Raw genomic sequence first — 72,089 nt, 5'->3', positions numbered from 1 at the left:
TATGTATTTTTTTTTTTTATCTAAATAATACGTTCATTTCAATTTCTTTCTTTTTTTTCAACTTCAATGATCATATTCTATACATTTTGGTGTGTTATTATCAAGCTAGTTTCAGGATTAATTTTAGTATGTTTTACTATCGTTTCACAATCAAAATTGATTATTTTTTTAAAAATTATGTAATTGTAATGAAATGATGGTATTAATATTATAACCAATGTTTAATTTTGAAAAATATATTTCTAATCGGTGACATAAGAATTAAAAAATATATTGCACACCAATATTCATACAATCGGTTCACCAAGTTTTGAAATATGGAAAAATGCATATTTTTTTCTATATACATCGTTTTAACACATCTTTCGGTGAAATTTGTTGTCCTAAGAACTAGGATTAGACAAGTTTAGATTATTATAGGTACATTGGGCCCTTAAAAAAAAAAAAAAAAAAAAAACCTACTTAGGGCACTTTAAACAAGACTTAATCTAAAATACCTCACACATATCACGTAAGGAAAAAAAAAAACCACTAAGCCTTTGAAAACATGTATTTTTAGATTATTATAAGTACATTGGGAAATAACACCATAAATCTAAACTATAACCCAATATGCCCAATACCGACGCTTGACATCGTTTGCTATTCTTTCTTAATCATGAAACATAATCTGCCAAATACCTTACCCTTTCAGGAACAACTTGTGTATCCCTTTCCCTATAAAGATGGATACTGTTGAAGACCTCTTTTTCGATCATGAGAATTATTTTACACTCTCAAATACAGTTATTCATAACATTAACCACATTATTGAACAACTACTGAAGGATAGAGAGACAACCGACATATGCTAGGCACTGCATTAGGCAGTTGACCTTCTTTAACCTAATTTACGAGAGTGACTTGCATGTCATGAAAGTACCCGAATGGATAGATGTACCTTTACAATTCTATGTAATATGCTATGGTCGACTGGTTGTTTGGAACCAACAAGATGTATGGACGTCGAAGAGATGGTTGTGATATTCCTACACATTCTTGCACACAATGTCAAGAATCGAGTGGTATGCAGAAACTTTTCGAGGTCTGGTGAGACAGTTTCGAGATATTTCAACGCAGTTCTTAGGGTAGTCTTACAACTTCACACTGTTTTGTTAAGAAAACCAAAACCGATCACAAATACATGCACCGATGGAAGATGGAAATGGTTTCAGGTACAAAAAGTACTCAGTTTTATATATGAATACGTCATAAATATGCATGCAACGATAGATTTTTTTTTAATTCATTATGATCACTTGAGAGAAATAGAATTGTTTAGGTGCGTTAGACGACACATACATTAAAGTGAATCTTAGTGTCGTCGATCGACCTCGATATAGGACGAGAAAGGGAGAGATTTCCATAAACGTTCTTGCAGTGTGTGATCAAAATGGGGAGTTCGTCTTTGTTTTGCCAGGGTGGGAAGGGTCTATAGCCGATTCAAGGGTTTTTAGGGATGTGGTTTCGCGACCGTATGGATTGAGGGTTCCAAAGGGTATTATAATAACCGTATACATTATTTAAACATTCGTACCTGCTACAACACATGTGCATGAAATTTCGAAACGTGTACAGGATACTATTACCTATGTGATGTTGGATACCTCAACGCTGAAGGATTCTTGGTAGCGTACAAAGGAGAACGATACCATCTCTCTGATTGGCGTGGAGCAAGAAACGCACCGACAACTGCAAGAGAATTTTTCAACATGAAACATTCTTCAGCAAGGAACGTTATCGAGCGAGCGTTTGGGTTGCTANCCGACAACTGCAAGAGAATTTTTCAACATGAAACATTCTTCAGCAAGGAACGTTATCGAGCGAGCGTTTGGGTTGCTAAAGGGGCGGTGGGCTATTCTTAGGGGAAAATCATTCTACCCAATACAAGTCCAATGTCGAGCAATAACTGTATGTTTTCTTATTCACAACTTGATCACAAGGGAGATAGGAATCGGTGCAATGCTTGACGTGTCCGATGAGGAGAATTATGCATCAGGTGGTCTTGATGAGGATCATATTGAATTTGTTGAATCATCAGAGGAATGGACCAAGTTCAGGGATGACTTAGCGGTCGAAATGTCTACTCAATGGCAAAGAGCCTGATTATTCAATGTTCATTGCTTACTTTGCTTTCACTACTGAATAGAATTTAATTATGGAACATTCCAAGTATGTCGTGAAAATGTTTTGTGCCAAGACTCTGTGTGAACAAGTTAAATTGGAACATATAATTTCAGCAGTTTATCCTTTGTTTGTGCATGTGTTTAATTTATAGCATCTTTTCATTCAACAAACATATGCATGCAGCATAATGGCAGGTAATGGTAAGAGGTCTAAACACGTATGGTCGAAGGTGGAAGACACTAAGTTGGTGGGAGCTCTATTGTATTTGGTGGAGACCGGTTGGAGGTCCGATAATGGGACGTTTCGACCAGGATACCTACAACACTTGGAGTGAATTCTGCATGAGAAAGTGCCCGGGTGCGCACTGAATTAGAACACCATTGAGTGCAAGGTGAGGAATCTGAAGAAACAATACAACGTAGTATCAGAGATGTTAAGTCAGTCGGGGTTCAGCTGGAATGAGGAGTTCAAATGTGTCCAAGTCGAGAGGGAGATTTTCGATCTTTGGGTTCGGGTAAGATTCTAGAAAAAAAATGTACGGATACGTGTTATAATATAAATATTAATAATGTGTATATGTATCAATGCAGAGTCATCCCAATGCGAAGGGGATGTGGAACAAGCCATTCCCACATTATGATGACCTTTCCACCGTATTTGGGAAAGACAGTGCAGTAGGGCAATCAAGTGAGGACCCATATGTAATGGCGACAAATGCATTCAGAGAGTTTGAAGATGAGATTCGACTTAGATCACAGGACTGTCACACCCCTGAGGTTTGCCAAACAGAATCATCATTAAATCAAGATGAAATAGATGAAGAGCCAGCAGAGCAATCTACAGGTAGAGCAAGTGTACCTGTCGAGTCATCTCGAGGCAGTAAGAGGAAGAGGTCATCATTCTAAGTTGAAATGATCGACATCATGAGATCGACTATTGAAATGCAGAGCACACACATGGGTAGACTTACATCGTGGCAAAAGGAGAAATATGAGCTGGAGTTCGGGCGTCGGAAGGAAGTAGTAAATGCCATATACATAATTGATGGCCTGGATGAGGATGAACAGGTCACCCTTATTGACCTCGTTGTCACACACATTCAGAAGACACATTGCTTCATTGGAGTACCAGAACACGCACGGAAGAGGTACTTCTTCCGTTTACTAGGAAGAAACATGTAGACTGACTACACCCCTACATTTTGTTTATAGTTCTTTTGGATAACAGAAAATGGACAATGGACTGTCATGTCGAAAAGAATGATAATTTTTGCATACTTGAAAACATGTACTTTTTGTGTTTGTAAATATAACTAATATTACAAGTATCGAAAAGAACTTATATTTTGTGAATTTTTTTAGATATATATACATACAAACATTCAATATGAAATATATATACCTTCAATATATATACAAACATACAATATACAATATACCTATTAATTGAGCAGCAATATGAAATATATTTTGTTGGTACGTTTTACCGATTGAAGAGAATTAGAATTATTACAGTTTTTGAAAAGAATATATGAAAAATAATCTATTATGTTCTACAAATTGAAAAAAAAATTGAGATTGTCCAGTTTATGTCATAAATGATTTGAGAAAATAAGTGTATATTTGAAAATTAATCAACAATAGCAAAGCATAAAACTAAAAAAATAAAAAAAAATGAAATAATGAAATAAAAAACAAACAGAAAAAAATAGAACTAATCTCATTTAAAAAAAAATTACATCAGATCCTTCAACTCAACTAACTCTAATTACCAACTCAACTCAACTCAATTCTCTACTTTTATTGTATACCAAACACACCCTAAGAGTAACTTAAAAACAAATTAGGGACATTTGCTCTAATTTTGCCTAATAATTATTATCTATGGCATTTTCTCTTACGATTCTTGATCATACTAATTTGCCGACATTAAATTAAGCGTAACCTCCACACCACACCAAACCACCAAAGGAAGAAATCTAGATTCCAAATCAATTTTACCACCAAACCAAAATAACGTTCCTAACGGCAGCAACGACGTCGTTTCAGTAGCAAGCTTGAGCTTCAATCATACCCAACCTAAGATCCGTTTGACCGCAAGATTCGAGAAATCAGAAGTCGTCAATCATATCAGAACTCAGAGCAGCGATTTTTAGCAACCCCAAGAACCCGATTTGTCTATCCAAATACCGATCCACGCCTGCAAATCAGCCACACTCTTTTCTCTTTCCGAACTTTCTGGCCATCGTCAATTTTCAGTCTCCGCCATGTGTAACGGCCACCACCGATCTTTGTTCAGAGGTAGCCTTTCTCCCTACCAGAACTCCATACCGGAAAACGGCGACGCTTCTGTTGTGGACAATCTACGGGGTCGATTAGAAGAAACCGAGTTGCGGCTGGCTCAAGTTAGGGCTCGAGAGGCGGAGCTCAGCCGACTCTTGGAGGAAATGAAACGATTAGTCTCTGTGATGGAGATCCTCGAAAACTACCTGAAACGGCAGTACACCGACCGCCAAGAATATGTGGTTCGTCTCCTCTCCCCTATATCTAGAAAATAGAAATTCCTCTTCGCAGCGGTGTCTATAATTTTAGCGCTACCATCCAACACTCGTTTTGCGTACTTACATCTTCGTTCTTCTTATTCTCCCTGATTGTATTCGCCACCAAATCTATGGATATATTCGCCCTTGATTTCACTTGTGAATGGAATCGTCGAATTGTTACCGTTAACTCGTTTAATTGAAGGAGATTTTGACTTTGTTAGAGCTTTGAATGAGCGCGAATTGCAAATCGCTTAGAAGAGCGTTTTGTTGTTTCTTGATGGAATTTATGGCAGTTTTCTGTAATATAATTAGTCATATTGTAAGTATTTCTCAGATTAACATTGGTTTCAAAAGATTTTTAGATGAAACTTGTGAGAGAGTCGTCCACTTCAAGTACCGAAGCGATTTCACTTAGGAATGGAATCGTGGAATTGATACCATTAACTCGTTCAATCGAAGGAGATTTTGAGTATGCCGAATGAGAGCGAATCCATGAGAAGAATGTTTTGTTGGTTTCTTGATGGAATTTGTGACATTTTTCTGTAGTATAATCAGATATAATTTATTCTCTGACTAGACTAACATTAGTTTGAAAAGAAAAGATTCTTAGATGAAACTTGGTGGCAAAACGTTTCATTTCAACTACTGAAGAATATGGAGGATTGAATTTTAATAGTTTCTTGTTCTTCAAATAGAAATAAGGGTAGTACGGACAAGTACAAATATTATTGCTCTTAGTAAAGATATGGGGAGGGGATGGGAACAGATCGTGAATATGAAGAGTCCATGTTTTCGTTTGCCGGGTTTTACTGAATTGAATAGAGAAAGAAAGAAAAATAAGACAAACTTGTCTACTTTTTGAAGTATACATTCTAATATTAGTTGCTAAAATGTTTAAACGTTTGAGGTCTCATTTTGCCAGTCTTGAATTAGAGAGCGAAGAGTATGATTAGGGGTGAGATAAGGGTGCTGCAGCTTCAAGTTAGTCATTGGTGATGTATCATGTCCTGCTCTTATCCATTGTTCTATGGCCTCTAGCTCGTATGAAAACCCATCTGCTGCCACGTGTGGGTTCTTCATCACTTCCTGCACCCACAATTTACCATATTTAAAGCCTTTTATACCATGAACTCAATTCTGTTTTTAGTTGAACTAGAAAGTAAAATAAATTATGGCTCATGGGTAATAGGTATAATAAGCATTGAATGTAAGTAGGCACTTGTTTGATTCTTAGGAAGCAGGGAAGAGGTTGTAAGAATGGAGAAATTCCATGAACCTGCAAGATGGGACATATGAAGATTCGTGGCACATCATCTACGTCGTCATTAGCTGCATCTGTACCTTCAGTAGCTCCTACATCCTTTCCCATTTCCAACACCAGATCATCTGCTTTTCTCTTGATCTCATCGATCTCTTCCATGGCTGTTCCCAAGTTAACATCTGAATTGGAAACATTTGGAGTTGCACATCTCAAAGCCAGATCAAGTAGCCCATCAACCAAGCTTAATGGCCACTGTCCAGCTTTATCATCTAGAATCTGGACCAGACCCACCTTGCCCATTGACAATGCCTTCTCAATCAGCCCTTCCCAAGTCCTCCCGGTTACAATATGTACCAACAGAGCCCCAAAAGCTCGAATATCCAACTCAGTACCACTAGCTTCTTCTAATTCGTCGAGCCCAAAACCAGTGACTTTGGCAGCAAGGTTTTGGTCCAGGAGAATTTTGGACGGGGTGAATTTGCCATGTGAAATGGGCTGAGGTTGGGCTTGGTGGAGGAAGCTCAGGCACGAGCATACCTCTGAAGCTATACGGATTCTTTCATGCCACATGAGAGGGCCACATATTTTCTTGGATCTTTTGCTGGAATTGGAAGGAAGTAGTCTGTCACTTAAGCTACCGCTATGCATGTATTCAAAGACAATGCATTTGAGCTCGGGGCAGAATCCCATCATGGCAATCAGATGAGGGTGATGGATATGGCTTAAAAGCTCCACCTGCAAATAAACATCTCAAAAGACTCGGTTTAGATGGAAACATATAGTTGACAGTCGAAACAGTTGAAAAGTGGGCAGCTGCTACCTTAGATTGGAAATCGTCTTCTGACAAACGATTTCCTGAGTCAATCATCTGGATTGCAACTGAGATATGGTTGATGCGTCCTCTATACACACGGGAACTCAATCTCATTTGTTCTGAAAAGCTATCAGTGGCCAATCTGATCTCTTCCACCGTGTACTGTCTTGTACTACAAGACACTTCAGTTGACCTTTCGCCCTTTCCAATGGCATCTTTATCTTTACAGAACTCAATTCTCCGGTGAAGAATCTCTCTTTGTCTTCTCAGCTTCTCAATTTCTCTCAACATCACCTCTCTTGTTTTCGCTGTCTTCTCCAATTGACCCTCTAAACGTGATTTTCCTGCTGTGGAAATTTGTAACTTGCTTGATAATTCAGCTTGGAGTTCCAGAAGTGAACTTAATTTGATTTTGCTTTCCTCGATATCACCTATCATTTCAAGGATGTATTCTTTGGCAGAATCTAATTCTTTTTGCAACTCTTCCCTAATAGTAACCTCTTCTTTTATCTTAGCTTCAAGCTCCTCGGTCTGTAAATCATGAATGCTTTGATGGTTATGAGAATCAATGTGAATTGAATTAAACAGAGGGAAGAAACAGCTTATTATACCCGCTCACTGCACAAATGAATGGCCCACTCTGCTTTAGCTTGCCTTTCAGCACTACCCTTTGCTTCATCTTTCATCAACTGGACGGTCTTGCGGGCTTCCTCAATTTTAGTTCTCAGATGCTCAATTCTTTCCTCAGCATTCTGCCAACATCATAAGGCAATTTGTATACTGAGCAACACAACTGGTACAGATCAAAATGAGAAAACATTTCTAGGAACAAAGTTGAAAGGGTTTCTGCAAGGTTGTTACCCAAATGAACAAATTCTTAAAAAATCTAATTCATAGTCAGATAGTAAAGAAGTCTGTTCAGTATCGTAGACTAATGGACAATCAAAGGGGAAGACCACTGTCGTTGCTAGAAAGCAAAGTGGATTTGGTGGCTCCAAAACTTAACAAATCCAATGCTGAAAGATATAAATGATGATGAAAAATTATTATTTAATTTATTGCTTGACCAAAAAGTAATATTAACCATATTTGAATCCGGATGATCCAGAATCTTGAACTGGGTTAAACTTGAACTTTCAAGAACACCATCTTGATCCTGCTCACAGTCTTCTTCTTCCTGCAAATTCAATGATAGTAATTCCTCATAGTAGTTCTCTAGCTCATGGACATTATGGTCCCAATAATTTTGAGAACGCAAGGAATTCGAACTACTTGGTGAAGAAGACGAGAGACTCAAATTCCTGTCTGAGGAATAGATTGGGACTTCCATGAACATCTTTCCCAGCCAGTCCTTTAACGAGTGCTTAGTGCTTATTTTAGAGATCCTTACACCTTTATCATCTTCCATGATTCTTTCATCTCTGAGAAATACCTGTTTTCCTCCCCATATTACAAATAACTCGCAAAAATGAGCCTTGTTCCTATAAATGTAAAATGATCCACTAATAGCATTCTTTGGCTTCCTGCAGAAGAACATTCCACACTCAAGATGTTTCAATGTAAAAATTGAAGTCTTATCTAATATCAAATCTCAAAAAGCTCTCTGCATACCAAGATGAAGATTTCATGAATGTGAAGCCAATGACCAAATTGGTTATTCCCAGTTCTGAAATCAAGTCAACAATGAGCTTATGAACAGGCTCATCAGATTTCTCGACCTTGAGAATCTCGGCTTTGACCTAAAGCCACAAGGGAATCAATTACTGGACCAAATGTTAGAATTTGGCAAGAATCAATTAAGCAGAGAAGTAATATAACTAGACCTTGCCACAGAAATCGACATATTTAGAAAGTAGCTTGTCGATCTTTTCCTGCTCATATCTCCTTAGAACTTTCACTTTGTCCTCACTTACAGAACTCGCAGGCAACTTCCCGACTGAAATGAAAAGCAACCAACGAAGATTAGGAGAAGAAATATGAAAGCAAACAATGAATAACGAAGAAAAGCCAGAGTTTACATGGAGTATGGACATATTCTATTGAAGTGCTGTAGGCGACGTGAAGAATCACTATTGAAATTGGGTGAGACTTCCATTTCCTCAGAGTCCAGCCTAAGGTCTTGAACCCATCGTGAAGATCGTTCCCGATTGCGACGAAGACCTTCTCCGCTTTGCTGTTCATTGCCCGATGATTGATTATCAACAAGTCACTTTGGCGTTGCTGATGGCTTCCTCAAAGCGTTAATGGGTGGAATAGGAATTGGTAAGGTTTTTGGGGGTCTGTTCTTTTTTTTGGAGGTTTAAGAGTGAAATCTTCATAGAAATTAGTATGCTGCGGATTTTCAATGTTGTGGCGAAGACTTTTTTCCCATCGTCCTTTTCCATTTAAATTACTCTCTCTCTCTTCTCTTCTCTATCTGATGAGACAAAAGGACGGCCAAGACTTTTATTTTATTTTATTTTCGCGGGGCCTTGCCTTCAGAGACGTTGTTTCGGTTGGCAACTGGCATCATTTTTTCTTGGGGCTGTTTTCCGTTTTTCCCCTCTCTCATTGTTTTTAAATAGATAATTCCTCTCTTTTTTCAAATAAATCATCGAAAATTGTAACTTTTGAGGCTTTTAGAGTTTTTTCTAATGGATTTTACAGCTTCTTTGTGTTATAGTTTTGGGGACAAATATTTTATATCTTAGTTTGTTTTCCAAGATCTTATTACTATTGTTATAATTAAATTTTACCTTATTAATTGTTTTTTAGTAATTAAATTAATTTATAAAACTATAAAATATATATTTATTCTTATTTTAATTGATTATTTAATTAACTAATATAGTAAAAAAATTTAATTTATGATTAGATCAAAAGGAATTATTTTAAATGATAAAACTGTTGAAAATATTTATAAGTAATAGTAAAATATCACAATCTATCTCTCTGTGGTAGATTGTGGTCTATCGCAATAATAAACACATGTAATAGTTTAGTTGTTTATCGCAAATAAACAATAAAATTTTGCTATGTTTGTAAATATTTTGGTTCATTTTATTGTATTTGAAAATAGCCTCTAGATCAATATATTTTTTTTTATGTTTAATTAATTAAATTATATTTTTCATCAACAAAAGTTGTAAACACATACTCATCTTATATTAAAAATGCAATTTAAATTAATTAAAAGTATTAAACATTATTAATATTATTTTAATGTTTCATGTGTAAATTTAATATTAGTGGTAGTATAGAAAACTTTCTATGGTAGATTTTTTCTCTCTCAAATTAGATTGTGAGGAAGCATTTGTAAATTGTTTTTGTTTCACCTACTAAAATGCATGTTTGAGAGTGATTTTGAAACGGTTAAAATCATTTTTGTCATGTTTAAAATAATTTCGAAACATATTTTTAATAACTTAAAATCAATTTAATAATTAATTTTATTCTTTTAAATGTATTTTTAAACCATTAAAACTGATTTTGAATGATTAAAATATTTTACAAGTAATTTTTAAAATGACAAAAGTGGTTCAATTTTACGTCATAAGATTACAAGCACATACTTGAATATTAAAAATTAAAAATTTAGTCTATACACTTTGAGGTTTGTCTTTAATTTTCTTTCTAGACTTTCAAAATTGTAGAAGTTTCAAATTTACACATAATGGACTGATTAACTTTTAAAAGTTTTGATTTGTCATGGATCTATTAGACATAAATTTGAAAGTTAAGGGACTCTTTTATACCTTTCTAAAATATGATAGACAAAATTCATACAAAGTTCAAAGTTCGTGGACTAAACTTATAATTTAACTTGTACCAAAATATTATTGAAATGATTTGTCGAACTATGTTTACTCATTAAAGTAGTCTAAAGACGAACTATGTTTACTCATTAAAGTAGTCTAAAGAAGATTTTAAACACCCTCATTCTTTACATCTAGTACAACAAATACACATCTTCAAAAAGAAAAAGAAAAAGAAAAGAAAAATACAACAAATACGTATTTTAAATTTAAGATGGAACTCATCTATTTATTTAAAATAAAAGAGAATGAAAAGCACTCTATCATCATAAGGGAAAATTTCCCTACAGATGACCCAATTTTAGGGTCTAAAATGCCAAATGACCCATTTTTAACAAATAATGTCAATTGACCCTCTACTTACGTCATCACGGGAATAGATTACAAAAATTGCCCCTGATAACCCTTTCACTCTCGCTTCCCTAATCTTGCTCTCGTTGTCTGTTCATCTTCCATCGTGATGTGATTGTTTGTCACTGTACGATTGATTTGACAATTTTCACGAAATCTGTCTACAACTTAAAATCGTTAACACAAAAATAGTGTATTCTTTAAAAATTTAAACTTCATTTGAGCTGTCATTTTGTTGAACGAAGATTTATTGAACGAGGTTTTCCAGAGCGGATTTTTTCTGAACCAAACAGAGTTTTTAGAATGGGGTTTTAGAACGGAACAAACTTTTCTTGAACTTGGTCCATTGGTGTTTGTAGAAACGTGGTCTCAAAACAGGTATGTATAGACATTGTAAAATAGAATAACGAAAAGGGTATGAGAAAGAGGGACAAAGAGAAAGGTGGAGAGAGCGACATTGAGCGACACCGAGAGAGTGGACTTGAGCGACAGCGAGAAGTGCGAGAGCGAGAGACAAGAGAGCGAAAGGCGTGGGAGCGACAACGAGAGAGATCCATGTGTATTACTATCTTAATAAAAAATGTTCTCTTGCTTTGTAGGATGACACGAAAGTGTGTACTAATTCGATACGGAGGTTATTGGGATGAGAACCAAAATTTGTATGTTGGAGGCGAGCTAACAGGAATCGTTGTGCCTATTACCTTGAAGTATGAAGAACTTAAAGCTCACGTTTACAGGATTGCAAATGTAAGTTGCTCAGAGTTTGATGTTGTTATGAGAGTTAAATATAAGCTTGACTTTGAAGCCCCTCCACACTACATACGAAATGATGGTGATGTTGACTTCGTTCTTTGTCGGCACGATCTTTCTACAATTCAGATATATGTAACACTAAAATCATACCACGACGAAAATATGAATATAAGTGATGATCGTATAGGTGTAGATAGACAATACGAGGCATCATATGAGCTTAATCGATAAGAGGGTGATATCCCATTGTCTATGGACACTCAACCATCAACATTATCAATAGACAATGACAACATTTGTGCAGCGGACTTGGAAAGAGAAACTCAATGTAACAGACCTGTGCCTGGTAATGAAAGATCAGCAGGCTTGAATTTTATGGATTGTGGTCCTTCAGAAGAGCATGATCCTTTCGTGGTCGATAATGAGAGATCAGAAGGATTAAATTTTATGGACTGTAGTCCTTCAGAGGTGCATAGACCTGCAATGGCTGTTACTGAGAGATCAGGAGGATTGAATTCCATGTCTTCATATCGTAGAGGGGAATTGATATGCTTGGCACCTCTTCATCTGAGACAGATGTTGAAGTTGGTCAAATTTTTTTGAGTAAGAGTAATTTAAAAATGAGATTGTCTATTCTGTGCATAAACAATAATTTTGAATATAAGGTAAAGAAGTCAATCAAGTCTTTGTTCACTGTTAAATGTATAGAGGATAATTGTAAGTGGAGCCTTCGTGCGATTAAAATTCCAAGGTGTGACATATTTAAGATCACGAAGTATATGTGGTCGCACACATGTTCTATTGGAATTTTAAATCATGACCATAGACAAGCAACGACTGCGGTAGTTGGTGAACTAATCAAAGACAAGTTTACAGGCATAGAACGTGTTTATAAATCTTGTCACATTGTCGAGGATATGAGGAGAGAGTACGACATAAATATAAGTTACGATAAGGCATGGCGTGCAAGGGAAACCGCTTATGCTCTCGCCAAGGGTACTTCAGAAGAATCTTACACTGTTCTACATGCATATGGTGAAGCGTTAAAGATGGAGAATCCAGGTACAAGGTTTGAAATCGAACTTGAAAATGATGTCCATTTCAAGTACATGTTTATGGCATTAGGACCTTGTATTAGAGGTTTTTCAAGTTGTCGGCCGGTGATAATTGTTGATGGATCGCATCTAAAAGAAAAATACAAAGGAACCATGTTGGTCAGCGTCTCCATGGATGATAACAACCAAGTTTACCCACTAGCATATGCCATAGTGGACAATGAAACTGATCGAGTTTGGAAGTGGTTTATGTCGAACTTGAAGTGTGCCATTAAAGAGCCCCCTAACTTGGTGTTTGTGTCCGATCGAGTGGTATCTATTGGCAATTCCATTTGTGAAGTTTTTCCCACATCATTTCATGGATTGTACACCTACCACTAGAAAATAATATTCTTTCGAACTTCAAGAACAACACGATTGTTGGGATGTTCAAGGATGCAGCTAGGGCATTTCGCATGTCAGAGTTCCAAGCACACTGGGACCAACTACGTACTCTTCAAAATGGTGCAGTATCGAGATATTTGGAGGATATTGGTCTTGAAAGGTGGGCGCATGTTTACCAAACAGAACGAAGATACAATAACATACGTCCAATAGTGCAGAGTGTTCAATTCATTGACCTAAGAATATCGACAGCTGCCCATAATGTGCTTGTTGGAACATGTTCGAGGCCTCATCCAGTCATGGTTTTATGAACGGAGAAATTATTGGGCATCTCGAACGACGTCACACTTGGACTACTGTGAAAATCGATTAGCAACTGAGTGTGACAAAGGCAAACGATATCGAGTTGAGCCGATTGATTGTTATAGGATCCATGTGCGGGACAATCGATTGGACGGTATTGTGAACCTCCATACGAAGGAATGTACATGCAAGGAATTTGACTCACTCGGTATGCCATGTTTGCATGCAATTGTGGCTGCGCAAGAAAGAAACATCCCCATCCATGGTTTCTGCAGTCTATTCTATAGTGTTGACTCCCTCATGGCTGCTTATGCAGAGCCTGTAAATCCACTCGGTCACATATCTAAATGGAAGAGACCTCCAGAATATGTGGAAAAGTATATTGCACCTCCTAGAAGAGTGGTACAGGTCGGGCGGCGAAGATTGCAAAGAATACCATCAAGTGGAGAACAATGCAGACAAATAAAATGTGGTAGGTGTAGGAACTACGGGCATAATCGGCAAAACTGCAGTGAACCGCTAACGACCGGGTGACCCATTGACTCTAATAAAAATGATTCAAATGTCGATCGATTGTAGTTGTCTATGTGCCACTTGTCTTTGTAATTATCTAAATGCCACTTGTCTATGTAACTGTAACATTTTATGTGCCACTTTAATCCTCAAAACTATAATTTTTTATGAGCCACTTGTCATTCTGGAAACTTCTAATGTCTCGCATATGAGTTTGATTACTAGAGTTTGTCTATTCATGAATCTCTTCAGATATCTCGCTTTATAAGTTTGATTACTAGAGTTTAGCTATTCTTGAACCATTATGGAAACTTCCCGCTCTCGCTCATCTCACTTTCGTTTATCTCGTTGTCGCTTATCTCGCTCTAGCACATCTCGCTGTCGGTCATCTCGCTTTTAATTTAACTTGTTGGCAATGAATCCCTTTTATAAGTGTAATTAATGAATCCCTTCAGATGTCTTGCTTATCTAAGTTTAATTAACTTGTTGGCTATTCATGAATGAATCTTCTTCTATATTTATGGTAGTTCTACACTAACAATTTAATCCGTTTTATAAGTTTAATTTAAATTAATTTAATCCCTTTTAAAGTTTGATTACTTAAATTAAACTTAAATTAAATTCTGCACTTATAATTTAATTTAACTTGTTAGCTTAATGAATCCCTTCAGATGTCTCGCTTATCTAAGTTTAATTTAACTTGTTCGCTATTCATGAATGAATCTTCTGTATTCATGGTAGTTCTACACTAAAAATTTAAATAACATAGTAGTAAAAGCTAAATTATATCAATAATATACATAATATACATGTACGTCAATAATATGGAGTGTTCATCCACAATTGACATGCCAATTGCATTCTATAGTCAGTCATCTTATCCTGAGTTGTTACAGCTGGGTCACTACCAATCACTAAATGTTTTAAGAATTTTACAACAAAAATTCCACAATCTAACGACCTGTGCTATGTATTCGTAAAGGTAGGTCGTGCTATCTTCGATTGAGACATTTCGATGTCCGACTTCGAACATTTTAGGCCATAGTAGTGAAGAAGCGAAGGTAGGGTGTAAGTCAACGGTTCAAGGAAAGACTCCAGCTTCTTCTTCGATGTCATGAAAGGCAGTGAATCAAATACAAACAATCGGCCTCTATTCAGATCAAATGCTACCAACATCTAATGCTGATCAATGTTTGTTGTCGTGTATATGAAGTCTACATCTGACCACTTGACATCAAATTTACCCATGACATAATTCGGTAACGTCTCATCCTCCCATGCTACGGCAGCTTACAAGGTCGACTTATTCTTGATATGTTTGTAAACCCCATCTTGAGAATTTAGATGACTCTTCACAACGAAAAGGATATTAAAACACATAATAGTCAACCAACATATTCCTATTCAAAAGTGCAGTAAATGGTTACCGTTATTCCAATTGGCAGGATGGTGAAGTGAGCCATACACATGTCTGGTCGCCTATAGAATTTTTCTTTCATGAGCTCAAAAATGATATTTAGGATCTGCATCCAGAACAAGATATACGTTAGGAGAGGGTTTATAACTGTATGTACTTGGTAAAAAGGACAAGGATTGTAAACTTACGTCACACTCAACCCATGAACTTGGTTCAATCAACTCCTGGAAAAAGATTTTGGATAATGGTTGAACTGCATTTTCTCGAACCTCGTTGTCCGTGTTCTCATCGACAATCCATTTCATCATTTCCTTCAATGTAGCCGCTGGAACCTCATGCTTCAAGGAGTATGGGATCTGTACTTTAAACTGTATCGTAGTTACCCCAGGGAGAGGGTACATAATATTTGGACGATCCAAAGGAAGTTGAACCCTAACTTCCTTCTCTTTTATTATTTTCTTCTCTAGTTCAATGGGAGGTGTGTACTTATCAACGACCTTCCTCTTACGCGTTGTTTTTCTACTCTCGACCATAACCTACAAAAATATAACAAAATGCTGAACATGCTGAATAACAAATATGAAGAAAGAAATTTTTGAATCACATAATGATCATACCCGTGAATTGAGATGTAGGATGTTAGAGGAGGTCGTGATATCGAGCTGTACAGGTGGTGGTGGAGGTGAGATCGGTGGAGGTGCAGTAGGTGACTTAGGTGGAGGTGGGGTAGGTGACTTAGGTGGAGATGGTGTAGGTGACCTAGGTGGAGGTGGAGGTGGGGTAAGTGACCTATGTACAGGTGGGATAGGTGACCTACGTACAATCGGGATGGGGGACATAGTGGCATCCTGTGGAGTAGGAGACCTCGTCGGCATCGTGGAACCTTTCATCGACTGTAATAGAGACAAAATAGTTGACAATTGGCCTTTCATGTCTCTCACGTTCGTCTCTAGGTTCGATACACGGGCATCCAAGCTCAATTTGAGATGTCGATGCTCCGCAGGTAGGCATATACATCAGGTTCAAAATTGGCTCCCTCCTTGCGGCCTGAATCCTCTGGGACAGAACACTCCTCCTCAAACTCAGGATGTACGTCACCAACCACCAGCACATTATGAAACATATCCTCACTGGGAGTGTAAGTAGGCTGGTGGATGTTTTAGTCCCCATCAGATTCTTCATCCCTCGCTTCACCTTTTGAATTACCCTCTTGTTCACCTTCCCCACCTTTTGAACCATTATTATCTGAACCACCGTCACTATGTAGAATACTAGAGCTCCCTGAACTCTCGGTGTTGGAGTGTGCTTGTCTTACCGTCTGTCTATCAATTGGGGCGTCCCGAAACTCCTTCTCAGCCTTGGACATGATAAGACCCTCTTTGACTTTTGTCTGTATTAAGGAACCCAGTAAGATGGTTAGTGTACATTTAACTACCGAATAAACATACTGTGGCTACATAGATTACACTTACATTTTCAGACTAAAAAATGTCTCTCTCGAGTGTTTTGAATGACACCGAGTGGAAGCATGACCACCGTAATATACGAGGAATTGCTACCTTGCTCTTTCGAGTGGCAATGTTTCCTGCTATTGACGAAAGGATCTCGTACGCCCACATCTAAATCCAAACAACTCAAATTTATAATTATGTTAATGTCAAACCAAAGATAAAGTTAGGTTAAGGAACATCTACCTGGAATGCTTGGGGAAATCCATGGAGCGAGTACTTCACAACATAATTTTTATTTCCCCTTACTTTCTCCTTGTATAGACTAAACTTATCTTTAAGTGCGGTCTTCAGGGAGTCGAGTGTCCTTTGCCAAATGATTGTACCCCAATCAAGAGAGTTGTAGTAGTTTTATGTCTTCAACATCATCAAATAGGGTATGATCCACAACATTCTTTTGCTTGTTTTTACCCATCATTGCAACCTCTGTGTAATATAGGGTAATTTTCACTACATCCTCATCATTTTCAAATACCAATTCTTTGTATTCTTCTTCAAGCAAATGCAAGTGGAATGCGTCTGAGGCCAACTGACTACCAAAGTACTTGATAAAAAGTTCGTGTGAGGACTCCTCACTCCGTCCAACTCGCGTAGAAGACCGCCACAAACCAGTGATCAATAAAAATTCGTCCTTCGAAAATATGACGACCTTTCCTCTAACAAAGAAACTGATTGAGTCCATTCCTAAGTTCCACACTTCCCTCAATAACATATGGTGGATTAGAGGGCTATTGAATACAAGTTCAATATCTAGGAATCGACCAAAAACTGTTCTCTTGAACATCTTTAATTGCCTTTTGGTGAGCTTCTGCTTTACAATCTTGTTGGCATTGGCAACATTGGCCAGGCAAGTTACTTGCCCGAGAAACCTATCAACTTCACAAATTTTCAAAGATTTCAACATCTTAAATTACTCCTGCATTATTCAATGAACATTCAATTTATCAGTTAACAGGTTCATACTAAAAAATCACTAACAAAATATACTGTAAAAGTCTCGCTAATCTCGCTATCTCTTGCTAATCTTGCTCATCTCGCTCTAGCACATCTCTCTTTCACTCAAATCATTCTAGCACATCTCGCTTTCACTCGAATCGCTCTAGCACATCTCGCTTTCCCTCGAATCGCTCTAGCACATCTCGTTCTCGCAAAACTCGTCCACTAACTTGTCATCTAACTACCTTTGTCCTCAACCAATGCAGAACACATCGAAACCTAAAATAAAAGACCGATCAAACAATATCAACCTAAATAAATGCTACACAATATGGAAGACAAAAATTAAATTCAATAACCCAGTAGAGAACTTCGATTACGGCAGTAGAGAACTTCGATTACGACAGTGATGGTTTTGCAGAGCGAGATGAACGACACTTGCACGTACAACAATTTGTTTTCCTTAATTTTGAGCGGAGGGGGACGATCGTTGAATTTGAGTTGAGCGCTATAGACTAGAGGTGCATTTTTGTAATCTATTCCCGTGATGACGTAAGCAGAGGGTCAATTGACATTATTTTTTAAAAATGGGTCATTTGACATTTTGGACCCTAAAATTGAGTCATCCATACAATTTTCCCTCATCGTAATCACCATTATAATTTAGGGAAAAGGGAAATAGTCCTTTTTGTGGAGGTTGAGTAAAGGGGAAGTGCTAAGATTTCTTAATAAAATAAGTTGGGTTTCTTAGTTGGAAAATATTCCCAATTTCATTTTTTTCTTTACGAATATTACTTTCGGTTAAGGAAGACTTTATGATAAGATACAATTTAATGTGACGTAATTTTATTAATTTCTTTAGATACAACAAATAAATATTTAATTCGTGTCTTCGTTTTAGTTCTCTTTGTTAAAAATAAAAGACTAGAGAAGAGAATAACAACACAGTTATGTGGAAACCCTGGTACAAGGAGAAAAACCACGATAGAAACTGATTTTTATTATTAATTCTAGATTAGTGGGAAGCCCTAAGGTACATATGATTACTAAAATACCCCTAGGTTTACAAGCTGTTTTTCGACACTCCCCCTCAAGTTGGAGCGTAAATATCGATAAGGCCCAACTTGCTAATACAGTAATCAAAGCTTTGTCTCAGTATCCCTTTTGTGAGCACATCTGCAATTTGCTGATTTGAGGGAACATAAGGAATGCATATACTTCCGTTGTCAAGTCTCTCCTTGATGAAGTGTTAGTCGATCTCAACGTGTTTTGTTCTGTCATGCTGAACAGGATTATTTGCAATACTTATTGCTACCTTATTGTCACAGAACAGTTTCATTGAGAGCTCATTGATGAAGATCTGACAACACTTTCATCAACCAAATTTCTTCACATATCCTTAATCTCATGGCCCGATACTCAACTTCTGCACTACTTTTGGCCACAACTCCCTGTTTCTTGCTCTTCCAGGTCACCAGATTTCCCCAAACAAATGTGCCATACCCAGATGTTGATTTTCTATCAACAACAGACCTTGCCCAATCAGAATCAATGTAGGCTTCAATGCAACGTTTATCAGACTTCTTGAACATTAACCCCCTACTTGGTGTAGTTTTCAGATATCGTAGGATACGCTCAACAGCTGTCATGTGTTCTTCACAAGGGGCCTGCATAAACTGACTGACAACACTCACTGCATATGAAATATCAGATCTCGTATGAGATAAGTATATCAATTTCCCAACTAACTGTTGATACCTTTCTTTATTGATCGGGACACTGTTACTAGTATTGCTAAGCTTTGAATTATATTCAACCGGGGTGTCAGCAGGTTTGTACCCAGTCATTCCTGTTTCCGTTAGGAGATCAACCGTGTATTTCTTTGGGACACTGAGATTCCATCCCTTGACTGGGCTACTTCCATTCCGAGAAAGTATCTTAACTTCCCAAGGTCTTTAATTTCAAATTCTTTGGCCATCTTTGCTTTGAGTTTCACAATTTCATCATCATCATCACCGGAGAGCACAATATCGTCAACGTACGCAATGAGAACTGCTACCTTCCTTGAACTTGACTTCTTTGTAAAAAGTGTGTGATCCGAGTGCCCTTGGGTATACCCTTATCCTTTGAAAAAGATGGCAAATCTGTCAAACTAGGCTCTCGGAGACTGTTTCAACCCATATAGCGGTTTTCTCAGCCAGCAGACTCGCTATTTGAACTGATCTTCAAATACGGGAGGAGGATTCATATAGACTTCCTCCTCAAGTTCTCCATTGAGAAAGGCATTCTTTACATCTAGTTGATGCAGAGGCTAATCTCTATTAACTACAACTGATAGCAATACTCGGATGGTATTGAGTTTAGCTACGGGAGAGAATGTCTCGGAGTAATCTACCCCAAAGGTTTGAGTAAACCCTTTAGCAACTAACCTGGCCTTATATCGATCAACAGTCCCATTTGACTTGTACTTTATAGTGAAAACCCATTTGCATCCAATTGTCTTGTGCCCTTTGGGTAAGATCACCTGGTCCCACATTCCATTTTTCTCCAGAGCCCTCATCTCCTTTATAACAGCAGCCTTCCAAATTTCAGTTCCCATTGCTTCCTGTATGTTACTCGGGATCACCCATGTATCTAAACTAGTGGTAAAGGCCCTAAATTCAAATGACAGGTTACTGTATGTCATGTAACTATGCATAGGGTACCTTGTACATGATTGAATACCTTTCCTCAGGGCTATTGGAAGATCAAGAGAAGCATCATAATCCTTCAGACTGTCAGAATTTCCATTATGATCACTGGTCTCTTCTGCTTGGGTTTCATCTTCAGAAATCACCACCTTTTCACCATTATCTCTAGTATCACTCACATTTTCTAGAGTTGTGTCTGAATCATCATTCACTGGCGTCTTCCCATCTGCTAGTGTGGTGCTGTCAGCATCTTTTCCTCCTTTTTCCTCTCAGCACTAATTAGTCTCAGTACAAGTATCAATCTCATTAATTTCAGGACACGTACCTGATGTCAGGTTTGACTTATGGATCGGAGCCGGAGATGCAACAGGTGACACTGCTTCCTTCATGAGATTTTTTCTATAGTATGTTATCCATGAGACTTGATTGTTAGGGAGGATAGGACCGATAGGTTCGGGAATAGGAGATGACTCCAACGGAACTGTATATATGGACCAATTAGTCTCTTCACTAGAGGTCTTCCCTGAAGATGGCTAATAGGGAAGAAGGGTTGATCCTCAAGGAAGGTGATATCTATGGAAACAAAATATTTATGAGAGGATGGGTGGTAACATTTATACTCACGCTGATGGAGTGGATACCCAACAAAGACCCCTTTTTAGCACGAAGGGTAAATTTCGTGCGGTTTAGACCATGGGAGTGAACAAAGGCAACACAGCCAAAAACTCGAAGTGGTACATCAGAGACTAAACGAGTAGTAAGGTAGGAATTTTTCAAATAGTCTAATGGGTTTTGAAAATTGAGGACTCGGGGAGGCATTCGGTTGATTAAGTGAGTAGTAGTAAGGATGACATCACCCCATAGGTAAGACAGGAGTGATGTAGATAGCATTAAGAACCTGAAAACTTCCACCAAATGACGATTTTTCCTCTCGGCTACCACATTTTGCTGGGGAGTGTAGGCACATGAACTCTGGTGGATAATCCCTTTGGATGCAAGGAACTCTTGGAAGACAACATTAAAGAATTCCCGCCCATTATCACTTCTCAAAATACCAATCCTGGCATTAAATTGGGTTTCCACAGTGGCATAAAATTGCTGGAATATAGATAACACCTCGGACTTATCAGTGAGAAGAAAGACCCAAGTAAACCGAGTGTGGTCGTCTATAAAAGTGACAAACCGACATTTCCCTGTGGAGGTTGTGGTTGGTGAAGGACCCCAAACATCACTGTGGACTAAGGTAAAGGGTTTGGATGGTTTATAGGGCTGGGAGTGGAATGAGACACGATCCTGTTTGGCACGAATACACATTTCACACTTTAAAGAAGACATATTAATATTGCGAAATAAATGTGGAAATAATTATTTCATGTACTGAAAGTTTGGATGTCCTAAGCAGTAATACCATAACAGAAAATCATTCTCAGAGTTAGAAAAATTTAAGAAGACAAGGCTAGTTCTATAATCATTCCTAGAGGAAGCATCATCAATCAGGAAGTAGAGTCCCCTATTGTGTCGGGCAGTGCCAATCGTCGTCTTTGAACTTAGATCCTGAAATAAAATAGAGTCGGGTGAAAATACTACATGAGAATTCAGATCTCTTGTAATCTTACTGATGGATAACAAATTATATGAAATTTTAGGAACATGCAAAACGTCCCGCAAAACCAAACCCTTAAACGAAGATAAATGCCCTTTTCTTGCAACAGGTGCGAACGATCCATTTGCAATCTTAATTCATTTGTTACCAACACTTGGATAATATGAGAGAAACTGATCAGAGGTACCAGTAAGATGATCCATCGCCCCTGAGTCAACAATCCAAGGTTTTTTACCGTTAACTCTAATAAGATCAAAAGACTATATATTGCCTGATTGGGAGATTGTACTAAATCCAACCATACTCAGGCTGGTCGTACTGTCCGCTGAGGGAAACCCAGGCAGGATATTTGTAGTGGGTAAAATAGGGAAAGAAGTTACCGGGTTTTCAGAGTAAACTGGTATGTTTGCCAAGAAATATGGTTGAGGATTTGTGCCAAGAGCCGTTTCTAAATCTGAAATCTGCGTTCGGAGATAAGCCAACCGTTGTCTCACATCATCTGGGTATTGGGTCGAATCACAACCGGCTGGAAACGGGGCAGCCACTAACGGCTGGAAGAGGTAAGTCGACATTCAGGAAGACCCTAGTCAGCTTGACTGCTCGAAGTGGTCGCCAGCTCGTTGTTGGTCGAATGAATTAGGGCCAGACGCAAACGGGTCTACCGTGTTTGGTGCGACTCCTCGTAAGTTGGACGGATCTGGCATAGAAGGACCGACCGACGCGAAGGGCTGTGACGGATCTAGTGCGGAACGACCCATAGCTCAAAACGACTATATCTGTTACTGTTTTCCCGTCGACGATACATCTGACCTCGACCAGTGTGGCTTGCGGCGACCCACGGCTCAAATCAACCAAAAACGTACCTGTCCGTCCATCGAAGACTCGTCTGGATTCGCTCGGCTCTTCTGTCTGGTGGGGCGACTCCTACTGACGCCAGCTCTCTGTCGACTGTAGCTAGAAGGCAGAAATCAACTCCAGCAGGGCTACTTGAAAACACTCCTTTACGGCCGCTCGAATAGCAGTCTTCATGTCAAAACTCGAAGTTCTATCAGCAGAAGATGATTGAGGTTGGTTCTTTTTCATAACGGCTAGGGTTTCGTCGCCTAGCTCTGATACCATGTTAAAAATAAGAGTAGGAAAGAGAATAACAATACAGTTACATGAAAACCCTAGTATAGAAAGAAAAACCACGATAGAGACTGATTTTTATTATTAATTCTGATACACAAAGTACAAGAGAATTGACCAAATAAATAGACTAGTGGGAAGCCCTAGGGTACATATAAACTAAAATACCCCTAGGGTTACAAGCTGTTTTTCGACACTCTTAATATTTAAACTTAAGTCTATAACTTTCAAAAAATAATGCGGTTTTGATTACTATTCTTTTTTAAGTATAACAAAGAATAGTATCAAACCTTAAACTTAAAAAAAAAAAAAAAAAAACCATGTCAATTACTATTAAACTAATCTCACTTCTCAAATAGATGTTTTAGTCAATACATTTTTGTAGAAGAAAAATGTATTAGTATCATTTTATTATATAGTTCAGACACTTACATTCTCAACTTGTTTTTCTTTACCTTAATAAAATTTTTTAGGTGTCGTGCATCTCTAATAATAATAAACCAACTGCTTTCTTATTTGTTTTGGAAAAAGAGAGAACACCGGAAGAAAAAAATAATTATTTTTCTAATGTGTAATAGGTATAAGTATATATGGGAAATTATTTTAAATCATAAAATCGTCGAAAACATTTACAAATAATAGTAAAAAATTATAGTCTATCATGATACATATAGACATAGATAGTAGTCTATTGCGGCTTATTGTAAATAAACAGTAAAATTTTATTATATTTATAAATATTTTAGTTTATTTTACTATATTCGATAAAAGCCCTATATATAATTAATGATGTCCGACTTACATAAAAATCTGAATAGGTTTGTGGCCAACTACCAGTCATATGAAATTTATTTCGAAGTACAATTCTGTATCAAATAATTGTTTTAAGAAATTATGAATTTAGACTCTTACAAGACTTTTTTTTTATTGCATGATTTACATAAAAATCTGAATAGGTTTGTGGCCAACTACCAGTCATATGAAATTTATTTTGAAGTACAATTCTGTATCAAATAATTGTTTTAAGAAATTATGAATTTAGACTCTTACAAGACTTTTTTTTTATTGCATGATGCATGTTACTGTGTAGTAGCTAACCAGGTTTCTTTGTGATTAAAACAAGTAATCCACTCACCTAGACACATGCTGTACTATAATATCTCTCTTTTCATACACATTTTGTTAAGAACAATTAGAATCAAGAAGAGGAAAATGCTATCTTTTATTATTGATATAATGCATGAATGTTTTTAAAACGAAAAGAAAACCAAACCACCAAACCCAATTATTCCTTTACTTTCTCATCACGAATGAGAGAGCAAATACATGCAGGAAAGACATCTTTCCATGAAAGAAAACACACCTTGAGAGGATACCAAAACTGCAATAGAATGAACAGTTTTGTTCTCCCCTCTAAGGATGTGAAAAAAATTTGGAAAATTAATAGACTTTGTAACAAAAATAATATTTACAATAAAAACTATGATATCTGCAAGTGAGCTCTCCTTCTTGTTCAATGGATTTAGAACTTCTAAAACATCAGAATCTCAAGCGTCAAATTAGTAATTAAATAATGTTGTAGGTAATTTAGCAAAAAGCGCCTGTAGCTCAGTGGATAGAGCGTCTGTTTCCTAAGCAGAAAGTCGTAGGTTCGACCCCTACCTGGCGCGTACTTTTACATTTTTACGAGTTCGTTTTCGAGTATTTTTAAAGAAATTACAAATTATGGTATTTAAAATAATTTAGCAACATTTTAACAACAACATCTACGCATCTTTTTAGTTTTTTAAAAAATAAAAACATTTTTTAGATTTTGTGCGGCCGCGACGCCGGGGTCGGACGGCTTTCACTTTGCCGGGACTTCCATCTCTCCTGTTCCTGTATGGCTCTCCTCGGCGAAGATGGTCGGGGCTATGAGCTAGCACGAAAGCTCGAGACGCTTGGGGTATGGCGGACTTGGCTCGGAGATTTCAGTTACTCCATCTTCGTGCCTTTTCTCTCTTCGACTTCCACATGGGAAACATTCATGCGAACCGACGATTCAAAATCTAGGGCTCAGATCCAGCTACAACTTAGGGCTCGAGCTCTTCTCTTCGACAAAGCAAGTATCTCCCTTTTCCTGCGTTCCACTCCCTCGCCTTCTTCGCCTTCTTATTCTACTGGGAATCCGTTATCGTCCTCTTCTCTGGCTATTTCGAAGCTCAATCCTAATTGTGAGACTCAGTTTGAATTTGATTATTTTTTTTTTCTTAGGGTTACTGTATTTCCTTAGTATTGAGCTTGGTGCTATGTATTGCAGATTTGCAGCTTCATGGTGATGATGTATATTTTACACTAGAAAATACTTCAAAAGATGGGCTTCAACAGCGGGAGGGTAATGTTTCCTCCAATAAGGCTTCCGGCAAGGTTCTATCTTATGCTCATTCACTATAGTTTTCGAGATACTTTTCTATTTACCATGCTTTAATTGGGTAGTTTTGCTTGAAATATTAACGCGTCATATTTTGGAATTTCTTCCTCCCAGTATTGTTATCTTGAGAACTACAATTTGTGGATCAAATCTAGTGTTAATGGCTTCTTACTTGGGACAATCGTCGGTCTGGTTTGGGTGTTTGATGATTTTGGGAATTGATTGGATTTGGGTTGGAACCTTAATCTAACTTGTCGAGAAAGAATGGGATTAGATGAAGTTACGGTGATCTCAAATCAATTGCATTGGTGTTGTTTGTTGGCCATCTCTCAATTTTCAATGCTTCCTTTTAAAATTTATTTTGTTCCGAAAAGTAATTAGAGTTATTTCAGGTCTAATTTGTATGTTATATTATGGAAAGTACTTAAATGACAGATTATGATTTATGCCGACGACTCCAGAAGTTGATCAATTACATCAATCTTGCTCTGCAATTTTCTTTGAAATCTGAATTTGCAACAATTGTGTAAATATTTCAGGCCTTCTTCTGGAACATGATTTATTATTATCTTATTCAAAAGAAGGAAAAGAAAAAAAAGAATATCAATAAGCTGACTCCAAGCATGACAGAATAATATCAGTATCACATGATAGCTTTTCTGTATTTATGGTTCTTGCACAGAAATATTATAAAAGATTACTTTCCCGCTTGTTAAGTTTGTGATCTCATTCGGTGTGGCTTTAATTGTTCAATGTTCATATCAGATGATTACTAGATAGGATGGGAGATTTGAAGTGCAAAATGTTTTGAGGTTAATAATATGATTTTGCTATATTTATGCTTATTTATACTTATGAGTGGTTATAGCCTGTAATTCAAAGTGTCCAACCTCCAAAGTGCAGCATAACTTACTTGTTGGCTGGATATGCAGATTCAAGCAAAAGCAGCTTCAAGTGCTGGGCCAAGATCCAGAGATTCTGACATTGGTGATTCGTCCCAAAGATTAAAAAATGAACTTCCTGAAACATGGTATGGTCAGTTCATTGAGAAGTATAGAGTTAAACAGCCATATCGTTTGTCACATGGGAACAATGTTGCAGACAAACGAACATCCGAAGGAATGTCTTCTTACCTTAGATTACTTGAGAAACATAAGAAAAGGCGTATAGTTTTTAAGGATGATCTGCTGACAAATTTTGGAAATTCTGTCTCAGCAAATGCCTCAAGTTCTGTTTTTGATTTCGGTAATTCAGTTGAAGACGATGCTATTTTTTTCCCTGAAATCATGTTTACTTTTAACAGTGTGCCAGAGAGTGCACTTCCACCGCCCGATGATATGAAAGACAATAGGAAACCTGAACTTTCTGGAGTCATTGATACCTTGACTCAACCTATTACTAGGAATTCAGCCATGATGGAGAGGCTTGGTGTGAAGCCTGATTATGTTAGCACAGAACGAGGTGTTAATGTAAACCGTGCAAAAAGTGGATCTGGAGGGAGTAGGAAAAGTCTTGGTCAAGAGCAGTCTTTTCAGATGTCTCAGAAAGTAGTAGCTCGAATGTTAATGAGTTTGGGCTTTGAGGGTGCCACAGAAGTTCCATTGGAGGTTTTCTCCCAGTTCTTGAGTTGTCATATCTGTAAACTTGGTAGCACTTTGAGAGTACTGGCTGATAGTTACAGAAAGCAGTGTTCGGCCGTGGATTTACTCAGGATGTTCCTTAAAACGATGGGATATAGGTAAGCTTGAGTTATTATCCATATATTTTTCACGAGATTGATAATTCTCACCATCTCATTTCCTCCTTTTCTTTGGGTCATGTTCCTGAAGTCATCATTCCTAGGGCTATATCTTATCTAGTTCCATAATTATTATGTTATTTTATCATTTACGTCCATGTTGGCAATCTGTTTGTCTAGATAACAAATGCTTGCAGACGCTCTTGATTTTCTTTTCTTAATTATAAAAATATTAAGCTTGAATCTGATCTCAAAGCTTGTAGAGGCTACAATAATCTTAGAGTTTTGTTAGATAGCATCTGCACCTGTGATCAAGTTAAGTTGAAGCTACTTTATGACATTTCATTTCGTTTTTGCTTGATCCTGTGCAGTAATTTTGGATCCTTGGCGGAAATTGTCAAGGATGGTTCCAGAAATTATGTACGGCAATCCATGCACCATGGAGTCCAGCCACAGTTGCAGCCGCAGGCACAGCATCAAAGCCTTCTTCAAGTGCCTCAGCAAGTATGCATCTCTATATTTTCTCCTGCATGTTAATTTTTGTTTTGTGCGACTTTTCCTTGTATGAGCTCTTTGTTTTTCGGTCTCTATTGCATGATGTTCTCATGCAGTTTCAGACGCTATACAATGAATATCAAGTTCTGGGTAGATGTCCTTTACTGGTGTAACTCTCTCCCTGCCTTGAGACACAGACAGGGAGAGAGTTAATTCATTTCTTTAATATTCCTTGTTTCACATGCTATCAATGTTGTTGAAAAGAATTGATGACATCTATTATCAATCGTTGAGCTTTGAGGGTAGCCGGATTTCCCTTAATCATTCGTCAAGACCTTGGCATCATTGCTATATTTTTGTTTGTCCTACTAACCTCTAGTACTTACTAGAAGTTAAAAAGTTAAAAACTCTATACTGCATATTGAAATCATAAAACAAACTTATTGGATCTGTAGGTGCCTAGACAAATGCATCCCCAGATGCAACAGATGGTTCATCCCCAAACATTTCAGCAGCAGCAATTTGTGCTTGAAAAGATGCGAAGACGGCAAGCGGCAACCCCACGTGCTGTTATGGAAGTGAACAAGGACAGACCACTGCTTCAAGTCAAGGTTGAAAACACAGAATTGCCAATGGATGGTAATGCCTTAAATGCTCTCAACGTCAGGCATCCTCAGTTGCAATTCCACCAACAGCAAATGGCTGCTATGTCCAATATTCAAGCTTCACCGGGAAATCAGTTCAGGCAGATGTCTTCTATGCAAATGCCCCAAATCCAGACACCGTAAGACGATCTTAAAAATTTGAAAACAACATTAACTATAAGTTTCTTCTTAGAGGTCCTTCCTGAGCTTTTGTAGCATTTTTATTGATATGCAGGAATACTAATGTTGTTAGGGCTCAACCGGTGAAGGTTGAAGGCTTTCAAGAACTGATGGGTGGGGATTCTTCATCAAAACACGACTCGGAAGAAGCTAGATTGACTTCCCCTTCAAGTAAATAGTTTAGGAGGTTACTATTTGTTATTTAATGGTATCCATGTACATGTGTAGTTCTCTCTCTGTGAACCACAATGTTCAAAACAGTTCTGCACCCATTATATTTCTGAGAAGGCATGAGCCACCAAAGTTGTGATGGTTAAGGCACCTTCTTATGTTGTCCAGTAAATTGTTTCATAAAGCAAAGCAAGTCAAGGTGGACCCATACCCTAGTGGTGCGCATACTTCCCCCTATTCCCTGTCTTCATTTTTTGTTTTTGAAAAATAAATTGCCTTTCTTAATATTTGATGATTCATTCCTTATTTCATTAGCATAAATTTATATATTCAACTGAAGGTAAGTGTATTAATAATTGATGTTACTGTAGAATGTTTGGACTGCGACTTCAAGTGGAGGCTACACTATATTTAGGGCTCTAATTATAATAGTTGGTATTTTCAATTATTATAACTTGCGATGAACTATAGTATTACTATTTCAAATCTCTATATGTTACATTGTTTACTCTTTGTTATCGTGTTTATTGTTTTTTACTCATCATCTCTTTTCCTTTTTATTATAGTGTTTATTATTTTTTACTTAGATTAAAATAGTTTACACTAACATAGACTATTATAATTTAGATTAAAATAGTTTGCACTTCAAACCTAGATTATTGTGACCTACGGACTATAATAACTACTGACAAAACACCCCTAAATCATTTATTGATAGAAAGAGGAGCTTCACTAGAAAGAGGAGCTTCACTTTCATTGGACGTGATTCAATATTTCAATCTCAATCGTTTCAATTTTATCAAATCTGATTTTTTTAAAAAAAATTTTTGGGCAAAAAACGGAATATGGGATATAGCCTAATCTTTTTCAAAAATGAATTATAAAGGTTCGCACTTTGCTGAATGATATAAAATTAAACCAATAAAGTATTGAGCGCTATAAGGATATCTCTGGAATCGATCTGTATGAAAAAAAAAAAAAAAAACAATTTTTTAGTTTAATATCAGAGAGTAGGTGAGATTACAAAGTTACTTTTTGATCCTAAATAGTGTCCTGATGAATTATATTTATGTGTTTTGCTCATCTAATTATTGCTCTATTATTGATGGAAACATCAGAAAATTGCTATGAAAAAACAAAGTAATAGATAATGGTTAGGTCTCGTTTGATAATTATTTGGTTTTTTTTTTTTTTTTTTAAAAAAAAATTAAGTTTATTTCATCCACATTTCTTAATATGATTTGTATTACAATGGTTGAGTTTTTAACCAAATTCCAAAAATAAAAGCAACTTTTTGAAAGTTATTTTTTTTTTAGTTATTTGGTTTTAAATAATTGGTGAAAGGTAGATAACAAAATAAAAAATTTAGAGGTGGAAATAGTGTCATAAGCTTAATTTTCAAAAACAAAAATAAAAAACAAAATGATTATCAAAAGGATCTTAATTTTTATTCTCAAATTTGTTTAAAAAATTGATTGTGTCAATGATTTTAATGATATCTTGTAGGATGAAATAAATGGAGTGATTTTAATATTTTACATAGTTGTAGACAATTAATGTCATGGAAATTCTATTTCCTACACATTAGTTGTCATAATTTTTTGTAACGGAAAAGATATTTTTTTGGAATAGTTTTAAATTTTCATGAGCATGTCTAAATAAACTAAGTAATAATAATAATAAAATAAAGTTGAGAATAAAGATGAATTTGGTATGGACTCAAAAAAAATATATATTTAAATCAAATACGCGTTAATCTAAAAAAAAGTTAAAGGCAAGGTATTAAATGAAAATATGGTTGTATTTCATATTTTTATTTAAGTATTTGATAGCAAATTTAAAAATTAAATTCGAATTTAAACAATTATTCTATATGTATTTGACAATATATTATAAACCATAGAACTAATGGTAGTTTTTTCTTTCTTTCTTTTTGTAGTACAACAATTGTAGGGATGAGGGATCGAACTTTCAACTTCTAAAGAGGAATGTTATGCCAATTAGTGTTGAGTTAATCTTACTTTGACGAATTAATGATAGTTATCCACTAACAGTTAAGTTGAATATAAAATATTATTAATTTATTTATGAATTTGTTGTATGTTAAAAACTTTGTATAATTATTATCTATGTAATATCATATAATTTATAATACATTAAATAATTTATTTTATATTTAGCAAAAATACTTGAATTTATAACATGGAATACTATTAACACTTTTATCTTTGTTTAGTATAATTTTGGATTTGAAAATTTCAAATTCAAAATCTGAAAAATAATTAAAACATAAAAGATATTGTTTTTAGACTTATGCCCCTATTTGATAACCATTTGGTTTTTTATTTTTTTATTTGAAAATCAAGCCAATAAACATTACTTTCACCTAAAAATTTATTTCTTTTATTATCTACTTTTTATCAATTGTTTAAAAACACCAAGCCAAAATTTGAAAATTAAGAAAAACAGCTTTTAAAAACTTGATTTTGTTTTAAAAATTTGACTAAGAATTTAATATTGCATGTAAATTATTGTAAGAAATTAGAAAGAAATAGATAATTTGAAAAATCAAAAACAAAATAATAAAATAATTACCAAAAGAAATTTACAATGTTTAGATCATAAAAGTTAAAACAATTCTAAAAAATGGAATCCATATTACTTATGAAATAGACATTAAAAAACAATTTGGATGGCCTACGAAACACATCCACGGATCTTTAAAAAGAAAAAATAAATGGTTTTCAAATTACGTGGTTTCCACTATTAACATTTTTATGTATGTTTAATATAATTTTAGATTTAAAAATTTCAAATTTCAAAATCCGAAAATAATTAAAACATCAAAATATTGCTTTCTTATAAAATTTGGAAACAATTTTAAAAAACGCATTCCAAATTGCCTACCACGTCCTAAAGATCTTTTATTTTATTTTATTTTAAAAATTTTAAATTTGCATGTAGTGGCAAGCAGCGATCACTAAATAAAGAAAAACTCTCTGTTTGCGGTACGGGTATTCAAAAAATCCGATGATTCGAAAAAATTGATCAACCCAACCTAATTCATGCGGTTTGAGTTGGGTTATCAACTCATTTGGATTGGGTTGGGAGTTCCAATAAATGAAAATTTTATGAATTGGGTTGGTTCATAGATTCACCTAATATAACTCAAATCAAAACCTGAATTTATTATTAACTTAATTATATATATATTATATATTATATATATATATATATATATATATTTTATTTATAATAATTATTTTATACATATAATTATTTTAATTTTTATTTAATTCTAATATTTTTTTTAATAATTTATTCTTCAACAATTCTTAAAAGTAGTTTCTTTGCATTTTAAAAAGAAAATTTTACTATATAAATTGAAATTGAGTAGTTAATCTTAATTCAATATATGAAAATAATTAAATTAGATTTTTACATATTTACATATTGTTTTTTTAGAATAAAATTTTAAATAAATGATCCGATTAACCCGAACCAACCCAACCCAAATATTTCATGGTTGAGTTGAGTTGGGTTCATGTTTTTTAATAAGAGTTATTTGGGTTGAAGAAATTTACAATCCAAATAATGGGGTTGGGTCTAAAAAGTCTTTCCATGAACACCCCTAATTTGCCGCAATACTTCCAAGTTCCAATGCTAAATCAATAACTGACCCTATTTTATTATTATTATAATTATAATTACTAACAATAGTAATTGAACAAAATACAATTTTGGTCTAAGTCTGAGATTTGTGTCTATTTGATCTTCAGAGTTTGGAAATGGACACTTTTAATCTTTTAAGGTTTGAGAAATGATTTTAAATGATCCCTAAGTTAAATTTACTGTTAGTTGACTAACGAAAAAAATGACTTACAGTGTGAGTTTTTTTAATAATGTGGTAATACTTATAAATTTTATATTAATTTTAATTGTAATTAGAACTTTTTTTTGGTTGGAAATGTCTCTTGTGCTTAGACCCATAGCAAGGGTTAAAAAAATTCCACATTGGAGAATTAAGCAATATCTTAAAGATATAAATATCAAAACATGTTAGGAATAACTTTAAAGTATGGTGGTGGTAGAAGTAATAATTCTTTCATCATACGTGTGTCGTCATTGTCCGATTGGATGAGTTTGGATAAGTGTACTTGTATGAAAAAGTATTTTTTATTACTCATCAGTTTAATTTTTATGTTAAAAATTAAATATTTTAATATATTTTTTATGAATATTATGCCAATTGAGCTACATTCTTGTTGGCTTTAATATTTATTATTACGATCGTGATTTATTATTTGTACCTGTTTTCTTCCGTCGAATATTTTTTCAATATCTCGTTTTTACGCCCGAATTTTGATGTTGCGTTAGAATAGCAATTGACACCAGAGTTAGCAACTCTTTGACATATGATTTTGCAGCATCATTTCTAAAAAGTGTCCAGATTCATAAAAATTTACCAAAAATCACATCCTAAAACCCTAGAAAAGCTAAATGGTCAATCTTCACCCACTTCATGACATAGACGAAGCAAAAATAGTGGTGGCAGGAATCAAGCTTGCCTCTCTCCGCTTTTCCATCATTTGAAAAGCAAACTACAGAGATAGAAGAAGGATTATCGTCTATCAGCGACTGATTTTCTTCAATTCCACATTCTGTAGATTTGTTTTGGTACTCGTGGAAGGACAATAAATTAGGGCTTTTAGGCAATTTTCTGGGGAGGCGAATGAGTTAGTTGAGACATCCGCCGTCGTCAATGAGTGGCAGAATCGTCGGACCGCTTCGATTAATTCCGGCGAAAGAGTTCAGATGAGATCGCCGATCAGTACTTGGGCAAAGGGGCTGTCCTTCTCATTCTCGGTATTTTACAATCCATCTCTCTCTCTCTCTCTCTCAAAAAAAAAAAAAAAAAAAAAAAAAAAAAAACGAAAATGAGAAAAAATCAAGTTATTTTTCCTGTTAGCAATTAACGGTAAACATAGGTTTGACATCGTGGGACAGGTGTGATATTGAAGTCAACATAGGTGTTCCTCGGAATTGCAAGCTTTCAGGGAGTTTGACTTAGATATTACCTTAGCTTTATTGATAAAGTCTAAGCTTAGGAGAAAATTTTTAATATTACATAGTACGTTCATTCATTGCTATTATTTTCTTTCTTATTTTCTTCTATGTTCACAGACTTTTCTTCTCCCTTTCTCACTCTTTTCTTATCTTTTTCTCTCTTCTCCTTTCATTTTATCTGTTTCTTTTAATTATCAATTTTGTAGATCCTATATAAATCTTAAAAGTTATTATTATAAATGGAGGTAGTGTAGAAAATTTTTGCTTCCTTCACACAAAAACCTAACTTCACTTTTCTCTTCCTTCTCTTTCACCGTCTCTTCTTCTTCTTCATTTTTTTCTCTTCCTTTCTTATTTTCTTCTTTGTTCACGGACTTTTTTTTCTCCCTTTCTCACTCTTTCTTCTTCTCCTTTCCTTTTTTCCGTTTCTTACTAATCGATAAACGATCTGACCGTCCGTGTACTTGGGCAGTCGGCGCTCCCACCATTTGAAGGTGCTAAACCGACTGCTGACACATGCACATCCCCATTATTTAAGTGACCTTTTACATTAGCAAAGCAACCACCACCCGCGGACTACCATGGTCGTTGACAAGAAGCTCCACATAGTAATGTTCCATGGCTAGCTTTCAGCCATATGATTCCTTATCTTGAGCTTTCCAAACTCATTGCTCAAAAAGCTCACCACGTCTCTTTCGTATCTGTTACGAAATTAACAAGTACAGAATACAAAAGTAGAAAATGTAAAGGAAGATCATCACACATATATATGTGGTTCACTAACCGTGCATTAGCTGCGTCCACAAGGTAGATGAAGAACAATATTATTAAAGAGAATATTTTTAGAATAAAAGAAGGTGCCACTAAGGGTTAGAGAGGAACCCCTATACTTGGTTGTTCGAAGCACCAAATAACAAATTCAAGACATTCCAACAAATCTCCACCTTGACTTGAATTCTCTCCCAGATAACAAATGTACCAAATGCAACATAAGCAACATTACTAGACATACTCAGACTTCTCCCTTATCCCTCAAAGTGTCCCACAAGGAACCACTAACAATTCAAAACATTCAGGAAGTTTAAACAATGTTGGAACTTTCCTCGTGGAACTGGTTTGGTGAACTAGCAACAGAGTTATCAGTAGTACCAATTTTCATCATTTTAACTCTATGCTCATTTCTTAAGAAGTGATATCTTATATCAATGTACTTATTTATCTTACGATGAACTTGATGATCCTTGGCTATACATATTGCACTAAAACTATCACAATATACAATAGCTTGGTCGTAACACAAACCAAGATCACCAACTAGCCCTCTCAGCCATATTCCCTCTCTAGCAACTTCTATCAAGGCCATGTACTCTACTTCAGTAGTAAACAAAATAATTATAGGCTGTAAGGCTTCCTTCTAACTAACAATAGAACCACCTAGAGTGAACATATAACTAACCATAAACCTTATACGAGATTGACATCAAAATCAGAATAACTAGTCACCAAACACTTTGTGTCATTCCCATATACGAGATCGATATCAAATGTACCTCTAAAGTAACGAAAAATCCTCTTAACAGCTTGTCAATGCTCCTTCCCAGGTTGATCCATGAACCTACTTACAACACTAACAACATAGGCAAGATCAAACCTAATACAGACCATAACATATATCAAACTTCCCACTCAACTAGCATAAAGAACTCAAGACATATACTTCTTCTCAGCTTCAGACTGTGTGAAAGCACAAATGACAAACGAACATTTGTAGTACTAGGAGTATCTGTAGGCTTTGCTAACAAACCTAGACAATATTTTTTAAATATAGCATTTCTTTGACAGGAAGAGCTTATTTTTATCTTTGTCCCTATAGATCTTAACACCTAAAATTTTATGAGCACCTAAATCTTTCATATCAAACTCAACACTGAGAAGGTTCTTCAGTTTCTGAATGTCAGACTTTGACTTTGCAGCTATGAGCACATTATCTACATTTAAAAGTAGATAAACCATTGAACCATCTTCAGTTTTGTTGTGATATACACAACAATCATACGGACTCTGGTTATACAAGTCCAACCACGTAGCTGTCAAACCACTTGTACTACTGCCTTGGAGACTACTTTAGCCCATACAAAAACTTCTTCAACTTGCAAACATAATCTTCTTTGCCTGAGCATGGAAACCATTTGGTTGGGTCAAATAAATCTATTCTTCCAGCTCTCCATGTAAGAAAGCTATCTTCACATCTGGTTGCTCAAGTTCCAAATTTTGATGTGCTACTATAGCTAGTAACACCTCAATGAAAGTATATTTGACTATTGGTGAGAAGATCTCATTACAATAAACTTCTTCTCTCTTGGTGAACCTTCTAGCAATGACTTGAGTTTTATATTTAATACCCTTTAGAGATGATATTCCTTCATTTTTCTTGAAGACCCATTTACAAGTGATAATCTTCTGCTCCTTAGGCCGTGTAACTAATTCCCAAGTCTGATTTTTATTAAATGATTCCATCTCATCCCCTATAGCAACAAGCCATTGAGCAGACTTAGTACACGACGTAGCTTCTTTATAGATGGATGGCTCATGTAGATCCACCTCTTCAGCAACCTGTAGTGCAAAGTTAATCATATCTTCAAAATTATATCTCTTAAAAGGTCCAACACCAACTCTTCTAGTTTTGTCATGAGTTATACTTCGTTGATCTATTTGTCAACTAGAATGCTCAGGCATAAGATTTTATGAAATTTCGGTCACCTTAGTTTCTGGTAGCATGACGGTTTCTGTAGTAACATGTTGATCTTTTTCACCTTGGTATTGTAATTCATTCACAACTGAAGTGAATTGTATCTCTACCTATTTATCAACACTACTACTCTCTCCTACACCAGTAGACGTCACAACAGACTTCACATTTGAGTTAAGCATGGAATTCTAATAAAAAAAACATATTGTTACTAAGTATAACTTTACTCTCAAAAGGTGACCAAACTTTATATCCCTTAACTCCATCTCTAAAACCCACAAATATACATGTTTAGTTCTCGGTTCTAATTTATCCCCATTAACATGATAGTAGATAGTACTACCAAAAACTCTTAATAAAGAATAATCTGTGAGGTCTAAATCTCGTAGTTTGTAATCTTGTAGCCAACCCTACATTAGAGAGCATGCACCTCGTGTTGGATTTATTTCCTAAATCTCGTAGTTTGTAATCTTGTAAATATTATTATTTATTAATAAAATAAAGAGGTATTTTATTCATTTATTAGTATTGCATAACTTAATCTAATAAACTAAGACCCATTGTTATATAATGTAACTTGAATAGTATGTGGTAGACATACAATTGGATCATGTTCAAGTAATAACATTAAAGGTCTAGTATATGGATAATGTTAGGTATCTTATCCTATTAATACTATGGATAAAACCCACTTTGTAAATGTTATAAGTGTTGTAAGTGTTATAAACAATCTGGTTGAAGTCGTTCATGTAATAGACATGTGAGTATGGATATCCTATATAAAGAGTTTGTATAAGACCAGACCATGAAAAATTAATCTTCACTACAACACCATTGATTGAAAAGATTTATATTTCATAGGACAACCGTAGGTAACTCAATCTCAATCATGAGTGAGTTATGGACTCCTACCTATAAGGGACTGTCCTTTGATTTATATGGGTAGGAGTGGCCCGAGTCGTTGACTTAATATGCCTACCATTTTAGGGATAGGACCGAATGGAGAGCTGGGAATATAGCTACACGAGATGAAATTTACTTCTTCCTGTTTTTAAGGAAAGTAGAGGAGCTGTTCTCTTAAGTACTGACTCTCGGTCTTAAACAATAGAGATAACTCATTAGCTCGAGAGATATTTTTACTACAAGAATCTGAGGTTTGATGTCGGTTGAAAAAACTAAAAATGGATTGATGCGTTATTTTATGAAGTGAAATTATGAAATGAAATGCGGTGATGGAAATGCGTTGAGCAACAAGTTTTCTCAGCAGAATCCAAGTATAAATTCCACTGAGTTTCTTGATAAGTCCAGGGTTGAACTCAGAGACAAGGGAAAACGGTATGCGGTGATAATTTTCGAGAAGACTTTGCGATAACCAATAAATCAAATAGTTGTTTTTGGGTTGTTGTTTGCGGTATGAAATAAATGTATGCGGTGGAGTTACGAAGAGAATTAATAATACGGAATATGCGATGAATATGCTTGGAACGGGTTGAGAAGGTGTTCAGCTAACACTTCCTAGGATGCGTTCATGTTATGCGATCATGCAACACACATACAATAGCACAACATCTTTCAACACAAATGCTACGGATTCTAGTATTAGAATGCATGCGATATATGCGATGAGTCAATAGGACCTACACATAAATCTCTATTCTTATTTATGACAAATGACTTACACACAAATAAGGCAACCACATAATATCATAACCTATCTCTAGGATGCATGCGATGCATGTTAGCAAACAGGGCTTATCCCTAAGTCTCTATCTCTCGCTTATGCAGATCTAATCTTGCTCTCTCGAGTCTAGATTCTAACCAAGCTCTCTCAAGTCTTAAGTTATTTTTTAGACTCTCTCGAGTAGCTCTAAAGGGGTGTTGGGCGCAACATAAAACAAGATAATCGCATGCGATGAAGATCCTAGGTCATGTTAGCTTAGTTCTTCTCAACCCATTCGATAAAGTTAGCTACTTATGCGTGCTTTTAAGAGAGTGAACAGATGTAGAATAGCAAGTTCCATTTTATAGATAAAGAGTTAAAATACAAAATAACAATGCAAGATGAGAATAAAGAGCCTGGTAGCAATCTCTTGCTTCCCAAGGCTTTTACACTATCTTTTCTACTCTGTTCAAAAGATAGTCTTGCTCTCGCGAGAATCGACCCTCTCTCTACTTTCTACGCCTCTGGGTTCTCTCTCGAGCTGACCAAAGCGATCTTCTGGCGTCTCTTCCCTTCTCTCGCTCCGCCTTCTAAATAAAAAGGAAAACTATGAACAAGGCTGTTTCTTTCTGAGGAAAAAATTCTCTAACTGTCCGAACTCCTTCACTGAAGGTTGCCTTCGGTATTTATAGAGCGTCAGGGTGAAAGGCTGCTTCTGTCTTATGATTGCATTAATGGGATGACATTAATTCTCTGTTTGATGCGTCGAATATTTTTCACCGAAAAATTGAGTGTACTTACTATAGTAGTTCGTAGCGGCTTGTCAACTTAATTCGTAATCGACCGTCATCAGCTTTCTGTCCCATCGTGATTTATTATGCTTTTCACCCAAATACGCCCACCAAGTTGCGGTGGCTCTATGCGGCAATCCTTCTTGAGCAGATATTTGCGAGCACAAATCACCGCAAAGCCTTGCGATAACGCTGCGCTCAACCGTTGCTTTTTTGTGATCGCATTTTACGCTTTGCGTCAACGCATATTCTGCACAAAAATACAAAAGTTACCTGTTTTATGCGATAAATGCATGCGACCGCAATATTATAAACTTAATGTTTTTTTGACACAATCTTATATATTTTATCAACGCAAACCTGCATTGTTTAATAACTTAGCACTATAATAATGTGCATTTCTGCCCGTTATCATAGATATAGAATATTGGTTTCTTTAAAAAAAAATAGATCTTTAATGATGGTTCTAAACCAAAGTTTTAGGTGTACCTATAATGTCGGTTTAAAATCGACATTGTAGTTAAACCCATCTCTTCTTCCCCTTTAGTGAAAAACCCCCTCCTTCATATTTGAAGTTTTTTCTCTCTCCTTTCTCCAAATTACGTCTCACCTAAACTCTCACCTAAACCATCTTGGCTGCCTTGCCTTCATCAGTTTTGCCAATTCGTCGCTCTTGCCATTGTATGTCCGTTAGCTTCGCCGCCTTTGCCATCATGATTTTGTCAGTTCCAACGTTTAGGTCGACTGTGTGTTTCCTCACTTCTAGTTCGAGCTCTGCATGTGTTCTTCAGCTTCACCAGGTTCGTCGTTTGTTCGTTATCTGCATCGTGCATTGTAGATCCACTATGGGTTTAGATCAGATCGTTCTTTCATCATGCATTCCGTCACTTTAGATCAGATCTGTTCTTGCTTTTCCGTTCTTTCAGCTTCAATTTCCGTTTAGTTATGTTAATGATCTATTCCGATCTTCGAGCTTAGATTTATTCCATTTTTTTATATCAATTTGTTATGTTCTCTTCTTTCCCACAATGAACTCAACCTTTTCCTTTAAATTGTAGTTGATTTTGAACAAAATAAAATAAAGCTATTGATGAAAAGACTCAGTAATGAGCCTTGGACTATTCATTAGAATATAAAGGCCTAATCAAGCCACGTGTCAACAGGAGGTAGGGAAGAAATAACAGAAAAATATTCTGAAGAATATTAACCTACAATCAACAGAAAATACAAAATAGAATACAGAAGATAATAAGTCTATTATTCCCCCGCAAGCGAACAGGGAGAGGGAACCACCGTGAGCTTGATCTTCAGGAAATTAAAACGTGGAGAAGGAAGAGCTTTTGTCATAACGTCTCCAAGTTGATCCTCCGAGGGTATAAACCAAATACAAAGCTGATTGTGAGCAACCTTTTCTCTTATAAAATGATGATCTAGTTCAATATGTTTGGTGTGACTGTGAAGGACTGGATTTGCAGCCATGTAAGTAGCACTTAGGTTGTCACAAAGCAATAAAGGAGTAGCACAACCACGAAGGCTAATTTCAGACAAGACTGACTAAATCCACATTAACTCAGCAAGTTAAGCCTGAACAACAGAGGCCAGCAGGATTGCTTAATCCACTCCCAGTACCAAAGTGGAATTGGGAGCATGTTACGATGGATTTCCTGTTTGGTTTACCTAGGACACCAACTAGCTATGATGCTATATGGGTAATTGTGGATAGATTGACGAAGATAGCTAAGTTTTTACCTGTTAAAGTTATTTTTACCCTAAACCAGTTAGCTAAGTTGTATGTTGACAGAATTGTGAGTCAGTTTGGGGCTCCAGTTTCGATTGTATCAGACCGAGATTCCAGGTTTACATCGAAGTTTTAACCTAGTTTACAGAAAGCTATGGGTACCAAGCTATATTTTAGTACAGCTTTTCATCCACAGAGGGATGGTCAGTTTGAGCAGACAATTCAGACACTAGAGGACATGCTAAAGGCATGTGTATTGCAGTTCAAGGGCAATTGGGATACGCATCTATCGTTGATCGAATTTGTGTATAACAACAGTTACCATTCGAGTATCGGAATGGCACCGTATGAGGCTTTGTACGAAAGACCATGTAGAACTCTGGTATGTTAGAATGAAGACGGTGAAAGGAAATTATTAGGCCCAAAACTTGTTCAGCAGACGTCAGATAGTGTTAAGATTATAAGAGAAAATTTTAAAACAACTCGAGACAAGCAAAAAAGTTACGCCGAAAAACGGAGAAGAGAATTGGAATTTGAAGTTGGTGATAAAGTATTTCTTAAGTTGTCTCCATGGAAAGACATACTCAGGTTTGTAGGAAAGGGAAGTTAAGCCCATGATACATTTGGACCTTACGAAGTAATAGAAAGAGTTGGCCCAATGGCTTATAGGTTGGAATTACTTTCAGAGTTATCTCATATCTATGATGTGTTCCATGTGGCAATGCTAAGAAAGTATGTGCCAGATCCTACCCATGTGTTGCCTGAGCAACCCGTGCAGTTGAAAGAGAATCTGTCAAACGAAGAGGAACCAGTGGAGATTCTTGATAAAAAAGAGCAAATCTTAAGGAATAAGACAATACCATTGGTAAAGGTACTATGGAGAAACCATAGCACTGAAGAAGCTACAAGAGAAGCTCAAGAGCAAATGAGAAACAAGTATCCCGTAGTTGTTTAATTGACAGACTTGAAGCAAAATTTTGAGGACAATTTTCTTAAGGGGAGGTATATGTGAACCCTGAGCCCTAATTTCTCTACTTGTGTATGTTTCCTACTGTGACCAGTATGGTGAGTAGGTTGATGTGAGAATTAATGTGTAATTTTAGAGAAAAGGGTGAAAAGTTAGAAGAAAAGTTTGAGTTTGAAAGTTTGACTCTTGGGTAAAGCTTGAAAAATTGGCTAAGTGTAACCCATGTGTTGGAGGCTAAAAAATTGGATAAGTGTTGTGCCATGCGTTGGCCATGCTCATTTGAGAGGTTATTTGGGCGTTGAAGGAAGCTAAGGTATGGCCAAGAGAAAAGCTATGCGTGGGAAGGCATATCGCAACCAAAGTCTTGAGAGGTTAGCAAAGCATGCGATAGCCTCAAATGTGCGCGAGCATGGGCGGTACGCGTTGAAGTTGCGCGCGGTGGGCGATCGTATAGCAGTGAGCGGCGTTACACGATGAGGTAGGCGATCAGGTAGCAAATGAATGGTGCTGCGCGATGAGGTAGACGATCGTGTAGCAAATGCGTGGAGCTCAGAATGTAGTAGGCGATCGTGCGGTAAGGTGCGGTGCTAGACGATGCAAAGGGTCTCGCTAAATGAGAGCACTATGCGATGGACGATAACGTTAGGCGATGGGGCGTTGACACTACACGATCGGTATCAGCACTAGGTGATGACACTGGGCGATGATTCTACGCGATGGGCGTGGACGCTAGATGATAATCGTGTTGCACTAGACGATGGGCGTCAGCGCTACACAATGGGCATCAGCAAGGTCGGCATGATGGGTGAGAGCTGTGCGGTAGGCTGTGTGCTATGCATTGGGCGAGAGCGGGATCGTCGGGTTACTAGCATCAACGTGAGGTCACGAAACGATGAGCTAAACGATGGGGCAATGAGCTAAACGATTGGACTTATATTGATCGGCATTAATTACAGATTAAAAACACCAGATGTACTTAGCACCGAATTTAACTCCATGAAAAATGAAGTGTCATGCTATGCTTTAATGAGAAGTGGTGGAAAGCAGTATAAAAAGGGGAGGCCAAACTTCAAACGATTAGTTTGATCAATTCCTTCGTGTAAATTTAGAGTTCTTGGAGTTATTGGAAAGCTCTGAAAGTCTACTTTCAGAGGTGACACTGTCGGAAGAAGTCCTCATCAGATTAAGGCGGAGAAGGAGAAAAAGGTCTAGAGGTTCTATTTTCGATGAATTCGGGCCATCGTTAAAGAATTGAGTCTTTAGGACTGAAGGAGCACGAGACATACGCAGCGGAAAAAGGACCTAATTACACTCTAATTGCTTTTAATTTAAAGGAAAAAACATGCAATTTGAAGGGGAAAAAACTATAATTAACCTACCTTTGAAGCTCCCGAAAACCATTTTTCCTTGCTGAATCTCGATTCGTACTCTTTCGGACCACCACTAGAATTGACCTACTATCCTCTAGACCCAGAACCGGGTTGTGGGACTCGATGGATGAAGAAAACCAAGAGAGAGAAAGAGACGCGAAAAAGAAGATGGAATTTGGGTAGGGTTTGGATTTTCTTTCAGCCCAATTTTAGAAAACAATTTAGCAAAATTGGCAAAACTTTTTTAACCAAATTGAAAAGTCTAATTTATAGAAAAAACCATGCAACAATTGTACGAACCAAATCCATAAAAACCCAACACCTATAATCCACTATCTTAGTGGGCTTAATGTCTCCACTATAAGCCAACACATAGCCCACTATTTTGTTAGTAGAATTATCCAACAAAAGTTTGGATTTTCCCACTAACTTTAGTCAAAGGGCAAAATACTCATTTGGTCAAAGTCAAACTTTGACCAAAAAGTCAATATTTTGACTTTTTATGATTTTCCCATGTTGACTAATTTTGTCCTCCCGAACATGAATCCACATTCATTTTCTTGAAATTCAAATCACATTTGAATATAAGGTCGGTCAAAGTTTGACTTTTCAAAGTCAAAAGTCAACTATTTGACTTTTTACATCTTTGACCATTTCCATTATTTCCGAGCTTCCGAATATGAACGTATTCATATTCTTGATATTTAAATCACATTTAAATATTAAAGCTGTATCTCTAAACTGAAAACCCGACCACTATATCACATGTACTTGTCGGTTTCTCTCTCTTCACCTAATTCGAACAATTCGAATCATTCTATCATACTGTTCTAAGTTTATTTCATATGAGCTAGTAGGGGAACCTAATGGACATATAGATCATGGGCTCCAATGATCCGAGATTAGCTGGCTAAACTCTTTAGATGGAGCTAATCAACATTCGTTAACTAACGGGTCATTCCACTATAGTCCTGTAGTTGTACTCCCCTCACTATAGATATATTTGTGTCCATTTGATATAACCATGATTAGTAAACTAATCCTTCACAGGTTGTTCGTAATCTCGGTTGGGTCATAAAAACTGTTTTACCCCCGAGACTACATCTTATTCCTTAAGTTCTACTGATCCTCTAATGAACAATTGGTTTAAGGTCCAACCTATAAATCGAATCCCTTTCGGGCCAAGGAGAGGATGGGGCCCTTGTTCAAGACCTGGATTCAGTACTAAAGGGAACAACCTATCTATTATCCCTATAATGGGTAGGAGTGAATTCCGTCATGCACCCTATGTTCTCAGCTATCCACCCGATCTTACTCCTGAAATGGGAGGCTTATTGGGCCAGCAATGATGAGTCGCCCTCACCTATGCAGATCCTAAGGAAAATTCCGAGTAAACAGGAGTTCATAGTTAGCTCAGGATTAAGATTAAGTTACCTAAGTCATCAATGAATGAAATAGTCAATTTTATACATAAAACGACATTTAGAACGTAAAAAGTGACTATTTCATGGTTCAGTCTTATGCAAACTCATTGCATAGGATGCCCCCATTCACATATCTCTATATGAACAATTTAGGATCACATCGTTTGTACTAACTACAAAGTGGGCCGCATCTATAGTGTTCCTATAATAGAATAAGGCGCCTGACCTTATTCATTTACTATAGACCATTTTGTCTATATATTTGAACTTGATCTACGTTTATGTCACTACATAAAGTTCAAACTACATTAAATAGCCTTAGGACCTTAGTTTATTGGATTCAAGATTACAATTTCAATAACAACTTTATCGAAAAACAAAACAGAATATATTTTTAATTTACAAACTACGAGTTTTAGGACATAAAATCCAACAAGGACAGACCATGAGAAGTTTGTAGAAGGAAATTTCTTGAAATGAGCTCTAGAATTCGAGTTATTAATTTCGTAAGATGAATATAGAATTTCATGAACAAGCAAGCAGTTGCTTGAGTTGAGTAAGCTGGCAACTTGAGGAGAAACATTTGAACAGACCAAGGGCTGAACTTTTCCATGCGTTAGACCCGCTGTGTTGGTTGAGGAGAGCTTGCAGTTGAGTCTTGGACGCATAAGCAGCCTTAAGTGTTGGGTTTTATGTCCTAAAACTCGCGGTATGTAAACAATGGAACTTATTCTGAAAAATTCAATAAGGTAGAAATCCAATAAACCTGAAAAGTCCTTTGACTATTGAATGAGTACTTGAACTTTATGTGGAGACATAAAGGTGGATCAGGTTCGAGTAAATAGTCAAAATGATCTATAGTACATGAATAAGGTTGAGTATCTTATTCTGGTAACACTATTGGATGCGGTTCACTCTGTAGTTGTTACAAGGAGTTGTAAAGTGCTACAAACGAAGTGATCCTAATTCATTCATGTTGGACTTGAGGAGTGAGGGTGTCCTTGTGCAAAAGGGTTTGTAAAAGATTGGACCACAAAATCAATCACTCTTACTTTATAATGCTGTTTACTGTTTAAGACTGACTATTTCAAAGCGAAGACCTAGGTAACTTGACCTTAATCCTGAGCTAACTATGAACTCCTGTTTATTTAGAATTATCTTTAGATTTTCATAGGTGAGGGTTGGCTCAACAGCTCCGACTCAATAAACCTCCAATTTCAAGGGTAAGACCAGATAGATAGCTGATGACATAGGGTGCAAGACAGAATTCACTCCTATTCGCTTTTAAGGATAGTAGAGAGGTTATTCCCTTAAGTGCTGATTCTGGGTCTTGAACAAGAGGCCCCGTTCTCTTATTCGCTCGAGAGGGACTCGGTTTTGTTGATTGGATCACAAAACAATTGTTCATTAGGGGACCAGTGGGGACTTAAGGAACAAGAGGTAATTTCGGGGGTAAAACAGAGATTTGACCCATCCGTTATGACGAACAACCTGTGAAGGGTTGACTTACTAATCATGGTTATATCTAGTGGACATAATATATCTACATTGAGGGGAGTTCAACTATAAGCTTTAGTGAAGTGACTCATTAGTTAACGAATGAGGGTTAGATCGGTCTAATGAGTTTAACTGATTAATCTCGGATCGTTGGAGCTCATGATCTGTAGGTTCACGAGGTCCCCCTACTAGCTCGGAAGTGGATTAGCTCTAGAATAGACTGATAAGTTAATTCGAAACCTTCAAATTAGAATCAAACGGAATTAGAGAATATATATTTAAATATATGAAGATGGATTTGTGTAGAATTAATTTAATATTTGATATTAAATTAATTAGAATTATTTAAATTGTTTAAATAATTATTTATTAATTTTATTAGAAAATTACTTTAGGAAATTAATTTGTAAAATTAATAAATTTTTATTTTAGAATTAAAATATGATTTTAAAATCAAAACTAGATTTTGGAAATAGAAAATTACACAAGAAAAATTGGATTTTTCAAACTTCATCTTCAAGTTGCTCACAAAGAACCCATTACCTTTCAACCTTCAATAACTCCAAGTATGAGTTGCATCCCATGCAACAAATCTCTTTGCATGATAGTTTACAATATACTGAGAAGATTGAAGTGATTTTGAAAGGTTGCAACTGAAAGAATTTTAGTTGAAAATTCTTGAAGAAGAAGGTGTTCTTCGTTTGGGTTGTTGCAGTGAGCTTTCTCCAAATTCCCTTTGATTCCAACTTATTTTGAGTCCCATAACTCAATCTAGAGCACCAAAAGAATAGTAGGGAAGATCTTGTGGAGATCTGCACAAAGATTCGGAGGAATTAGCAGCTGGAAATCAAGATTTCAAAGGTTCTTCAAAGGTATGTTCTTGAAACCCATTAAATTCTATTTAAGCTTGTTTTCTTTTTTGCCAAAATTAATGAATTAGAGTGCTTATCGATCCTGGTCGCTTCCGTTGCGTGTTGGTACCTCTCCAACATTGAGGATGACCATATGCAGCTGTAAGAACACTTAGAAAAGTGTGGTTGCATAAGTGGTGTTGCATTTGTAAAGAGCGGTTGGAAGCTTTGTATGAGCCAAATCTCAAAGAAATTCCTAAGTGTTAAGGTATACAACAAGGTGCGTTGAGTGAAAGTCTTCAAGAGGAAGGCTAAACACAAAGTTTACTTAAGGGTTAGTCTCAAAAGGGAGACTCATGCTAATAGCTAATATATGCTTTTGTGTCCACAGGATTGACACTAGTGATAGAAGCATATCGACCCTTGAGGAATAGTTCTAAAAGTTGTGAGTGACTGAATGTTTACAATGTTTTAAAGAAACCATATTTTAAAGAAAGATTATTCTCATGCTAGCAAGTTTTACAAAGTAATTTCCAAGCAAACCATGAGTTATGTTTTATACGCATGCCTTATATGAAAGTTTATTGAAAAACTGTTTATGTGTGTTTAATTACACTAGGTACGCGTTAGTATCTTTAAAGACATGTTTTATATGTGTTATGCTTTACATGCTTTAAAGAGAAAATCATTGTATGACTAGTTTTACTTGAAACTCGATACCGAGGGACATTTGAGAAGGTATCCGAGCAGTTCGATACTGAGGGACATTTTGAGAAGGTATCTGAGCAAAAGTACCTAAGGTATGACGGTACTTAGTTATGGCCACATGCACGTAGGTAATTAAAGCCAGAATTGAGCAAAAGGGTTCTCTCTTGACTAAGCAGTTGACGTTGGGATTTAACCACAACATGGTTATTCTCAACTAAGGAACAGTTTAATGTTTTATGATTAAAACAACTTTATATGCTTTATGCTTGGAAAATGTTTATATTGCAGGACAAGGTTTCTGTAGAAATTTATATTTCCGTTTAGTCTCTTTATTGAGATAATCTCTTTATTGAGACTTTTGCATAAGAATCAGTTTTCTTTCTTAAGTCACTCACTGGGCTAGCAAGCTCACCTCATTTTCAAATGTTTTCTTTTCGCCCAGGTAGCGGTCAAATCCTAAGGAGGTAGCTCTGCCACTCAAAAACAAAGTTATTGTAACTTGTCTGTTAGGTGGTTATTGTAAATATTGTATACATGTTATAGTTGTTCATATAGAGACTAAGATTTTGGGCTTCAGGACTTATGAAACTAGTAATGTAATCTCTCTGAATATTTTGTGTTTAAACTTAATGTTTTAGCCTTGGAGGCATCCACTGTGTGTGAGGTTGCATGATTGGTATTAAAGTTATTTCTGCAAGATTTATTAGGTAGTAAGTGTCAGCAAAAGGGTTGATAACTGCTGCAGTCATGTCATTGTTTAGGCTCAGAGAGTAGTTTGGGAGGGGGTGTGACAAGTAGTGCTCTGTCAATCATCTAGACAGCTAGCATATCAGAATCTGTATAACAAGTAAGGGCAAAGGATGTGCATTCATAGATCGATATACCATGACTAATCGTGCCTTTTAGATACCTTAAGAGTCTTTTAGCAACCTGAAAATGAGTAGAGGTTAGAGCATGGAGAAACTGACAAAGTTTGTTGACCGAAAAACAAATGTCAGGTCGAGTGAAAGTGCAACATTGTAGAGCTTCCACCAAGCTTCTGTAATATGAGGGATTAGCCAAGGGTTCACCATCTTTAATGGACAGTTGAATGCCATGAACCATAGGAGAAGGACTAGGCTTGTAGTCTTTTAATGAAATTGTGTGACAAGATCTCGAATATATTTTGCTTGACTTAAGTGTAATACATCCTTGTCACAAGTAACCTGAATCTCAAGAAAAAATGACAGTGGACCAAGTTCTTTAAAGGCAAAATGTTGATTCAAAGCTTGAATAAAATTTTATATAGTAGAAGGACTATTGCCAGTAGCAATAAGATCATTAACATAAATGAGTAAAATGATTAAATGAGATGTAGTTCGATAAATGAACATTGAAGAGTCTGCATGAGCACCCACAAAATCCCACTGCATAAGACATGAGCTGAGTTTGGAAAACCAAGCTCTAGGACTTTGCTTGAGGCCATACAAAGCTTTCTTGAGTAGAAGAACATGATTGGGTTGATTTAAATCAACAAAACTAGCCGGTTGTCTCATATATACCTCTTCATGCAATTCACCATTTAAGAAAGCATTATGAACATCTAATTGGTGAATGAACCATCCATTTGACATTGCAAGTGTAAAGACAATGCGTATGGTTGTGGGCTTGACAACCGGGCTGAATGTTTTAAAATAACCAACTCCATAGTCTTGATTGAACCCTTGAGCAACCAACCTTGCCTTGTATCTTTCAATTTCATCACTTTGTTTAAGCTTCAAACGAAAGACCCATTTACAACCAATTACTTTTCGATCAGAAGGAGATGGAACAGGAGTCCAAGTTTTGTTGCGCAAGAGAGCCTCATATTCTTCAACCATGGCCTTTCTCCATTGGGGATGGAGGAGCATCTTTATAAGAACGTGGTTCAGTTGTATCTAAATCAGGGACCATTGCCTTAGATACCCATGCCTTGGGTTTAAAAATGCCATCCTTGGACCTGGTGATCTTGGGTTGAGTATTATTGACTGGAGGAGTAGAGAAGGAAGGGATGGATTTAGGTAGTAAGGTGGACATGGGAGAAGTGGATGAGAGTGAGGAAGACATTAAGGCCGAGGACAAAGGGTAGAAGGTAGAGAAATGGAAGTGGATGGAAGAAAGGAAGACATTGAGGCCGAGGACAAAGGTTGAGAAGAAGAATATTGAGAAGTGGAAGTGGTTAGTATAATAGGTAAAGTATGAGGAGAAAAAGAAGGAGGAATCGGGTTAGAAGGGGAAAAAGGAGGCAACAAACTAGGTTTGACAATGTAAGTAGAATGATATGAAGAATTTATCTTAGTAGGAGGCATGACAAGAAGCGAAATGGGAACAGGGATAACCAGAGGATGAAAAGAAGAATTGGGAGTGGCAGACACGTCAGAGGAAGTTGAGGAAGAATCAAAAGGAAAGCTAGATTTGTTGAAAATAACATGTCTGGAAATATATATACGACCATTGGATAGATCTAAGGACAAATATCCTTTGTAATATAAGGCATACCCAAGAAAGATGCATTTACAAGACCGATATTGAAGTTTGTTATCATTGTAGGGGCGTAAAATAGGGAAACAAGTACATCCAAAAGATTTTAAGAGTTTGTAGTATGGAAATTTATTGAACAAGACAATATAGGGACAACTATTTGCAAGAAGGAGTGTGGGGGTTCAAATGTCCAAAATTTGTGAGGGACATGGGAATGAGCTAATAAAGAAAGACCAATTTCAACAACATTTCTATTTTTCCATTCAACAGTCCCATTTTGCTAGGGAGTATAAGGGCAAGAAATTCTATGAATTATACCAGATTGTTTTAAGACAGAAGACAAGGCAGAAAATTCATCGCTACCATCGGTTTGAATGGATTTAATCTTAGTAGAGAATCATGTTTCAACCATGGATTTGAATTGGATAAAGATAGGGAGAACTTCACTCTTAGTTTTAAGAGAATACAACCATGTGAATCTAGAAAAAACATCAATAAACAAAACAAAGTAACGAGCACCATTTATTGCTAACTCAGGGGAAGGTCCCCAGACATCGGAGTAGACAAGTTCAAAATGAGAGTGAACTATAGAAGAGGAAGTATCAAAAGGTAGACGGTGGCTCTTGGCCAATTGACAAGAATCACAAAAATTTTTAAAGTTTTTATTGGAGTATTTGAAATTACACCAAGATAAAACAATTTTGACTATATTAAAAGTAGGGTGGCCAAGCCGATGATGCCACAGAGACAAATTATGGACTGTTGAGAGAAGAACCACAGGAGAATTAGAAGGATGAGCATCGGATGACTGATTGGAAGGCAGGGGCAACTTGTAAAGACTGCCATCAAGCTTGCCCTAGAGTAGGAATCTCTTGGATTGAAGATCCTTCATAAGGAAACAATCATGAAAAAATTCAGCAGAGGCATGATTATCATAACATAGGCGAGTAATGCTAATGAGATTATGAGACAAAAAAGGAGCATGAAGAACAGAACACAAAGAGATAGACCGATTTGGTATAATAAATGATAGAGTAGTTTTGCCAACATGAGATATAGGAAGGGACGTACATTGCCAATAACAACCTGCTCAGCACCATAGTAAGGAGAGGTTTGCTACAAATTATTTATGTCATGAGTCAAATGATGAGTGGCTCCAGAGTCAAGAAACCAACCTTCATCAGGATGTCGAGGTTTAGGAAGGTATTGACTACCAGATTGAGAAGTTGGACATTGATTAGAATACAAAGTAGACGAGTGAGTTAGAGAATTGAGTTGAGTGAAATGAGCCTGAGGAGTAGGTAGGGAGGCGCAAAGGGAGGGGTTATGAACTTGATAATAGGTGAGGGCTGTGTGACCAATTTTTGAACAAACTTGAAATTGAGGTTTAGGCTGACGATTAGACTAAGGATATTGAGGACGATAAAGGGAAAAATAACAAAGGGGAGGGGGGCCAAAAACACCAGGACCAGTAGGCGTAGCATTATTAAAGGGCATAACCCTAGGCATTTGTATAGTAGAAGGGGAAGAGGACTTACCAGCCGACAACCATTTTGGGCGACGAGAAATGTTTGCAATATTTTCCTGAATCAAATTTATCTGATCAATAGAGGTTTTCTTTTCCAAATGCGCCTCATAGGCCAACAAGAGACTACGAACATCTGCAATAGATGGTTTTTTAGTTCGATTATGAATAGAAGTAACAAAAGGATTCAGTACCCAATCCTTCAAGGATATAATCCAAATGATTACGATAGAAGAGACGTTCTCCAATGGCCGAGAATTTATCTGCCGCATCTTTTATTTGAGAGAGATATTGTGAGACAGAAAGTCCATCCTTTTTAATTTTTTGTAGCTGAGATCGCAGACCCATAATTTTAGTAATAAAGGAGGACTCATACACAGTACGAAGGGACTCCCATATTTCAAAAGCAGTGTTGAAACCAACTATTTCTCCCAGCTTATCCTCATTGAGAGAAGAGTAAAACCGGCTCATTATAGTTCTATTGCATTTCTGCCAAAAAGTAAAATAAGGGTTTATTTGAGTTTGCTGAGGATCTAAATATTTAGGAGGTGAAGGGAAGGTGCCATTGATGAAGCTTTCAAGACCATGACCAATAATGAGATTGAGGAGTTGATTTTTCCAAAGAAGGTAATTACTATCTGAAAGTTTAATGGTAAGGGATTGGGTAACATTCGAAAAAGGCGATGGAGTGTTGTGAGGCTGATAAATGAACGGAAATTAGGTAGGCATCGACATGTGCAGAGGAGCAGCTGACTGTGTAGGTACCCCATTGAAGAAGGGTGGTGGCAGATAGGGTAAGCTAGATTAATTGGAGAAAAATAGAGATTGTTGTGAGAAGGGAATTTGAGGAGTAGGATTTTGAATAGGTATGTAATGTGTACATGGAGATTGGAAGGGTACAGTAGCTGGAACACTTCGAGGAGGCAGAACATTTGTATTTGCTAGAAGTGGAATAGAAGAAGTTGCTGATATAGACGTTGTAGGAACTTCAATTTGATCTTCTTCAGATGTGCCAGAACTTGACACCATTACCAAAAGAGGAAGAAAAAGAAAAGAGCCTAAAGCTATGATACCATGAACGAAATAAAATAAAACTACTGAATTGATGAAAAGACTCAGTAATGAGCCATGGACTATTCATTAGAATATATAGGCCTAATCAGGCCACGCGTCCAGGAGATTGGAAAAGAAATAACAAAAATATTCTGAATAATAACAACCTACAATCAGCAGAAAATACAAAATAGAATACAGAAGATAATAAGTCTATTAGATTTCCCTGTTTGTTCTGACAAATTGACATTGATGTCTATGTTTTCTGCTACATTTAAATTGGCGACTGAGTCAATGTATTGGTTATTTCAGGAGTCATGAGTTGGTTTTGCCCATTTTGTAATGAGGACAAGAGGGATAAGCCAATGAACTCGATAGCAGTTACGTCCACCAATTCTACTAATACCGACTTGAATTTTGGAAGATCTTGTTCTGAACTTAGTTCGAAAAATGTTTCGAATAGTAGCTCAATGAATCCTCGAGGAGAAATTACATACCCCATATGTCCAAAAGAGCTAACAACCTCAGAGTTTTTATTGTGTTTGATCTCAATTCAGCCACTAAAAATTTCAATCGAACTTTTATGGTTGGAGAAGGTGGTTTTGGATGTGTTTATAGATTGTCACTCTCCTTTCTTTTCAATTAATATGTTCCTCTGGATTGAATCTCTCACCATGTAAGTTCTTGAAATCCATATTAGTCCCATCGATTTTTCACCAATAAACTCCTTGTTATGCAGGATCAGAAGCTGCTCTTCTTGCTGAATATTTTTCTTGCCACAATTGTTATAACTCCTACTTTTGACAAGTATTTGTTTATTTTTCACTCAGACTCCTTCATCGGCATTTATCAGACATTTGCGACACATTGTGAGGTCGACAATGCAAACTTTCAGCTACCAAAAGGAAAATTGTGCCCTGCGATGTCTTTCTTCTACTTGTTATGATCTAGTTTATGGCAATGGCTCGGTGAGACAATATTCTTCTAATAGATATGTGTGTATATTTCTTTGATGCGACTTATATCACAAAAAACTTGATTTCTTTTCCAAAAATCTACGATCTACCTTTCTTCTTATGGTCTTGTTGAGATCTTAGAGTCGCGACCTTTCAGTTTTTAAGGATTTTTTTATTGCTTTGTTGAAATGATTGTAGATTTCTATTGTTTTGTTCTTGTATATTGACATGACAGTGAACATGTGTAAGAGCGTGGATCAAGAAACTTTGTAAGAAAATTTATATACCGATGAATTTAGTTGTCTTGAGATTGGAAATTTTGTTGCAATTGTTCTCGTTGCTTGAGCACGTTTTTTGGTGCAATTTTGTTGGTTGATAGTAGTTTATGGGATGAATAAATATTTATCTTCTTTTGTGTTTTAGTTCTAACTAGAAGAGATCTGTGTCTCTATTATACTTAAGGGCTAGTTGTATAAATAGAATTCAAGTCCAAAATAATAGAATATCTAATATAAGGATAAAATAATTGTATATATAGATAAAAAAAAATGATAAAAGACTAAAAAACCCATGCCTAGCCACCATTTTGTTCGTTTCTTCTCAATTTTCTAAAATTAAAAACTATCACTAATAGTTATCAGTGATAACCACTGATAGCTGCTATCAGTTGCTTTCGCTGATAACTTCTATCAATTATTATCGATGACAGTTGCTATCAATGATAGCTTTCAATTTGAGAAAAATTAATACAATCTTGAAATATTAGCTTTTAATTTACTATCAATTATTAGTAGCTATAATTGATTAACTTTCATCAATTGGAATCAATGTTGAAATATTACTACTTAAGGCTATCAGTGGCTACAATGATAGATTTATAAATAGTGATCAACTTTGATTACCATAGTTGTTATCACTAATAATCTTTTATCATGGGTTATCAGTCGTTATCACTGATAGACTTTCATCAATTAAAATCAACCTTGAAATATTAACTCTTAAGGTTATCAATGATAGACTTCTATAATTGGTTATCACCTTTGAAAGAAACTCGATATATAGATATCACCTAAGTTTTATCACCGATATCACTAACATCACTCATATTGTGGTTATCGGTGATAGCTTCTTTCACTGATAACATCACTAATAAGATGCTATCAATGATCTCATTGATATCATGCTATCAGTGATAGTTCTCTATCACCGATAACGTGTTATCAGTGGTGACTTCTATCATCGATAACGTGTTATCAAGTAGCTTCTATCATCGATAACAAGTTATTAATATTAGCTTCTATCACTAGTAATATGTTATCAGTAGTAGCTTCTATCAATCATACTGAATACCTTTTTACCCTTTTCTTGTCCTTCCCAAATATTTATAAGTCCCTTTTCTTTTCGATGATAGCTTCTATCACTGATAAACATGCTACTAGTGATAACTTCTAGGCATTCCACTTATATTTTAGTTCGAGATTCAACTTTATTAATTCAATTGACTAAGTTGGCTATCAGTGATAGATTTCTATAAGTGGCTATTAACCATGAAAATATAATCAAAGATTAAGCTATCAATGATAGAAACTATTAGTGTCTATCACTGATAGACTTTCATTTGCTATTTATATTTATTATTTGTTATAATAATCAAACTTGATGATTGGCTTGTTGGTGTTATGTCACATATGAATTGAGTAATTTCAAGTCCTGCGTACAAAACTTAGCTTCATAATTCTTGTGAAAAAAAATGGGAAGAAGAAAAAATTTTAAAAATAAGAGAAAGAGAAGAAGCAAAAATTGAAAAAAGGAAAAAAAAATTAAATAAAACAAAAGGAAGCAAAAACCAGACAAATGAGAGAAAAAATAAAAAAAAGAAAAAGAAATGGAAGAAACAAAAAATCAAAGAAAGAAAAGAAAAGAAAAGAAAATAATAAAAAAAGATAAGGGAAGAAGTAAAAATCGAAGAAAGGGAAGAAAATAAAAATAAAAAAATGAATAAGCATGAACCGAAGAAAGAAAATAAAAAAAAAAAAGAATAAGCAAAAACCGAAGATAGAAAAGAAAATTAAAAAATGAAAAAAATGAAAGAAAAAAATAAGGAAATGAAAGAAAATAAAAAATAAAGGAAAGAAACAAAAATCGGATAAAAGAAGGAATAAAATTAAAAAAAAAAAAAAAAGAAGAAGAAGCAAAAATTGAGAAAGAAAATAAAATGAAAAAATGAAAAAGGGAGGAAAAAAAAAGCAAAAATCGAAGAAAATAAAGAAAATAAAAACTAAAAAAAGTGTACAACAATATAAGACAAGGGAGGGTGAAATTGGAAATTAAAAAAAATCAAAGATTGACTATCAACTCATCTATATTTGCAAATATTTTAAAGATGTAATATATTTTTAGATTTTTTCTCTTATTCTACTATGTATTACAAATATCCTTTAATAAATGATGTAAACTTATGTTGAGTTTATCTTTCTTTTTTTTTTCTTTTTTCTTTTTGTAGTTCAATACAAAAAAAGCATATACCCAAGAAGAGATTGACATAATTTGAATACAACGTGCAAGTTTTGTTGGTCAATTTGTGTAAGGTTGCACTTATTGTTTTTTTTCTTTGTTTTGTTTTGTTTTGTTTTTTTGTTTTAATAGAATGTAAATGCTAGTTTAGAATGAATCTTGATGAGTTTTAAATAAAATATGCAGGTTTAGAATGAATGAGAAGTACTAATGATTGTCTGTGGATAGACGAATTATTAATTAACCATGATATATTTGTTGGAATATTTGTGTATAGTTTTTTTGTTTATGGGTATTTGGTGTAAGTACTCATAGGAGTACTAATTGATGTTTGTGAAGGGACAAATGATTATTAATATTATAGAACTGTTTGATATTTTTTATTGTAGTTCCGTGGGAAGGGTGGTTCCATATGAGTGTCGGATATGATAATTTTAATTATTGTTCTATGGAAGTACGTTATCAATATACAAAGTGTTAGTTAGTATATTTATTGATATTTGATAAGTACTTATAGAATGGATCAGAAGTATTATTGTTTGACAAATTATTATCTATACTATAGAAGTGTTCTTTGTTGTAATTCTATGGAAGTGTGTTATTGTATTTTAGGTAACTTTGTATTTAGTTTTGTGGTAGAGTGTATTGTTGTGTTTATAATTATATTTTAGGTTTGAGTTTTGTGCATTTATAGGTGGAAGAGAAATATTGTTGGTTTGCCACGCAGAACAGTAAACATGCATATATTACAACAGACACGTATTACAACAAATAATTTTTTTTTTATATATTTCTTAAGACCCTTTCATTATGGGGTGACGGAGGGATCGTACCATTCGAGCCTTTTTTTTTCATGCTTTTCCCGGAGGTCTGGAGAAAGCTGTAATCAATAGGATTTTCTTAATCCTCCCTTCCCGAAAGCTAAAGGAAGAACGTGAAATTCTTTTTCCTTTCTTCCGCAGGGACTAGGAGGGAGCTCGACGGGAAGAAGATTGTAACATGAGAGAAGCAAGGAGGTCAACATGATGATGGACATTTCCTAACACAAAAATAGACATTTAATGTTGGTTTTTAACTCTTTGACTGACATTAAAAATAGATTGTACATTTTAAAAGATGAGGCGTTAAAAAAATATCGGACATATAAGATGATGTATAATGTCGGTTTTCAACTGACATCAAAGATGGTGTATAATGTCGGTTTTCAACTGACATCAAAGATGGTGTATAATGTCAATTTTCAACTGACATTGAAGATAATTGACATTGAAATTTCAGTAAGCTATAATGTCAATTTAAAATCGATAGTAAAGACCTTTTATAATACAATATTTGATATCGATTTTCAACCGACATTGTACCCCTGTAATGTGAGTTTTAAACCGATATTAAAGTCTAGTTTTGTAGTAGTGTTTATTAAGGTTGGACCATAAACATGTTGTTCATTAGCGGATTGGTAGGACTTAAGGAACTAGAGTTTATTACAGGGGTAAACCGATAATTTGACCCAATTGTACTTATGAACGACTAGTGAAGGATTGACTTACCAGTAACGGTTATATCCATGGACACAAAAATATGTTTACAGTGCGAAGAGTAAAGTTGTGCATATTTAGTGGAGTGAACTACAATTAGTGAATGTTGATTAATTTAATTAAAGAGTTTAATTAATTAATCTCGTATCATTGGAACTTCTAATCTGTAGGTCTATTAGGTCTTTCCAAAAGCTCATTAAGGGTAAAAATAAAATTGTTAAGGTTTTGGTTGAATTTGAATTGTTTAAATTATTTGGGAAATATAATTGTATATGATATAATTAATATAATGTATATGAATACATTATATTATAAAGTTAATTTTGAATAAGATTCAAAGTTAAATCTTATTATATAAGAAAAATAAAATATTTGAATAAAATTCAAATATTAAATAATATAAATTAGATTTATATTAAAATTATAGGTTAAAAATTAATATGAATAAGATTCATAGAAAGAAAATATATTTAAATATGATTTAAATATATATATTAATTAAATATATGATATTTAATTAATTAGATTTATTAAATAATATTTAATTAATTTAAATTAAATTTTGATTTAATTTATATTAATAATAGTAAATAAAAATAATAATAAATATTATTTTATTTGCATTTACTCAAATCCAATAAATTAAGATCCATGATTATTTCATGTAACTTAAGCATGTATATGAGACATACAAGCGGATCATGCTTTAAGTAATAGCCTAAATGGTTTGTAGTATAAGGATAAATGAGGGATAACTTATCCTTTGTGATACTACGGATACGACCCGCTTTGTAGATGTTACAAGTGTTGTAAAGTGCTACCAATGGTCCGATACTAATCATTCATGTGGAGACATGCGAGTTGGAGTATCCTATACAAGAGTTTATATAAGACCGGACCACGAGATGATTAGTCTCTTTATATAACGCCATTGATAATTGAGACTTACATTTCACAAAAATGACCATAGGTGACATGACCTTAATCCTGAGTGAGTTTGGAACTCCTGTTGAGGGCGATCCTTTGATTAGTATGGGTGAGAGTGGCCAGATTGTCAATCAACAAGCCTACCTTTTTGGGGATTCGGCTGATTGGGGAGCTAGGAACTCAGCTATACAAGACGGAATTACCTCCTTCCTTGAAGTAGGGGTAAGTAGATGAATTGCTCCCTTAAGAGCTGATCCCGGGTCTTGAACATAATGGCCACACCCTCTCTTTGGAAGAGTGGACTCAGTCATAGTAGGACTATGACTTATTGTTCTTTAGAGGAATCAGTGGTACTTAAGGAGTAAGATGTAACTATAGGGGCAAAATGGGAAATTGGCCCAACTGTACTTACGAGCGATTTGTGAAGGGTAATCGTGCTGTTGATTGGTTATATGCACACAAAAATTTATCTGTATATCGAATCTGAAACTTTGGTTCTTTCCTGTACGAAGAGTGCAGCTGTCAATCTTTAGTGGAGTGCCCGGCAGTTAACGAATGATGGATCTTGTGACTAAAGAGTTTAATCAGTTATTCACGCACCGTTGGAGCTTCAAGCTATAGGTCCATAAGGTCCCCTTGGTAGCTCAATGGATTCAAGTTGAGAATCAGTTTTTGGGTTAGTTTGAAATGTTCAAATTAACAAAAAGGAATTTGATTATATATGATATAATTAAATTGGTTCAATTATATGTGATATAATTGATTTTATGTATTAGATACATTAATTGGAAGAATTGATATAAATATGATTTATATTAAATAAAGGAGAAAAGAACTATGGTTTAAATATTATATATGATGTGATATTAAAACTATAGGTTATAAATATTATATGATAAGTTGGTTATTATATTTATATATAATAATAAAACATTTATATGATAATTGTGAATGGTTATTTGGTTTTTCCTTTAACCGTGGATGAAGTGGGAGGTTATGTTCAGTTTTTGATAACTGAAGAATAAAATGAAAAGTGTTTTCCTTTTACAGGGGATCGCTTCATTGATTTCTTAACTAATCGTTTACTCACAAGAGACTACACAATAGACCTTATGAGAGACTAAACAATCGAGCGAGATTTAAACAATCAAGCGAGTTTTGCAAAACGATCGACTCTTAGCGAGAGATGAAACGATCGTGTAAACGAGTGAGCGGGATACTAAGCGATAGAGCAAGATTTGCTAAACGATCGTGTAAAGATTGAGCAAGAAACTAAACAATCGGCTAGACGATTCTCACGAGAGCGAGATTTACTAAACGATCAAGCATTCTCAGTCTATGCAATAGACAGATCCTTTCTCCCACTTACTTGATCGTATAGTTCGATCGTTTCCTTCCTCCTACCCTCTAACAAATTCACACAGAGCCCACGTCTCTTGGATTTTAACTCCAAGAATACCAAGGTTTCCAGTGGCAGTGTCTAAGGGTTCTTGTTCGAGGATTAGATTGCTCGTGATTGTAATCGACAATGAGAGGTTGGCTAGACGATTGCTCACAAGAGCGAGATATTACTGTCCATCTATTCACGAGAGCGAGAAATTTCCAGAGAAGAGTTCTTCAAGGGTATGTCTCTCAACTTCTTTGTATTTAATTAAGAAAGCATGCTGTAATTTTCTTGAAGATGCATAACTATTCTTGTATGTTTGTGAATACATTTATTCTTGCACAATAGACTTGGAAAGATCTTGCTTCCGCTCATAGAGATCTCTGTTTAGATTTCCTTCAGGAGATACATGGGAAATTGTAGTGGGTGGCAAATCTAATTTAGGGAATTGCAAGTGTAGCTTGAGTTTTCTTTTTAAGTTTTGTAGAAATAGCAAAATCCTTATCCACATTCTTCACACGCGGACTCTATACCTTCTAAGTCGTCTCTCCAACTCTCACGTTCTAGTCTCATTCTCCAGGTTTTCTGGATTTGGGGGAGCGCTAGATAGTTGTTGCAGTACAACATCGAAAACAAATGGAGTAGAGTTAAAGCGACAAGGACATTTAAGGACAACGAAAAGAAGTTGGTTGTGCTTTACAATGTTGGGCAATTGGCACTTGGACCAACTTTTAATCTTTGAAAGTAGGGTGGAAGAGGGGGGCAAGAGCATTCACGAACGACAAGAAGAAGACGGTTGTTGTTGCTGGTAAGTTCTTTGTGATTTTTTTCTCTCTCTCTCCTTTCTCTCTTCTCTATGCAACAACCCTTCCCCTTTCTAGCATAAAGAGTCTGTAACTAAAGAATAAATATGTAATTAAAAAATTGCCACAAGTCTTTAATTACATAAATTCTCTTCAATTTAAAAAACACTTAAAATAACTAATCATTTTCAACAGTGTATCAATAGTATATCGAATATATTAAGTGTCTATCAATTCTATTAAGTGTGTATCAGCAGTGTATCAAGTATATCGGGTGTATACTAGTAGTTCAAGTGTATCAAGTATAACAAGTATATATCAGTAGTGTATCAAGCACGTATCAAATGTATATCAGGTGTATTTGAACTTTTTTTACATTTTGTGGGTTGAGCTTGTTTTCTTGGAATTTTTGAAGTAATAAGTCTGAGTTATGGGCCTAATTTTTAAAACTTAATTTTCCAAATTAGCAAGAAGCTCGAGAACAATTAGTGGTGGTGTTCAGAACATCTTGATGGAAGAATCATTGAAGAACGATCTTCAAAAGTGAGTATTTCTACATTTTTATTAAATTACAACATGCTTATTTTTTTTCTGTTCTTGTTTTTCTTTCTCGCTTTCTTCAACAAATATTGAAGCATGAGCAATCACATGCTTCCACACAAGATACAATCTCTTCAATTGGTATTAGAACCAAGTTTGTTTTTAATTTTTGTTTTTAAAAGGAAAAACAGGAAAAATGGTGGGTGTTTTTATTCATTTTTCTTGAAAATGCATGAAGGATTGCATAACATATGTTTTAAATTATTGGCACTTAGATACTATTTTTCCATTGATTAGATCAATGTAATGGCCTAGTGTTTTAGCTATTTATTATGTAAATCAAATCTGTAAGTCCGGGTCACTCGCGGTGAAGGTAAAAGACGGATTTCAGAGTATACGCCCGAGAGGTTGCAGTGCAGATTTCTATTCATTGTATGTCATTAAGAGTTTTTGACTGTCATATGTCATTGTTTGTGTGTAAAAAGGTTGTGACTGTTTGCAACATGAACGTGGCAGTTTTCTTCCAACACGAAAGTGGCTATTTTCTTCCAACAATTAGAAGAGGTAGTTTTTGTGTTTTAAATTAAATTAGTTAACTTAATTTAGGAAATTTGTACCAAATAATAAAAACATGAAAATAATCTTAACATATATTCTAGTTTTAAAATATTTGCTAATATAGCAAATATTCACCAGTCAAGCTATAAATTTTTAAAAAATTTCAAATTTACCCTCAAGTGCACACCCTGCTATTAAGTTTCCTTTTTTACTTTTCCTTTTTTCTTCTTTTTGATTTGCCGGGCTCTGGGTCTTCGTTTTCCTTCCATTCCCTTTCCTTCTTTTTGTTGCTTCCTCTTCGATTTAGTCTTTCCTTGATATTATGGCTAATTCTAATTCGTGAGTTCGTTTTCGTTTGGAGTTTTTTTTTTTGATTTCTTCAACTCTTTTACTCTTTTCTTTCTCATTTTCTCAAGAACGTAATGACTTCTTCAGCTCCCTGTGAGCGTAGTGGATTGCAGAGGGAGTTTGTTGTGCTTTAATGAAGTTTTGTTTTCTTCATTGGGTTCTTCACCTTTTCTTTGAAAATTTGAGGTTTGATCAATTAATTAAGATATTGTGTTCTTCACTCTTTTCTTTAATGATTTTGAGGTTTGCATTCTTCACTCTTTTCTTTGATATTGTATAATATTTCTATAAGTGTATTTTGATGTTTGATATTTTTAAGTTTGATAATACGACTACCTTGGCTTTTTGTTTGTCATTTATGATTTTTTTTTTTTTTTTTCAATTTTCACTATATTAACTTAGGGTTTGAAGCTATTGTCATTAATAGGAACATATCAGTTTTCTATCATTCATAGTGACTATCAATGATAGAAAATAAGCCACTGCTATCATTTTTATGTGTTCATTGTTTCTTATTGATATCCGTTGAAAGAAATGCCTAGTTATAGACTGGTATCAGTGATAGTGATAGATTTATATTTGCTTTTGATAGATATTAAAACCTACTGATATTGTTATTCAAAAGTTTTTGTTTTACTTTGGCCGGAATTTTAAAACATGGTTATTCTAATAGTTGTTTTTCATAATGAAATATTGAAAGAAAAACAATGTTATGTGAATTACAAATCTATTGAAGTTTTAGTAGCTGATATAATGGTTTTTGAAGACTCTATGGGTTTAATAGTGAAGGAGATTTGTTTGAATGCATTCATTTCCTCTATAGAATTTTCAACTTTATTAGATTTTGTTATGAATAAAGTTAAAAAATGTAGTTCAAATTCGTGAAGATAAGGATGTAGGTTGGTTTTTGGCTTTAGTTAAGGAACAAAATACAAGACATCTTTTGGTTGCTCATGTCACTAATTTGTGTTTGGAAGTGTCTTATAATGTTGTTTCTAGCAGAGATGAAAATTATTTATCTATTGTTCCTTTTTCTACGGCCTATGGTTGATGATGGTGATTTCCAAGTGATTATGGATATACATGTTGCTCGTGATTTGAAAGAAAATGATATGTTTGCTAGTAAAGAGATTTTATCAAATTGTTTATACTTGATAGTAGTCAAGAAGAATTTTGAATTTAAGACTATAAGATCAAATTCAAGTGCAATCTTGTTTCGATGTGTTCAAGATGGTTGTCAATGGTATGTGAGGGCATCCCGTTATAGGCGCAATATTTTGTGGATACTTAGGAAGTTTATTGATATTCATGATTGTTCTATAAAAAATGTTTAACCTTCTCATAGGCAAGCTTCCTCATCTTTAAAAGCTAAATGTTTGAAAAATAATTTTAGATTTAGTTCTTCTCATACCTCAACTCCTAGTGATATCGTAAATAAAATCCATAAGGAATTTGGAGTAATGAAGTCTTTGAAAGGCGATGCACGCAAATTATATGCTTTGATTCCAAAGTTTTTGATGAAGTTAGAAGAAAGGAATCTAGGTTTATTTTCTCATTTCCAACTTATTAATGGGTTGCATGATCTATCAATGATAGCTTCTACACTGGTGGGAGTCTATCATTGATAGCTTCCATCACTGATAACATAAAAATGATGGAAGCTAGTGGTGATAGACTCCAACCAATGATAGAAGCTATCATTGATTGGCATCAATCAATTATATACCTTTTATAAGCTAGCTTAGTTGTTCATGTTTATCTTATTTTAGGTACATTCATTGCATATGAAGTTGACATAAATGGGCATTTTAAGTATTGTTATATGGCTATTGGAGCGTCAATTGAGTGTTGGAATCATTATAGACCCAATATATCGGTTGATGGCACATTCTTGAAATATAAATATGTTGGGACTCTTTTGATGACTTCAACAATTGACGATAACAATCAGAGTTTTTCTCTTGCATTTAGTATTGTTGACTCTGAAAATGATGCATCGTAGAGATGTTCTTTTGAGAATCTAAAGAGAAGTTTTGGTGAACGAGAGGGATTAGTCATTATTTCCGATCGACATTTTAACATTCCAAAACGTGTTATGAATGTTTTTTCAACTGTTTAGTATTGTGTTTATCTACGACATCTTTTGCAAATATGAAGTTGACCTATAAGGATTCTTTAATTCATGATATATATTATAGTTGTGCAAAATCTTATACAATTAATAACTTTGAGTCTTGTATGAAATGGATAGAATCGATATATCCTACTATTCGGGAATATCTCAGTAAAGTTGGTTTTGAGAAAGTGGGCACGTGCATATTCTGGGAGAATAAGGTATAATATGATGACTACAAATATTTCAGAATGCTTGAATAATATTTTGGAAAAGCTAAAGTGTTCCATGTTGTATCGTTACTTGATTCCATTAAAGAAGTACTTCAAAATTAGTTTTATAAAAAAGGTCAATCCACATTATCCATGAAAACCGTTTTGACTAGTTGGGCGGAGTATGAGTTGCAAGAGCAACATAGTCAATTAAGAAGTTTCAAGGTACATAATTAGCCATTACTGTTGAAGATATCATTAATTTCAATTTATTAGTGATAACTTCGGTAATTGATAGCTCAAAAATATTTGATCAGGTAGTGATAGTATCACTTACATTTTCATTTATATTCCATTTTGCCATAAAAAACCAACTAACTACCCACTAAAGTGGTTGGAGAGAAAACAGAATTACTATTCAAAATAATAAATAATATAAATAAATATGATAACCAACTTATCATATTATATTTATAACCTATAGTTTTAATATTGTATTATATACAATATAAACTATAGTTCTTTTTCTCTATTTTATGACATTTAATATAAATCATATTCATATTAAATTTAGCAACTATGAATCTCATTCATAGAAAAAATATTTGAATGAAAATATTTTAATCACATTCAAATATTTATTCCTCCAATTAAACTAAAATGTATCAAATACATTATGTTAATTATATCATATATAATTGAATCAATTTAATTATAACATATATAATTAAATTCCCTCTTATTGAATTGAACAATTCAAATTAACAGAAAAACTAATTCTCAACTAAATCCTTTTGAGCTACCAAGGGGACCTTATGGACCTACAGCTTAAGCTTCAACGGTATGTGAATAATTAATTAAACTCTTTAATTACATTATCCACCATACGTTAACTGTCAAACACTCCACTAAAGACCGACAGCTACACTCTTCGTACTATAAATATATTTTTGTGTCCATTGGATATAACCAATCAATAGTACGATGACCCTCACAAAATACTCGTAAGTACAGCTGGGCCAAATTACCGTTTTACCCTTATAGTTACATCTAACTCCTTAAGTACCTTTGATCCCTCTAATGAACAATAGATTATTAGTCCTACTATGACTAAACCCCTCTTGGGCCAGGAGAGGGTGTGGCGCCACATTATTCAAGACCCAAAATCAGGCCTTAAGGGAGCAATTTATCTACTTACCCCTACATGAGGAAAAAGTGAATTCCATCTTGTGTAGCTGAGTTCCTAGCTCCTCAATTAGAAAAATCCCTAAAATAGTAGGCTTGTTGAGTTGACGATTTGGCCACTGTCACCCATACAAATCAAAGGATAACCCTCATAGGCAGGAGTTCACAACTCACTCAGGATTAAGGTCATGTTACCTATGGTTATCCTAGTGAAATGAAAGTCTCTATTATGAACGGTATTATATATTGAGACTAAACATTTCGTGGTCCGGTCTTATACAAACTCCTTTGTATAGAATATCCTCGCTTGCATGTCTAATACATGAATGATCAGGATTAGATCATTTGTAACACTTTACAACATTTGTAATATCTACAAAGCGAACCATACTTGTAGTGTTACCAGGATAAGGTACCCAGCCTTATCCATATACTACAGACCATTTAGGTTATCACTTAAACATTATCCACCTGTATGTCTCCACATACATGTTTAAGTTACAATGATAACCTGGGATGTTAGTTTATTGGTTTGTGGTTAATGCAACTAAAATATCACATATTTCACAGACATAGTGAATAAAATATCAAATATTATTAATCACATACAAGTTTATTCATACAAGGTTTACAAATTATAGGACCCTACGAGATTTAGGGCATACTTACAAGTCTCTTGAGGCTCAATATCTGCATGCTTAAGAGATTTATAAAGATCAAATTTTACATCTTCATCACTAAATCTAAATGTTAGCTTACCATCATGCACATCAATGAGAGCCCTACCGGTAGCCAAGAATGGTCTTCCAAGAATTATTGGAATGTCGGCATATTCTTCCACATCAAGCATCACAAAATTCGTTTGAAATATGAACTTTTCTACCTTAACCAACACATCCTCTACAATGCCATAAGGATGAGTATATGATCGATAAGCTAATTGCAAGAAAATTGATGTTCGTTTCACCTCTCCAATGTTGAGCTTCCTAAAAATAGACAAAGGCATTAAATTAATTTAAACTCCAAGATCACACAAAGCTTTATTAATCATCATATCACCTAATTGACAAGGAATAGAAAAATCCCTGGATCTTTCAATTTTGGAGGCAATTTCTTTAGTATCACCATACTACAATCTTCATTAAAAGTTATTGTCTCATGTTTACCGAACTTATTCTTCCAAGACAAGACATATTTCATGAACTTAGCATATTTTAGCATATTTTCTAAAGCTTCAACAAAAAGTATATTAATATGCAACTTCTTAAATATTTCCAAAACTCTAGAAAACTGTGTTTCTTCATTCTTTTTCCTAAACCTTTGAGGATATGGAATAGAATTAGGAACAAAAGGTAAAGGGCTAGAAGTACTCTATGCTTTTTACTCAGACTTTTTTGCAAGCTTTTTCTTTGTAGGCTCATCAACAAAGGTGGATTCAACCTCCTCTTGAATTGGTTCATCATCATCATCAATTAAGGCTTGTTTAATTTTTTTTCACTTCTAATTGTGATTCCTTTGCACTTTTCTTTAGGATTTTTCTCAGGATAACTAGGAAACTTATCTTTTTGCCAGGTTTGCACAACAAAAGACACTTGACTCATTTACATCTCTAAATTCTGAATGAATTTGTTATGGTTTTGTATGGTGCTCAACATAACATTAACTAAGTTCCCTAAAGTAGATGTTTTCTCCTGAGTTACCTTAACAAGGCTCATAACCAATTCCTTCAATGATGGTTTTTGTTCAGTTTGGATACAACTTGAAGAAGCCACAACATTCTTATTATTTGCATATGAAAAATTTTCATGATGTCTCAAACCTGGATAGTAGTGTGTGGAAACTTGTTGTGGAAACTTCTATCTTGTGAATCCTAAATTTGTTGGGTTTCTGATGCTTTAGCTGCTAAAGAGACTATGGACATTGAATTCTGTGCTTGACTACCTGTAGTCAATTCAAAGCATTAGTAATTGTGGTCAATTGAGCTTTAATAACACTTACCTCATCAACCTTATAAAGTTTTGCTACTTTGTTGGTAGAAACTCTATCACTTGGCCAACTATAGCTTGCAGTGGCCATGTCTTCAAAAATATTGTGAGCTTCTGTAGCAGTTTTAAAGAAAAGAGACCCTTCAACTGTAGCATCCAGAAGGGATTTAGTGCTACCATTTGATCCATCATAGAAAAACTGTATTTGTAACTAACTAAGATATCCATGTTGTGGATATCTCCTCAAAAGATCTTTATACCACTCCCAACATTCAAAAGATTCTTCATTTAGTTGTTGAGAGGAAGAAACAATTTCATACTTCAATTTAGATGACTTGGTAGGAGGAAAATATTTATTAAAAAAATGCTTGAGCTAACTCCTCCCAAGTAGTGATGCTTTTCGATGGTATGGCCTCAAGCCAATCTTTAGCCCTATCTTGCAAAAAAAAAAAAAAAAGGAGATAGTCTTAGTCTAATTGCGTCATTTGTAACTCCATTATTTTTAACCGTTACAGAAATTTCAAGAAAAGATCTAATGTGGTTATGAGGATCTTCAGTGGGGCATCCTCTAAAAGAAATGTCCTTAGCCATTTGAATCAATCCCGACTTTAACTCAAAGTTATTTCCATTGATCGGTGCCTCCACTATTTCGGGTTGAGCAATAGGAAGAGATGTTTGGAAGTAATCCTTAATTGCCTTCTCTCGTTCCCCGACCATCTCTTCTACTATGCCTTGCTTATTCCTACAATTTCTTCTCAAAGTACATTCAATCTTGGGATCAAGAGGCAACAGAGGAGCGTCCTTATCACGAGGCATGCACAAGAGAAAACTTCAAACAAAATTAGAACAAAAATAACCTTAAACAGAAACCATTATTTTGATCCCAACTCTTAAAATATTAAACAAAAACCATTATTTTGATCCCTAACAATGACGCTAAAAACTTGATGTGAATATTTTGTGTTGCACGCTGAGTATCGTCCTCAGGGATTATATTAACAAGTTATTGTTTAGCTATCTTATAATTGTGTCAATCTTGGCTAAGGAATCAGAATCGTGTTGAATTTATGATTTTATAAAATAAAAGACGGCAGAAGAATTGTTGAAAATCTAAGAATAAAAGTGTTCTAGGGTATTGAATTTGTTAATTACTTCAATAGATTTATTTTAGCCAATTCATGGAATCATGTATAAATATTATGCCTAAGTCTAGAAACTTAATTCAAGATTACTTTCTCTAAAAAAATAACCTATTCTCATGCAACTTATTTGATAGTTAATCTCATGAAATCAAATTAAGACATAAAGCATTAGGAATTGTCATTAACAACTTTCACCATTAACCTAATTATGATCATGTTTGATTAATAAAAATTTAATGGTATAGATCTAGTAAAACAATCAACCTGTCAATTAAACATTCAACCTAGCAAATATTAATGGCCAATCAATAAGAATTAAGCATGATACCATTAAAAAGCAAAGTGTTCAACAAACATCCATGAAAAGAACTAAATTCAATCTAAATTCATAACAACTTCATCAACAACCCTAAAACAACAAGTTTAGCCCACTCATAGATTGTAAAAACATATTATCATACATTGATTCAAGCATAATATTCAGAGAAAGAAAAGGAAACCAAAGAATCATCAAAACTCGCCCTGATCGTCACCTTGGAAACTCAAACGGTTTTCAAAATATCCTTCAAATTCTCTAAATTTTAAGCATAAACTCCCTTTTAAGTCTCAAATTTCAATCTTTAGCATTCAATTCGGTCATAATTTTCCTTCCCTTAAGTCAGAATGGTGTCCAATCATATAGAGGATGAGAAATTCGACACAAAATCTTTACCAAAATTATCATATTTCTTCAAATAAGGGAAGCCAATGCCGCACCGCCTCGACAGTAGCATTGCAACGCTAGTCCAAAATTGTTGTAGCGTTGCAATGCTCAATCTCAAATTGTAGCCACTGTCTTCTAGCATCAATCCTCGCTTCATGTCGTAGCATTGCAATGCTCCTTTGTTGTTTGGAATATTGCATTTTTCTTCTCTTTTCTTCACTCCATTTGGTCTATTGCTTGGTTTTGACTCCTTTAAGCCTAATTTAGTCATTTTTGGCCTATTTTGAGTATAATTGATTTTCTCGATCATAAATCCTAGAAATAACTAGCAAACACATCAAATCCGATAAAAACACACTAAAAACAATCCCAAATGTAAGGCAAATAACGTACATTTTATGTGTGTTTTACAGTGCGAAGAGCATTGCTATGGGTCTTAAGTGGAGTGACTCGCAGTCAATGAATGTTGATTAATTTAATTAAATAGTTTAATTAATTAATCTCATCATTGGAACTTCTAATTTATAGGTCCATTTGGTCTCCCCGCTAGCTCACTAAGGGTACAAATACAATTGTTAAAGTTTTGGATGAATTTGAATTGTTCAAATTATTTGAGAAATATAATTGTATATGATACAATTAATATAATGTATATGGTATAGGGATCAAATCCCAAGTAGAATCATGTAAATGTGTTGCATTTAGAAATCCAATTTTTTAAAGAAACAAAAAAGTAAAATAAAACATGTAATTTTAGGATAAACATTCAAAGAAAACATCGGCATGCTTGAAAAAGGAAGCATAGGAGAAATCACAACTTACCTTTGTTGATTCCTCTAGTTTTCTTCTTCCACCGTTGCTAATAATCTCGAACATCTCCAATGTAGTAGGACACCACCAATGAGGTTACCTTGCTATTCTCTAGGATTCAAAGAACTTGGAAGTGTGGTCTCTAAGAACTTTGAGGAGGAAAATGGTAAAGAATTCTAGAGAGAAGTTAGAAAGAAGGTGGAGACAATGTTTTTTTTTTTTTTTGTGACATCAAAATCTTACCTAAAATGACTATAAGGATGTATTTATATATGGAGAAGGATTAACCCCTTCTCCAAGAATTTCCTTTGATGCCCTTAGTGCTAATTAATTAAATAATCTTTATTTAATAAATTGACACATTAGTTAAATAAACATATATTAAATCCCATTTAATATACATTTAATCAATCATCATAAATATCATATATTTATGCTAACCTCAAATCTCTATTATTATTATTATTATTTTGAAAGGTATTGTAATTAAAGTGAGTTGAACAATTCAAGTCCTTCCTCGTTTATATCCTTTATAGAGCTAACAAGGAGACTGTATGGACCTACAGATTAGAAGCTCCAATCATATGAGATTAGTTGATTAAACTCCTTTAATCTAATTAATCAATATTCATTAATTATTGATCGCTCCACTGAAGACCAATAGCTACACTCTTTGCACTATAGATATATTGTTGTGTGCACGGATATAACGAATCAACAACGAGTCAACCCTTCACAAATCATTCATAACTACAACATGGTCAAATTACCATTTTACCTCTGTAGTTATATCTAACTCCATAGGTACGACTATCCCTCTAATGAACAAACATTTTATAGTCCAATTATAAACTAACACTTCTCGGGCCAGTGGGAGGTTGAGGCCTCAATGTTCAAGACCTGAAATCAACTATTAAGGGAGTATTTTATCTACTTCCCCTAAAGACGGGAAAGAGTGAATTCCATCTTGTGTAGCTATGTTCCTAGCTCCATACTCGAACAAATCCGCAAAATAGTAAGCTTGTTGAGTGTGCTAATCTGGCTACTCTCTTACCTATACAAATAAAATGATCGCCCTCATAGATAGGAGTTCAAAACTCACTCAGAATTAAGGTCAAGTCACCTATGATCATCTTGGTGAAATGTAAGTCTCTTCTAGCAACAGTGTTATAAAGAGAGACTATTCATTTCACTGTACGATCTTATACAAACTTTTTGTGTAGAACAACCTCGCTCGCACGTCTCCACATGAATTATCAGGATCAAATCATTTGTAGCAAATTACAACAATTGTAACATCTACAAAGCGGGTCGTATTCATATTGTCACCAAGATAAGGTACCCAGCCTTATCCATATACTACAGACCATTTAGGTTATAACTTAAACATGATCCACCTATGTCTTCACATACATGTTTAAGTTTTATCAAATAACCTTGGATATTAGTTTACTGGATTGAATTAATGTAGTTTAAACGTCAATAAAATACCTCTTATTTTATTAGATATGTAATTTGTCTTTACAAACCATAAGATACATGAGATTTAGGACATAAACTCCAATATATGGATACATTATATTATAAAGTTATTTTTGAATTAGATTTAACGTTAAATC

General features: G+C 35.1%; 5 protein-coding genes and 1 non-coding gene across 10 annotated transcripts; 4 read left to right on the top strand and 2 right to left on the bottom strand.

Annotated features, from left to right (window-relative positions):
• Window positions 1-3,984: 3,984 nt before the first annotated feature.
• Window positions 3,985-8,841, top strand: LOC120073398 (protein SKIP34). Of its 4 annotated transcripts, none has more exons than XM_039026237.1 (2): window positions 3,985-4,690; window positions 8,313-8,450. In XM_039026237.1, the coding sequence occupies exons 1-2, from the start codon at window positions 4,433-4,435 to the stop codon at window positions 8,400-8,402; spliced, it is 348 nt and encodes a 115-aa protein (XP_038882165.1). In that variant the 5' UTR covers window positions 3,985-4,432; the 3' UTR covers window positions 8,403-8,450. The 4 variants fall into 4 exon arrangements, 1 of the variants encoding a protein (XP_038882165.1); XR_005480753.1 differs by lacking the exon at window positions 8,313-8,450 and adding an exon at window positions 5,943-6,078 and having other exon boundaries at window positions 4,553-4,690; XR_005480752.1 differs by lacking the exon at window positions 8,313-8,450 and adding an exon at window positions 8,699-8,836 and having other exon boundaries at window positions 4,554-4,690.
• LOC120073397 (putative U-box domain-containing protein 50) lies at window positions 5,413-9,437 on the bottom strand. The gene is made up of 8 exons (XM_039026236.1): window positions 8,802-9,437; window positions 8,607-8,719; window positions 8,395-8,522; window positions 7,868-8,306; window positions 7,395-7,535; window positions 6,790-7,314; window positions 5,985-6,704; window positions 5,413-5,794 (listed from the first exon to the last, which is right to left on the bottom strand). The coding sequence occupies exons 1-8, from the start codon at window positions 8,962-8,964 to the stop codon at window positions 5,603-5,605; spliced, it is 2,421 nt and encodes an 806-aa protein (XP_038882164.1). The 5' UTR covers window positions 8,965-9,437; the 3' UTR covers window positions 5,413-5,602.
• A 2,496-nt stretch (window positions 9,438-11,933) lies between these two features.
• On the top strand, window positions 11,934-13,957 carry LOC120073555. The gene is made up of 4 exons (XM_039026386.1): window positions 11,934-12,269; window positions 12,347-13,048; window positions 13,144-13,290; window positions 13,373-13,957. The coding sequence occupies exons 1-4, from the start codon at window positions 11,934-11,936 to the stop codon at window positions 13,955-13,957; spliced, it is 1,770 nt and encodes a 589-aa protein (XP_038882314.1).
• Window positions 13,958-17,192: 3,235 nt separating this feature from the next.
• On the bottom strand, window positions 17,193-17,765 carry LOC120073554. Its single transcript, XM_039026385.1, has one exon. It carries the CDS (start codon window positions 17,763-17,765, stop codon window positions 17,193-17,195), a length of 573 nt encoding a protein of 190 aa, XP_038882313.1.
• Window positions 17,766-24,815: 7,050 nt separating this feature from the next.
• Window positions 24,816-24,888, top strand: TRNAR-CCU. Its single transcript has one exon. It is a non-coding gene; the product is annotated as a tRNA-Arg (tRNA).
• Window positions 24,889-24,980: 92 nt separating this feature from the next.
• On the top strand, window positions 24,981-29,162 carry LOC120074514. 2 transcript variants are annotated; one of them, XM_039027665.1, is made up of 7 exons: window positions 24,981-25,431; window positions 25,518-25,624; window positions 26,561-26,658; window positions 26,932-27,366; window positions 27,738-27,870; window positions 28,317-28,645; window positions 28,741-29,162. In XM_039027665.1, the coding sequence occupies exons 1-7, from the start codon at window positions 25,101-25,103 to the stop codon at window positions 28,862-28,864; spliced, it is 1,557 nt and encodes a 518-aa protein (XP_038883593.1). In that variant the 5' UTR covers window positions 24,981-25,100; the 3' UTR covers window positions 28,865-29,162. The 2 variants fall into 2 exon arrangements, with proteins under 2 accessions (XP_038883593.1, XP_038883592.1); XM_039027664.1 differs by having other exon boundaries at window positions 26,561-27,366.
• The last annotated feature ends 42,927 nt before the right edge of the window (window positions 29,163-72,089 follow it).

Source organism: Benincasa hispida, chromosome 3, assembly GCF_009727055.1.
Source record: "Benincasa hispida cultivar B227 chromosome 3, ASM972705v1, whole genome shotgun sequence".
In the NCBI taxonomy this organism is placed as follows: Eukaryota; Viridiplantae; Streptophyta; class Magnoliopsida; order Cucurbitales; family Cucurbitaceae; genus Benincasa; species Benincasa hispida.
This window is presented reverse-complemented; position numbering and strand designations above follow the sequence as displayed.

Excerpts from the sequence above, each read along its gene's own strand:
- LOC120074514 (XM_039027664.1), top strand. The coding sequence starts at position 25,101 with ATGGCTCTCCTCGGCGAAGATGGTCGGGGCTATGAGCTAGCACGAAAG. Across the intron at positions 25,625-26,560 it reads CCAATAAGGCTTCCGGCAAG|ATTCAAGCAAAAGCAGCTTC; the intron begins GTTCTATCTTAT and ends CTGGATATGCAG. Across the intron at positions 27,871-28,316 it reads TTCTTCAAGTGCCTCAGCAA|GTGCCTAGACAAATGCATCC; the intron begins GTATGCATCTCT and ends TTGGATCTGTAG.
- LOC120073397 (XM_039026236.1), bottom strand. The coding sequence starts at position 8,964 with ATGAACAGCAAAGCGGAGAAGGTCTTCGTCGCAATCGGGAACGATCTT. Across the intron at positions 6,705-6,789 it reads AAGACGATTTCCAATCTAAG|GTGGAGCTTTTAAGCCATAT; the intron begins GTAGCAGCTGCC and ends GTTTATTTGCAG. Across the intron at positions 5,795-5,984 it reads TCATATGTCCCATCTTGCAG|GAAGTGATGAAGAACCCACA; the intron begins GTTCATGGAATT and ends TTGTGGGTGCAG.
- LOC120073555 (XM_039026386.1), top strand. The coding sequence starts at position 11,934 with ATGGACACTCAACCATCAACATTATCAATAGACAATGACAACATTTGT. Across the intron at positions 12,270-12,346 it reads TGAGACAGATGTTGAAGTTG|GTAAAGAAGTCAATCAAGTC; the intron begins GTCAAATTTTTT and ends TTTGAATATAAG. Across the intron at positions 13,049-13,143 it reads TGTTTGTGTCCGATCGAGTG|AACAACACGATTGTTGGGAT; the intron begins GTATCTATTGGC and ends TCGAACTTCAAG.
- LOC120073554 (XM_039026385.1), bottom strand. The coding sequence starts at position 17,765 with ATGTTGAAATCTTTGAAAATTTGTGAAGTTGATAGGTTTCTCGGGCAA.
- LOC120073398 (XM_039026237.1), top strand. The coding sequence starts at position 4,433 with ATGTGTAACGGCCACCACCGATCTTTGTTCAGAGGTAGCCTTTCTCCC. Across the intron at positions 4,691-8,312 it reads CCGACCGCCAAGAATATGTG|AAGAACATTCCACACTCAAG; the intron begins GTTCGTCTCCTC and ends GGCTTCCTGCAG.